The 72,089-nt window shown below is 43.1% G+C and overlaps 2 protein-coding genes across 2 annotated transcripts; one reads left to right on the top strand and one right to left on the bottom strand.

Moving 5' to 3' along the window:
• Positions 1-24,970: 24,970 nt before the first annotated feature.
• On the top strand, positions 24,971-38,591 carry LOC135544407 (stomatin-like). The gene is made up of 7 exons (XM_064971987.1): positions 24,971-25,158; positions 31,812-31,921; positions 32,266-32,338; positions 35,955-36,037; positions 36,118-36,321; positions 37,004-37,138; positions 37,754-38,591. Exons 1-7 carry the CDS (start codon positions 25,098-25,100, stop codon positions 37,943-37,945), a joined length of 858 nt encoding a protein of 285 aa, XP_064828059.1. The 5' UTR covers positions 24,971-25,097; the 3' UTR covers positions 37,946-38,591.
• A 1,975-nt stretch (positions 38,592-40,566) lies between these two features.
• LOC135544406 (gelsolin-like) lies at positions 40,567-61,209 on the bottom strand. Its single transcript, XM_064971986.1, has 16 exons — positions 61,058-61,209; positions 55,105-55,302; positions 54,481-54,635; positions 53,826-53,987; positions 53,299-53,448; positions 53,016-53,105; positions 52,729-52,861; positions 52,057-52,361; positions 51,600-51,733; positions 51,412-51,502; positions 49,428-49,598; positions 49,132-49,306; positions 48,904-49,031; positions 48,746-48,823; positions 43,309-43,369; positions 40,567-43,110 (listed from the first exon to the last, which is right to left on the bottom strand). The coding sequence occupies exons 2-16, from the start codon at positions 55,295-55,297 to the stop codon at positions 42,941-42,943; spliced, it is 2,196 nt and encodes a 731-aa protein (XP_064828058.1). The 5' UTR covers positions 55,298-55,302; positions 61,058-61,209; the 3' UTR covers positions 40,567-42,940.
• Between the last annotated feature and the right edge of the window lie 10,880 nt (positions 61,210-72,089).

Here is a 72,089-nt window from a genome sequence, read left to right as displayed (position 1 = left end):
CCCATAGGTTTGAAGTCTACTTGGCTGTGGACCAATCCAACCCACATAGGGTAACAGTAAATACGCCTGCTGTCCTTATTTTTCTTGGTTCACCTTGCAGATAGAGTATTTCCCTCCGAATACCACCTCCCATCCCATCCCCCTTCCCTCCCTGCGCAGTCTGTCAGCTGAACTGATTGCCTCTCTCTCCCGCCCCCACAGTGGCATTTAGCTATTCTCATTTGCATGTACATGCCCTTGCTGTGCGGCCTGTGAGCCGGCGAGATTGATCAACGCCGCACTGTGTTTTATTACATGTCATGGCTGCAACCAGGCGCAGTGGGAACACACACACACACCAGCACACGCAGCCGGGTACACTAGTGGGTAAACATGTTTTCTTGATCACTCACACACTACACGCATCCATATGCAAACATACACACACATACACATAAAACATCCACACGTAATGCACAGACACTCAACATACTGTAAATACACACTTTGAAGATTGAGGATATGCACACATTGCACAGATGTACTTATGAGTCAGAAAAATGCATTGAAGCATTTGGCCTCCATATCATGTCTAGTGAGAGTGAATCACTCAGAGGAATGGTGCTTTCACTGTAAGTTCTTGGCAGGGATCTATCCTCTACTCTTCTCTTATTACTTACTGAGCTGACAGATATTAATATGCAAAATAGGAGGCTGCTGAACAAAATGCTGATAATTAAGTGAAGATGTTCTGTGTAGTGTCGCGCTTAAGAGTGTGCACATAGGACCCATCACATGGTAAGCCATTATGCCACCGAGCAGTTATTGCTGTGCTTTGGGGGTGAGTCTGTTCTGCGCAGTAAAAATAGAACCTTGGAGAGTTGAACTGTAGGTAACATTTCATTTTAAGAGGGTAACACTTAATGTTGAGACAGGGTAACACTTTATTTTAAGACAGGGTAACACTTTATTTTAAGACAGGTGACACTTCATTTTAAGACAGGGTAACACTTTATTTTAAGACAGGGTAACACTTTATTTTAAGACAGATGACACTTCATTTTAAGACAGGGTAACACTTTATGTTAAGACAGGGTAACACTTTATTTTAAGACAGGGTAACACTTTATTTTAAGACAGGGTAACACTTAATGTTAAGACAGGGTAACACTTAATGTTAAGACAGGGTAACACTTCATTTTAAGACAGGGTAACATTTCATTTTAAGACAGGGTAACAGTTAATTTTAAGACAGGGTAGCATTTCATTTTAAGACAGGGTAACACTTTATTTTAAGACAGGGTAACACTTCATTTTAAGACAGGGTAACACTTTATTTTAAGACAGGGTAACACTTAATGTTAAGACAGGGTAACACTTAATGTTAAGACAGGGTAACACTTCATTTTAAGACAGGGTAACATTTCATTTTAAGACAGGGTAACAGTTAATTTTAAGACAGGGTAGCATTTCATTTTAAGACAGGGTAACACTTTATTTTAAGACAGGGTAACACTTCATTTTAAGACAGGGTAACACTTTATTTTAAGACAGGGTAACACTTAATGTTAAGACAGGGTAACACTTCATTTTAAGACAGGGTAACATTTCATTTTAAGACAGGGTAACAGTTAATTTTAAGACAGGGTAGCATTTCATTTTAAGACAGGGTAACACTTCATTTTAAGTGTCCCAAATAAACCATTAATAAGGCATTTATAAATTGTGTGTTCACCATTTATTAATCATTACTCCCACATTTGTACATTTTAGTAAGCTAGTTATTCACACATATTTCCTTAAACATCCTGCAGGAATGTCTACCAACAGCATGCCCATATATTTGTGAGAAATTACACTGGTCACTCAGACATTCATGAAGTATTTATAAAGTATAAATAGCACTCATTTTAGATTAGGGACTGCAAAAAGACTTGACTAATGATTAGTAAATGGTTTATTCATGTGGGAGTAATGATTAATAAATGGTGAACACAAAATTTATACATGCCTTATAAATGGTTTATTACAGACCTTTAAAATAAAGTGTTACTGAACTGTATCCTTACACCACTTCATAGAGTCATCAGAAGCGAAATACTGCATCTTTAGTGTGTTGGTATAGGCTACACCAGGAAGTAAGGGGACGGATCATGACCCGAATGGTAAACAGCTGCAATCGTATGGTAGGTGATACAGTATGAGGGCATGATACCACATATTCTTTGACACAGGTCAAAGGTTGCAGGTTACAGTGTATTCTTCCTGTTCCAGGGTCCTTCCTTTCTTTAAGGCATATCGCTACTACAGATTTTGATAAGGTTGGTTGCCTTAACCCTCTATGCTGCCACCTCCCCTCTATTTCCTCCCCCACCCCCAGCTGATCTCCCTTCTCTCTCTCTGTCCCCGAGGAGGTGAGGGGAGCGGGAAGAATCCATGCCGCCGGGGGCGACAGGCAGGCTCTCTGTGCCATCCTCTTACACAAACGGCAGGATCAGCGCTCCACACAAGAATAATGAGAAGATAATGGGGAGTAATGTGACCCGATCTGTCCCGATTATCTCATGGCACCCACCGGCACAGCGCCATCTGGTGCCTGATCTGGGGACAGCAGCTCCTGTGCTGTATGAAAAGAAGGCAGGTTTAAAATGAATCCATTCCCCCCAGTTTATTGACTGGTTGTTTTGGTGATTCGTGTGTGCTTGCATGCCTGCGTGCATGTGTGCACAGCTGTGTTTGTGGATGTGTGTGTGTGTTTGTGTGCATGTTTGTGTGTGTGTCACGGTCACACATAAAAAGTGACTTTGCATTTATATGAATGTCTGACAGAGTATGTCGTTGTGCTTATATAAACTAGAGAAGACAGTGGTGTCTAAAGCACAGTGTGAATTCCCGACATGGACAAGTGTCCACCATGCTGCTTTCTCCCAGCTTAACTCACACCCTGTTCTCTTTTTAACCAGATAGTCTCTCCCCCAGGCAGCACTGGACCAATTCAATAAGACGCTCCATTGTATGGGCAGTGTGGCTTGTGGTTTAGATTGTTAAGGCTCTTTGTGTCGTGTGTTTACAGATGCTTTACATGCCCTTCAGAATTCAGGGCTCTCTCTCTCTCCTACCTTCAGACAGACTCAGCAGTCTAATCCCCATAATGCCACAGCCATTACAGATATCAGATCTCACAGAGAGACACTGGTTTACCAGAAGACATCGACAAGATTGGCTTCTGTAAGGTCAGGCATGTAGAAAAGAGTTATTTGCGTCAACGTCATCTGAAGAATGGATGTTTACAGAATGCTTGGTAATACATGTTGTTATGCAGCTGGAGGTGGACAACCAACTGGCTTCATTCAACCTTACATCAAAATATACCTTGTAAAATCCACTGGCAAAGGAGATTTCCAATACAACACACATGTACACAACATCAAACCACATCATCCTGCCTCAGGAGGCTGAAGAAATTTGGCTTGTCACCTAAAACCCTCACAAACTTTTACAGATGCACAATTGAGAGCATCCTGTCGGGCTGTATCACCGTCTGGTACGGCAACTGCACTGCCCACAACCGCAAGGCTCTCCAGAGGGTGGTGCGGTCTGCACAACGCATCACCCGGGGAAAACTACCTGCCCTCCAGGACACCTACAGCACCCGATGTCACAGGAAGGGCAAAAATATAATCAAAGACAACAACCACCCGAGCCATTGCCTGTTCACCCCACTGCCATCCAGAAGGCAAATTCAGTACAGGTGCATCAAAGCTGGGACAGAGAGAATGAAAAACAGCTTCTATCTCAAGGCCATCAGACTGTTAAACAGCCACCACTAACACAGAGAGGCTGCTGCCTACATACAGACTTGAAATCATTGGCCAGTCTAATAAATGGATCACAAGTCACTTTAATAATGCCACTTTAATAATGTTTACATATGTTGCATTACTCATCTCATATGTACAGTATATACTGTATTTTATACCATCTATTTCATCATGTCTATGCCGCTCGGTCATTGCTCATCCATATATTTATATGTATATATTCTTATTCCATTCCTTACTTAGATTTGTGTGTATTAGGTAGTTGTTGTGGAATTGTTAGATTACATGTGAGATATTGCTGCACTGTCGGAACTAGAAGCACAATCCATTGCAATCACCACCCCCTCCCTCGTCCCCCTCACCATCCTTTTCCTACTGTCCCACTAATTTGCTCTCCATGCACAACCTGGCTGTTTATTGAGATGCTAACTCTCTTTATGAACACCTAATCCCGGAGCAGGGGGGATAATTTATGAAGCATTTACATGAAGAAGGCCAGCTAATTGGGAGCATGTGTCGGGGTAAGCCGTGGCGACGCCTCCATACTACAGATGAGCAGGCCAGGATTCCGAGTCTCCGCCTGTAATACCGTACAGTATAGTGATATGTCAAATCCGTCCTCCTTCAATCCATCCGTCCCCTTCAAATCTCTATAATGTTTTGACGTAATGATTGAAACATTATTATTATGTGTTTTCCGAGTGGTAGCGAGTCTGTCTTGGTAGGTCTATAGCAGCAGCATAGAGGGACTACGTATGGTAGCCAATCCGCAAGCAGCTTTCTTCTCCGGCTAACTGCTCCATTCAGCAGCCAACTAACCCGCCCGAGACATACTCAGCCGTGACTCGCAAGGCCTGACCTCCAACTTGTCGTGTCCAGAGTGTCAAAGGCCAGGGCGGACAGGTCCCTCTGAGAGGGCGGTGGCCATTTTTACGTGCGATGACACGTATCACCCACATCTTCCACCGCCACCGTTTCTCCATACCCCGTCGCTCCACTCAGAAGCCCCCCCCCCCTCTCCCCTTCCTCACCCTCCCTCATTTACATCAGGTCGTTTGTTATTACTTTATGGTTATATATGGGGCTTTGTCTGGATGTGCATGTACCTTCACCACTCCCAGCTGGTCCCCATTAATAACTGGGCCCTGGTGGGAAGAGGCAAGGAGATGGAGGAGCTTGTTAGCCTCATAGACGGGATCAGGGGCCCAGCATGGGAGATGGGACGAGAGTGGAGGCGTTTGTTGGACCGGAGAGGGAACAAGAGGGAGATGTACAGTACAGCACACACGTCAGACAGACACACAACTCAGCCATAGACCTAACGTTGATGTATTGATGTGTCGGCGATCAGCCCATTGCAATCACGCAACATGTATCTTTGTTGGCTACATCTCTGTGTAAACGTGCTTTGGTGTTATTATTGTCTGGATATAGATGAGTGTGTCTGTCTGTGGGCCACCAGTCAGACATGTGTTGGGGTGAAAGCGTAATGAGGCTGCTGAGTGGACCAAGCAGGCCATACATGATATAGACAGACTCCATTGTGGGTCACACACGGCAGGCAGCAGAAGCCCTCAGATCTGCCTGCTTGATCAGCTCTGCGGGAGCCCGTGGGGAATAAAGCCGTGAAAAAAGGATTTATTTAGCACGCCTCATCAAAAGGGAATTAGCAGGGTTTGGGCAGGGAAGACGGGGTCTGTTTAGGGCTAGGATGAATGGCAGGATGATCTCTGTAATCCCAGACCCCCTGCCCCCCCTTTTCTCCCTCCCCCAAAAATCACCCCTTTCTTTATCACTTAGCTCTTATGTAGCCTCAGCCAATCAGTCAAATTAAATGACAACCAAAGTGAGATTAGATCTTTACATCTGCTCTGAAGATCCTTCAAGGAGATGTAAGGCTGTTTTATCTGTTGCTGTTGTTCTGTCCTTTACAGTAATTCTTCCTCCTCCCTCACAACATGGCGGCGAGCTGTCATCCTCAATGATGGCAAAGCTGATGACAGAGAGCTGGCTGCCGAACACGCCACAAACAAGGAGTGGCAGCGTGTAAACTAAAGCAAACAAAAGCCCTCTCCACTCCTTCATAGGCAGGATCCCTCCCACCTGCCACCTCGCCAACGCTGATGAAACACACTGAAACAGAGAACATCCATTAAAAGGGCAAGCAGCGAGAAACGCTGTACTGTAAAAGCCTGAACACCACGAGGAATCTTGTTCAGGCTTCCCCGTCACACTCGCTGTGGTTCATTATTCCTGGCAGGCAGCTTCGTGTTTGTGTAGTGACTTCCAATGCTGCGGCTGAGACCGAGACACACACAGCACATACAAGCAGATGAGAGGTGACAGGCACAGAAAAGGTGACTTGCATTCTGACTCTCACAATGTGATGACAGAGACTCCAGTGTGGCCTATCTTGCTGGAGGTTCTTCATCAATATTCACCCTATTACCATAATCAAATTCTTAGGTCATTAATAATGGATAGCCAGTCTGACTGTCTCGAGTTGGCCTAAAGATGCTAAACTAGCACCCATTTTGAGAACATTTCAGAACAAAATAGCTTCTAAATGTAAGCTGTAAACGCTTACTGGGCATCTTCATTAAACGCTTCTCTTAATTCGCCTCTCCTACTATATATCAAGCTATCCAGGGCTAAAATGAGGCAAAAATCCACAGATTTATACAAATGAAGTTTTAATTGTGTTTAATGTATTCAACACTATTTACCTGATCTCCCTCCTCTACCCTCCATTTCTCTCTCACCTTCTGCTCTCTAGAGTAGTGCTGTTATAATGGCTTGGCCAGAATAAGCAATGCTGTGCCTATATTCTAGGTAATTCTTGTCACCTCCTCCAGTGTATGTGTCCTGGAAGCTCCCTGTGTCCACCACAGACCCACAACAGACCAATAGCTTCTTTATGTAACACCTAGGGGACACACACTCTGCCCCCTACACAGGTCTAGCTCTGCCCTGGAGAAACCAACAGCATCAGTAACCTGTCTGGTGGTTATATTGTGCTAGAGCCCACACTCTCCCCTCCTCCTCCCTCTGCTCCTATCCAATCCATCTCTACGCTCGCTCTCTAACTCTCTGCACCCCGCAGCCAAATCCTCGGCGGCTCCCATTTCCCATGATTTATCGCTCCCTCTGCTGGAGAGAGAGGGACCAGGGATGGGGATTGGGATAGGTAGGAGGACTGGGGGGGTGGTAATCAATTACTGTGGTGGTCATCAAATCATTGACATGAGGAAGCACATTGGAGGGGTGTGTGACTGCTTGACCCTGATACAAACCCACAAAAAGCACCCCATAAAGAGCTGTTTAATAAAGACATGTTCTCTCGCTCCCAATCTCTTGTTTTTCTCCTTCTACTTCCACCACCACTTCTTGATAGATTGGAGAAACAAAATAATGGAATAAAGCCTTGCTATTGGGAGGGCAGTTGAACAGTCATACAGGTATGACCAAACACCCGACTCACTGACTAACTGGACACCTGGCCTCTCTTCCCAAAATGGAGCTAGGAGGTAGAGCTGGGAGTCCTTTGGGTGTTTCATTGCAAACATAAAATGGATTACAGACAGACTGAGCGTTTCCAATCACTGCAGTGAGGCTTTGAATGAACAACATTCACCTTGGTCTGGAGAGGGTGACACACACACACACACACACACACACACACACACACACACACACACACACACACACACACACACACACACACACACACACACACACACACACACACACACACACACACACACACACACACACACACACACACACACACACACACACACACACACACACACAAAGTCCTTTGAGGAACTGAAATTGAGTGGAGCGGAACATAGTGAGGGGGGCAAAGGGAAATGAGAGAACGGAGGAGAATGAAATAGAAAAAAATATATTTCAGATGACATCCCCATTGTAACTAGGAGCAGGACGATGGCGCTTAGCAAAACTGCTAACAATGAGCGCAGGAGAAATCCCCTATCCTACAGGGGCCCGACAGCATGCTCTCTATTACCATACTCATTTAAATACAGTAATCTCATTTTCTGCTTCAGCCAAAGGGGCATGCTAAATTTCCTTGTCTAAGCATAGGGGGGTACAGGGGTACAGGTGCGTAGGATTAGTGTATTTTCCTATCTCTGGGGTCGGTCAGGTTCTGGGGGGCTGGTGTACGCATGTATGTGCAAGAGTGTGTGTTGAGAGGGGAGGGGAGAGGGGGTAGCTATGGGGATATCATATCAGAGATCTGACAACCAAAGGGAGCAGAGAAAAAAAAAGCTGTTTCCACCCAAGCTGTTTCCATTCTTCCACTCTTCCGGTCCAGTGGAACAGTTGATGAAGTTTAAATGAAGCAGAATTAGGAGATCAAGCAGACAGCTAGTGTTGATGGTATCTGTGAGGCCTCCTCCCGCTCCGGGCCAGGGCTTGGGGAACTGACCGGGGACGACTGACCTGGATGAAATCGAGAGAAAGAGAACGAGGGAGGATGGGGAGAGAGGGGAGGGGTGAAGTATTCCCTAAATGTGATAATCTCCAATCACCTCTAACATCATTTCTGTCAAGGCTTCGGTTAATGAGCTCATAGCCGATCGAGCGTGATGCTCCCCTCTCTCTCCTCCCTCCCCTCTGATTCTCTCTTTCTCTCCCTCGCTCTCTCTCATCATCACTGTTGTTCTTTTGATTTAATCCCTCACACTTCAGTTGATTTGAGCAAGAGGGAAAGAGAAATGGAGGGATGGAGGGAAGGGGAAAGCCTATTACCCAAGCCTCTCGGCTCTCGTCTATCTAAATGCTAACGATGCAAGGGAGCGAGGGAGAGAGAGAGAGAGAGGAGAGAGAGGAGAGGGGATATGTTGGTGAGGGAGGACATGATGCGGCAGAGGGAGGCTAATCTGCAGTTGCCTTGGGTCCCAGAGAGCGGTTTGGTTATTTTGAAAGCAGGTTAGCTGAGGAGAAACACAGCATCCTGTGTGCTGACCCTTCATCCCCGGGGTCAAAGCACCTGATCTGTCCTCTTACTTCCACTGGAGCTGCTCTGACACACCACAGCTGCTCAGAGCCCTGTGCTCCGCTTAGCCCCGTTCTCCACCAGGGCTCAGTGTGCTCATTTTTTACCTACTTTTACGCCACTATTGATTAAAACATGGGGGAGTTCGTATTGTTTTACGACATGAAATTAAATGCTGCAGATTGATTTGCGTTGGCTGGTGTAGTTGGTCGGAAAAGACTGGGATAAAAGCTGTGGGTCACCTTGAACTGGGAGTAATGTCTGTTTCAATCTGCTCCGAGCACTGCATCTTGGGACCGGAGGCATCTTCTATTGTTTGGTATGAGATTTCCTTCTCCCTCTATCTCTGGAATATTTCTTTCCTAGATAGTTTTTCCTTCTGCAGTGCCCCAAAACCAATAAAACTATAGATGAACACAAGATACAAATTTGAACTTAAATATCTGTAGTAATTGCATCCTGCAGCACCAATTTCAGCTGCTGTGCTTTAGTGGCTATTTCAATTGAGAGTAGACCTGAATATAGATTACACAACAATCGATGCCTAAATAAACATATATTTACAAATACCATTTGTCATTACATTTGAAGTATTTTGAATGGTATTTGATGTAGAGGCCTCTCACAACATAATTACCATAAGTACAAATAGTTATGATGGTGGTTATTATATGTAAAAGCCACTCTCTTCTGTTCCACTTAATGCACTGTTACAGTCATTTTCACCTTGATTTGTTGTCACTGGACCCAGCATTCAATTCATTTTCAATACACAATAAGAACAATGCTGTGAATTTCCCGGAAACACACACAGGCCTCTAAGCCGGTCTTTACCCTTGGCAGAGCGGCAGCCATTTGCTCTGTGCATAACAATTTTACCCGTCTAATTCTCCTTTCAAGAATCCCATTTGTTTTCATATTGGCCAATGAAACATTGGTGGGTGAGAGGCAAGCGAGCAATCAATCCTTGTAATGTGATATGCGGATGGAGTACTGTGAGTAAATGTTTGAGCAGGCAGCCATCCAAGATCTGCAGTCAAACGAATTGAGGAGAAAGAGAATCTATCCAGGGCACGCTTCTCTCTTTATTATTGCCTCTCTCCACACAGCATCAGGGTATCAAGCGCATTATATTCCAGCTCTCTGTGCATTTTTCATATAGGCCCGGCTTTTATGTTTTATGTACGCCAGCTCAGGGGAGAACAGCTGTGTGGGCGCTGCATCCTCTGGAAGTTGAGAGAGAGAACTCATTTCACTGGGAGAAGTGGAGCAGAATGCCAAACACAGCCAGCCAGGCAGGCGCCTCGCTTCGCAAGGCAGCAGCACACTACCTGGATACCCAGTTGCACCCTGGATACAAACAGGAACAATGGAAAGCAGTGGTTGCCTGAGCAGTTATTACATTATCATAATGTTATTACATTATCATAGTGCTCAGGCACTGCACCACACATACTGGTATTGACGGAATTTTAAAACGCTAAATATTCAAAAGGTTCATAGGTCATCGGGCACTGACCGTATGATAAGGCCCACTGAGTGACCTCTGAACGTGGTACGTACAAGTGATTATGTTAACCCAGTGAGCATGGTTTTATCATACAGCCCATTTGTATGTGTAATAAGACAATACAGAATGTATCACTGTAATATGAGGAAAATGCTCTCGTTAATATACAGAATTTGTATTTAATACATGAAGTCCTGTGTGATCTTCAGACTACAAATATGGACTGTGTAAACACCTAGTCTACTATTCTATGTATTTAATACATGGAAACCAGTGTGATCTTCAGACTACAGTGACTATAAATAAGAACAGTTTGAAGACCTATTCTATTGCTTGCTATACTCAGTCTTCTTTACTCATAAGTGTCTGTTTCAAACCCTAAATCAATTCAAAGTTGTTTGTCACGTGCGCCGAATACAACAGGTAGACCTTACAGTGAAATGCTTACTTACAGACTCTGACCAATAGTGCATAAAACGTATTAGGTGAACAATAGGTAAGTAAAGAAATAAAAACAACAGTAAAAAAACAGTAGCGAGGCTATAAAAGTAGCGAGGCTATAAAAGTAGCGAGGCTACATACAGACACCGGTTAGTCAGGCTGATTGAGGTAGTATGTACATGTAGATATGGTTAAAGTGACTATGCATATATGATGAACAGAGAGTAGCAGTAGCATAAAAGAGGGTTTGGTGGGTGGCGGGACTCAATGCAGATAATCCGGTTGGCCAATGTGCGGGAGCACTGGTTGGTCGGGCCAATTGAGGTAGTATGTACATGAATGCTAAATGATGTAGAAACATTGTGCCGCAGTAAATGTTTAAGGTTTCAGTTATGCATACCTTCCTTATAATTGGCTAATTGATCGATAGAGCTGTTAAAGCTAGAATCCTTAGTTGCTTTTAAATGAATGATGTATTCCCACTGATTCTGGAAGAATATAACTTGTAAATTAATCATGAGCTTAGTTCAACAGTCGTACCCCATCAGAACCCAAAATATGAGCTTGCTTAACTCCAATGTCTGTAAACAATTTTAAATGTTAACAAACACTGTATAGCCTCAAAACAGTTATTTCTCTAGGCCCATCCTGCAGCTTTTACCAAAACTGAAGCTGGGTGCTCAATTTGTTATCGTTTTAATGAAGGATTCTATCTTTGAATGTGTTCCAGCTCGTTGTTTGTCTGTTACCTATGCATAGTCACTTCGCCCCCACCTACATGTACATATTACCTCAATTAGCCTGTACCCCTGCACACTGACTCGGTACCCCCTGTATATAGCCTCTTTATTGTTATTCTTATTGTGTTACTTTTTATTATTACTTTTTATTTTAGCCTACTTGATAAATATTTTCTTCTTCTTGAACTGCACTGTTGGTTAAGGGCTTGTAAGTAAGCATTTCACGGTAAAGTCTACACTTGTTGTATTCTGCGCGTGTGGCAAATAAAGTTTGATTTGATTTGATCTTGTTTGGAGAGCAACACTGCCCTCTAGTGTTCAGAACCCCAAATCCAGTGTTTTTAATTACCATTAATGGTCTAGTAGATCTACAAGCCCGTTCATAGGTTGCAATAGTGCCCTGATGATATTTACAGCACCATAAGTGCCTTTTTTTTGTGTAGACATGTGATTGGTTCAAGCATCCTTTTGTTCTCAACTCAATCCTTACTCTCATGAGGGGTTTCTCACCTCCATTAGTACTGCGCAGTGAAAATAAAGAGGGTCAGGAAAGGGGAGAGAAAGGGAGGAGGGGGAATAGAGAGAGAGGGGAAATTGGGAAATAGGAGAGAGAAAATACATAGTGAGAGGGTGACAGGGGAATAGAAAGGGGGAAGGATAATAAGGAGAGGGAAGAAGCACAGATAGACCAAGAGGGAGAAAGGAGGAGAGAGATATTGGAAAATGTGTGAATTACATTCTGTAATCATATTCCACCAGAGACCAAAGAACCTAAAATCCCAGGTAGCCGCTGGGAGAGGGAAGAGCATTTTTTCACGCCTGAGAGGCCGTTGGCGGGCCCTAACTGGCCACTGCCAGCCAGTCCAGTGCACTGGTCCCAGCTTGGTGCTTTGTCAATGTGCTGTGACTAATCCAGCAGGGGTCCCAGATCCTCTCTCCTTACCCTAATTAAAAGAGGATTAGCCGGCATGGCGTCTTCCCGGGCCGCTCCAACACGCACAGGCAGCCTCCATTCCCTCGCTTTCCCAGGATAATCACACCTCCAGGAATTGCAGGCCTTTCTTTGGAGCTGGAGCCTGGAAAAGGCAGTCCAGTAGAGGAATGGTAGGCAGTGCGCCTGGGTCACTTTGAACACACAGCTGTGATCTGCTATAGACTGAGCTGTAGGTTTACCTACCTCTGCCAGCCAGTTGGCTATTCATTTGTCATTCGGCATGTCCTTGATCAGGCTAATTGAAGCTACTGTAGCATACTACTTTGTCTGTAAATTATTGTTCTGATAAACCTTTGTAGGTAGGCCTACTACTTTCTGCCCGTAGGCTTACCTGTGTGAAATAAGAGAGTAATTCACAAAAAGCACTTCTAATACATACCCACAAACCCACATCATTTCTCTGTGTAAAACCAAAATGAGGGCCGAAGCACTTTAAAAAAAAGATTTGATCAACTCTGCCCTACAAAGACAAAACGCTCTTAATAACTTCAGTTTTCTCCCTAATTCATGTACCTTGGTTCGAGAACAGGGTAGCAGCAGTGTTCATATTTGAGACCGTCACGCTGGCTGAACCTTTAGCCTACAATGTAGAAAACGGCTAATCTCTAGCCTAAACCGTTCAAAGGTTAGGGGGCTGATAACTAGGCCTACTCCAGGAAATGTGCTTCATATGAAGGATTTTCCTGGTGCTCCCGTTGGTGCTCCTCACTGTTAAAGTTAGCAGTTATTAATGAACCCCCAGATTTGGCCCCTAGGGGAGCGTGACAGCCATCCTGCAAAATGGCTACTGTAGATAATACAATGTTACAGATCTGAAAGCTTTTTTTAATATAAACGTAACAAATTTAGTACAGAGATAAATGTACGTACCTTGAAAATATTTAGTTATGTAGCCACCACATACAGTGGGGCAAAAAAGTATTTAGTCAGCCACCAATTGTGCAAGTTCTCCCACTTAAAAATATGAGAGAGGCCTGTAATTTTCATCATAGGTACACTTCAACTATGACAGACAAAATGAGGAAAAAATCCAGAAAATCACATTGTAGGATTTTTTATGAATTTATTTGCAAATTATGGTGGAAAATAAGTATCCACCAACCGTTGCAAAAATAATCCACTACAGTATTCTACTGTGTGTAACTGTTAAAGGTCCAATTCAGTCGTTTTTATCACAATATCAAATCAAATTGTATTAGTCACATGTGCCGAATACAACAACAGTGAAATGCTTACTTACGAGCCCCTAACCAACAATGCAGTTAAAAAAAATATGCATAAGAATAAGAAATAAAAGTCATAAGTATTTAAAGAGCAGCAGTAAAATAACAATAGCAAGACTACAGTTGAAGTCGGAAGTTTACATACACCTTCGCCAAATACATTTAAACTCAGTTACACAATTCCTGACATTTAATCCTAGTAAAAAAGCCCTGTCTTAGGTCAGTTAGGATCACCACTTTATTTTTTGAGTGTGAAATGTTAGAATAATAGTAGAGAGAATGATTTATTTCAGCTTTTATTTATTTCATCACATTCCCAGTGGGTCAGAAGTTTACATACACTAAATTAGTATTTGGTAGCATTGCCTTTAAATTCTTTAACTTGGGTCAAACGTTTCGGGTAGCCTTCCACAAGCTTCCCACAATAAGTTGGGTGAATTTTGGCCCATTCCTCCTGACAGAGCTGGTGTAACTGAGTCAGGTTTGTAGGCCTCCTTGCTTGCACACACTTTTTCAGTTCTATAGGATTGAGGTCAGGTTTTGTGATGGCCTCTCCAATACCTTGACTCTCCAATGCCTTGCCCTTAAGCCATTTTGCCAAAACTTTGGTGTGGGATTGTGTTATTCGGCTTGCAAGCATTCCCCTTTTTCTTCCAAACATAATGATGGTCATTATGGTCAAACAGTTCTATTTTTGTTTCACCAGACATTTCTCCAAAAAGTACGATCTTTGTCCCCATGTGCAGTTTCAAACCGTAGTCTGGCATTTTTATGGCGTTTTTGGAGCAGTGGCTTCTTCCTTGCTGAGTGGCCTTTCAGGTTACATTGACATAGGACTCGTTTTACTGTGGATATAGATACTTTTGTACCTGTTTCCTCCAGCATCTTCACAAGGTCCTTTGCTGTTGTTCTGGGATTGATTTGCACTTTTCGCACCAAAGTATGATCATCTCTAGGAGACAGAACGCGTCTCCTTCCTGAGTGGTATGACTGCCATGGTGTTTATACTTGCATACTATTGTTTGTACAGATGAATGTGGTACCTTCAGGCGTTTGGAAATTGCTCCCAAGTCAACTTAGTGTATGTAAACTTCTGACCGACTGGAATTGTGACACAGTGAATTACAAGTGAAATAATCTGTCTGTAGACAATTGTTGCAAAGATTACTTGTGTCATGCACAAAGTAGATGTCCTAACCAACTTGCCAAAACTATAGTTTGTTAACAAGAAATTTGTGGAGTGGTTAAAAAACAAGTTTTAATGACTCCAACCTAAGTGTATGTAAACTTCCAACTTCCACAGTAGGTACAGGGGGGTGCCGGTACAGAGTCAATGTGCGGGGACACCAGTTAATTGAGGTAATATGTACAAGTAGGTAGAGTTATTAAAGTGACTATGCATAGATGATAACAACAGAGAGTAGCAGCGGTGTAAAGAGGGGGAGGGGGCAATGTAAATAGCCTGGATAGCCATTTGATTAGGTGTTCAGGAGTCCTATGGCTTGGGGGTAGAAGCTGTTTAGAAGCCTCTTGGACCTAGACTTGGTGCTCTTGGACCTAGACTTGGTGCTCTCTGCTACCGCTTGCCGTGCGGTAGCAGAGAGAACAGTCTATGACTAGGGTGGCTGGAGTCTTTAACTATTTTTAGGGCCTCCTTCCACAGCCTGGTATAGAGGTCCTGGTTGGCAGGACGCTTGGCCCCAGTGATGTACTGGGCCATTCATACTACCCTCTGTAGTACCTTGTGGTCGGAGGCCGAGCAGTTGCCATACCAGGCAGTGATGCAACCAGTCAGGATGCTCTCGATGGTGCAGCTGTAGAACCATTTGAGGATCTGCCGACACATGCCAAATCTTTTCCGTCTCCTGAGGGGGAATAGGTTTTGTCGTGCCCTCTTCACGAATGTCTTGGTGTGCTTGGACCATGTTAGTTTGTTGGTGATGTGGACACCAAGGAATTTGAAGCTCTCAACCTGCTCCACTGCAGCCCCGTCGATGAGAATGGGGGCGTGCTCAGTCCTATCCTGTAGTCCACAATAATCTCCTTTGTCTTGATCACGTTGAGGGAGAGGTTGTTGTCCTGGCACCCCATGGACAGGTCTCTGACCTCCTCCCTATAGGCTGTCTCGTCGTTGATCAGGCCTACCACTGTTGTGTCATCGGAAAACGTAATGATGGTGCTGGGGTCGTGCCTGTTCGTGCAGTCATGAGTGAACAGGGAGTACCTGAGGCACCCATGAGTGAACAGGGAGTACCTGACTTCCTGACACACCCATGAGGGGCCCCTGTGTTGAGGATCAGCGTGGCGGATGTGTTGTTACCTCACCTTACCACCTGGGGGCGGTCCGTCAGGAAGTCCAGGATCCAGTTGCAGAGGGACGTGTTTAATCCCAGGGTCCTTAACTTATTGATGAGCTTTGAGGGCACTATGGTGTTGAATGCTGATCTGTAGTCAATGAATAGCATTCTCACATAGGTGTTCCTTTTGTCCAGGTGGGAAAGGGCAGTGTGGAGTGCAATAGAGATTGCATCATCTGTGGATCTGGGGCGGTATGCAAATTGGAGTGGGTCTAGGGTTTCTGGGATAATTGTGTTGATGTGAGCCATGACCAGCCTTTCGAAGCACTTCATGGCTACAGAAGTAAACCCCCACTTCCTTCCATTCTGCTAGAAAACATGCAATTTTTGGACAATAAAATAGATGACCTACGTGGAAGATTAAACTACCAACGGGACATTCAAAACTTTAATATCTTATGCTTCACGGAGAAGTGGCTGACCGACAACATTATCAACATGCAGCTGGCTGGTTATACGTTGCACCGGCAGGATAGAACAGCGCCGTCTGTTAAGACAAGGGGTGGCGGACAATATATTTTTGTACATAACAGCTGGTGCACAATATCTAAGGAAGTCTCGAGGTTTTGCTCGCCTGAGGTAGAGTATCTCATGATAAACTGTAGACCACACTACTGTCGTGTCTTTGGCTATGCCGGATTAAGTGATATGACATGCTATTCTATAAAATAATGAAAGAGCGGGAAGATTGAGGAACAAAGGGAGAAGCTATGTCTCTATCGGGCCGTAGGCAGCTACGCTATCGTAAATACAGTATCTTATGCATTCTAAATAACCTCCCATTTGAAAAAGGAAAATGCAATAAATATTTACTCTGAGCTGCGATTCGATCGGTTGGTCGTAGATGTGTGGCCGGGTTGTCCTTTGAAGAATGTCTGATGGTAGAATGGATACTTGGTAGTACCGTTGTCTTGTGGTAGAACAGTTACTCTGTCCGTCTCCTTCTAGCCCACGTCTACAGTTGCTGCGCTAACGCGACGGCTAGCAGGTATCACTTCTTTAGTGAATAAGATTTCAAAGTTCATACCAAGTTGCCATACTTTTAAGCTCATGCTATATTCTGGCTGGTATAGTCGAAATTCATCCTTTCAGCGTGTAGGTCGTCACCACATTGAAATTTGATATCAATTGCGTTAGGTTCTTGCTGATGTTGCCTTCATTCTGTAGGTGGTCTTTGTCCTTTCAATGTGGGGACTGCCAGTCCGCACGTCCTTGGAACAGGAAGTTACATTTTATTATATAGGATTGGGAGAGAGGGCCGTGTTTCATAGTTTACAACCACTGTCTGTTCACATGGGCGGGGCCACTGAGTTGGCAGAGTTTACAACCACTGTCTGTTCACATGGGCGGGGTCACTGAGTTGGCAGAGTTTACAACCACTGTCTGTTCACATGGGCGGGGTCACTGAGTTGGCAAAGTTTACAACCACTGTCTGTTCACATGGGCAGGGTCACTGAGTTGGCAGAGTTTACAACCACTGTCTGTTCACATGGGCGGGGCCACTGAGTTGGCAGAGTTTACTCTATGACAAACCGTTCTCTCATTAAGAAGCTAAATTACATTTAATCTTTTCACAAATAGTTTCATATTTAAACATTTAAATTGCACAACAATTCCATGTGAATCTGATAACTATAATGTGTAGACTTTCCGAGATACAGTTTATGCCATTCTATCATCAGTAATCATGTCTCAGACGCCAACTGAACTGACATCATATTCATTAAGTCCCAACGCATATTTCAAACTGGTTGGATTACCGAAATATGGTTCTGTTTCCCATCTTTTGATGTCACCAGAATCTCTATGTTAACAAAGGGCTTTTTCAAGAGTCAGTAGCCGGGGACTTTAATGCAGGGAAACTTAAATCAGTTTTACAACATTTCTAGCATGTTAAATGTGCAACCAGAGGTGTGTACAAAGCTCTCCCTCACCATCCATTTGACACATCTGACCATAATTCTATGCTCCTGGTTCCTGCTTACAAGCAAATATTAAAACTGGAAGCACCAGTGACTAGATCAATAAAAAAGTGGTCAGATTAAGCAGATGCTAAGCTACAGGACTGTTTTGCTCGCACAGACTGGAATATGTTCCAGGGTTCCTCCGATGGCATTTAGGAGTACACCACATCAGTCATTGGCTTCATCAATAAGTGCATCGATGATGTCATCCCCACAGTGACAGTACGTACATACCCCAACCAGAAGCTATGGACTACAGGCAAAATCTGCACTGAGCTAAAGCCTAGAGCTGACAGCTGTTCTAGAAGACTGTGTGATCACGCTCTCCGCAGACGATGTGAGTAAGACCTTTAAACAGGTCAACATCCACAAGGCCAGACAGATTACCAGGACATGTACTGTGAACATGCGCTGACCAACTGGCAAGTGTCTTCACTGACATTTTCAACCTCTCCCTGTCCGAGTCTGTAATACCAACATGTTTTAAGCAGACCACCATAGTGCACTAAAGTAACCTGCCTAAACTGCCGAAAATATCATACCCATTTCCTGCAGTTAAATGACCAAATTGCCCCCATGGGTGGAATGTTATTAATATTTTTCATAATTTCATAATTAATCAACATTGTTTTTTTTTACTGCCGAAAAAACATGTTTCTATGTCAAATAGTTTAGTTATATTTCAGTCTCCTGTGATGTATGTAAAGTGTAATATTGGGATTGTTAAAGTGGGTGTCCCTCCCTGTTTTGGGTTTTTTATGTAGAACAACTGAGGAACTCAGTTCTATTCCAAAAATAATTCAAATAAAATTATGCTGACACCATCTAAAATATAATTTCCACCTCCAGAAATTAGCCAAATAACACATTGGTCAAATTAGTTAAAATTATATACAGCTGAAGTTGGAAGTTTACATACACTTAGGTTGGAGTCATTAAAACTCATTTTTCAACCACTCCACAAATTTCTTGTTAACAAACTATAGTTTTGGTAAGTTGGTTAGGACATCTACTTTGTGCATGACACAAGTCATTTTTCCAACAATTGTTTACAGACAGATTATTTCACTTATAACTCACTGTATCACAATTCCAGTGGGTCTGAAGTTGACATACACGGAGTTGACTGTGCTTTTAACAGCTTGGAAAATTCCAGAAAACGATGTCATGGCTTTAGAAGCTTCTGATTGGCTAATTGACGTCATTTGAGTCAATTGGAGGTGTACCTGTGGATGTATTTCAAGGCCTACCTTCAAAGTCAGTGCCTCTTTACTTGACATCATGGGAAAATCAAAAGAAATCAGACAAGACTGGTTCATCCTCGGGAGCAATTTCCAAACGCCTGAAGGTACCACATTCATCTGTACAAACAATAGTACACAAGTATAAACACCATGGGACCACGCTGCCGTCATACCACTCAGGAAGGATAAGCGTTCTGTCTCCTAGAGATGAACGTACTTTGGTGTGAAAAGTGCAAATCAATCCCAGAACAACAGCAAAGGACCTTGTGAAGATGCTGGAGGAAACAGGTACAGGAGTATCTATATCCACAGTAAAATGAGTCCTATATCGCTATAACCTGAAAGGCCGCTCAGCAAGGAGGAAACCACTGCTCCAAAACCGCCTTAAAAAAGCCAGACTACGGTTTGCAACTGCACATGGGGACAAGGATTGTACTTTTTGGAGAAATGTCCTCTGGTCTGATGAAACAAAAATAGAACTGTTTGGCCATAATGACCATCGTTATGTTTGGAGGAAAAAGGGGGAGGCTTGCAAGCCGAAGAACACCACCCCAACCGTGAAGCACTGGGGTGGCAGCATCATGCTGTGAGGGTGCTTTGGTGCAGGAGGGTCTGGTGCACTTCACAAAATAGATGGCATCAAGAGGATGGAAAATTACGTGGATATATTGAAGCAACATCTCAAGACATCAGTCAAGAAGTTAAAGCTTGGTCACAAATGGGTCTTCCAAATGGACAACGACCCCAAGCATACTTCCAAAGTTGTGGCAAAATGGCTTAAGGACAACAAAGTAAAGGTATTGGAGTGGCTATGACAAAGTCTTAAAATAAAGTGATGATCCTAACTGACCTAAGACAGGGAATTTTTACTAGGATTAAATGGCAGGAATTTAAAAAAAGAGTTTATATGTATTTAAACACTTTTTAAACACTGAGGAGCATGTGTTGTTGTGTTTTTTTGCAAATTCCATTCTGTGCTCAGCGAGGCAGACACAGCAGCCATGCACGCATTGAGAGTGTGTGGAGCTGGGAACGCTCCCTTCTGTGTGGGGCAAAAAAACGTTCTAATTTGTCCAAGCGCAGAGCGTGACCAAGTTCTCTGCATGTGAGAATACAACACGTTGCCAAGGTTTTCCCTGGAAAGCTGAGCTCACGTGAAAGGCCAACAACAAAGTAAATGCAACATGCAACAATTTCAAATATTATACTGAGTTACAGTTCATGTAAGGAAATCAGTCAACTGAAATAAATAAAAGAGGCCCTAATCTATGGATTTCACATGACTGGGCAAGAGTGCAGCCATGGGAGGGCCTGGGAGGGCATAGGCCCATCCACTTGGCAGCCAGGCCCACGCACTGGGGAGCCAGGCCCAGCCAATCAGAATGAGTTTTTCCCCCACAAAGGTCTTTATTCCAGACAGAAATACTCCTCAGCTACCCCCACCACCCCTCAGACGATCATGCAGTTGAAGATGCCGACGTGGAGGTCTTGGGCTGCCGTGGTTATATGTGATCTGCGGTTATGAGGCCATTTGGACATACTGCCAAATTCTCTAAAATGACGTTGGAGGCAGCTTATGGTAGAGAAATGAACATTAAATTCTCTGGCAACAGCTCTGGAGGACATTCCTGCAAGTCAGCATTCCAATTGTGCGCTCCCTAAAAAACCTGAGACATCTGGGGCATTGTGTTGCTTGACAAAACGGCACATTTTAAAGTGGACTTTTATTGTCCCCAGCACAAGGTGCACCTGTGTAATGATCATGCTGTTAAATCGGCTTCTTCATATGCCACACCTGTCAGGTGGATGGATTATGTAGGCAATGGAGAAATGCTCACTAACATGAATGTCAACAAATTTGTTCACAATATTTTAGAGAAATAAGCTTTTTGTGCTTATGGAAAATGTCTGGGATGTTTTTACTTTAGCTCATGAAACATGGGACCAACACGTTACATGTTGCGTTGACCTTTTTTTTTACCCGTTTAGAAGAACAACAATGCGGTGGATACACAGCCTGCACAAATGCAAGTATGTAGGCCTATTTGTTTTTGATCATTCTGTTCATTATCAGTTAATCATTGCATTAATTCAGGCTTTCGTTCATTAGACCATACGCATTACGTATAAACTGTAAACCAGTGCGGCTGGTAGAAGTTTGAGTAGCTTACTAAACAAATGTGGCCTATATTCGCCGCCTATATTCAATTCAAGTAACTTGAATGCGCCTTGAGCAATATTTCTCTTGTATAAAACACAACGACAAGCCAACTAGGTAAATAGAGAAACTATTCTACTATGTCTAGTTTTTCTGACATTACTCATGTTGAAGCCCATGACCATATGTGTGAGGTGTATAATTTTGTTTCAAAGTAGATTGGTTTAAGATACCAAGAAACACCCTGATTTAGCCCACATCAGTAAAAGGCTAGTACCTTACTGTGATTGTTTTCAATTCAAATGGTCAAAAAGAAACAAACATAGCTTTTTAGCAAAGAGCAATTTCTCAAGCCGAGTGGTCTTAGTGGGGAGGGGAAACTCCATTGTGTCCTCCTCCCAGAGCGCTAAGAACCTTGGCGTGATCCTGGACAACACCCTGTCGTTCTCAACTAACATCATGGCGGTGGCCCGTTCCTGTAGGTTCATGCTCTACAACATCCGCAGAGTACGACCCTGCCTCACACAGGAAGCGGCGCAGGTCCTAATCCAGGCACTTGTCATCTCCCGTCTGGATTACTGCAACTTGCTGTTGGCTGGGCTCCCTGCCTGTGCCATTAAACCCCTACAACTCATCCAGAACGCCGCAGCCCGTCTGGTGTTCAACCTTCCCAAGTTCTCTCACGTCACCCCGCTCCTCCGCTCTCTCCACTGGCTTCCAGTTGAAGCTCGCATCCGCTACAAGACCATGGTGCTTGCCTACGGAGCTGTGAGGGGAACGGCACCGCAGTACCTCCAGGCTCTGATCAGGCCCTACACCCAAACAAGGGCACTGCGTTCATCCACCTCTGGCCTGCTCGCCTCCCTACCACTGAGGAAGTACAGTTCCCGCTCAGCCCAGTCAAAACTGTTCGCTGCTCTGGCCCCCCAATGGTGGAACAAACTCCCTCACGACGCCAGGACAGCGGAGTCAATCACCACCTTCCGGAGACACCTGAAACCCCACCTCTTCAAGGAATACCTAGGATAGGATAAAGTAATCCTTCTCACCCCCCCTTAAATGATTTAGATGCACTATTGTAAAGTGGCTGTTCCACTGGATGTCAGAAGGTGAATTCACCAATTTGTAAGTCGCTCTGGATAAGAGCGTCTGCTAAATGACTTAAATGTAAATGTAAATGTGAAAACTGAAAACTAGCTATTGGCAGAGAGTTTTCAAATTAGTTGTATTATTGCTCTATTAACTCATTTACCACCTGGTGATGTCACCAGGCAGGCAAAAAACAATTCCCACCACAACAGGCTGAAATTTCAGCCGGTCTTATCAAACAGCTCTAACACTAAATTACTTTCGTAATTTCAAAGAATTATTCTCTCCTCATAGTGGAAATATACACTCAGTGTCCAGTCTATTAGGTACACCCATCTAGTTCCGGGTCGGACCACACTGTGCCTCCAGAACCGCCTGAATTCTTCGGAGCAAGGAAACGTTTCTCAATTGGTATCAAGAGACCTACTGTGTGCCAGGAAAACATTCCCAACACCAGAACACCACCGCCACCAGCCTGTACTAATTACACCAGACAGGAGGGGGCCATGGACTCATGCTGCTTACGCCAAATCCTGACTCTGACATCAGGATAATGGAACAGGAACAGGAATTCGTAAGACCAGGCAATGTTTTTCCACTCCTCAATTGTCCAGTGTTTGTGATCACATGCCCACTGGAGCCACATCTTGTTTTTAGCTGATAGGAGTGGAACCCGGTGTGGTCGTCTGCTGCAATAACCCATGTGTGATAAGGACCGACAAGTTGTGCGTTCCGAGATGCCGTTCTGCACACCACTGTTGTACTGTGCCATTATTTGCCTGTTTGTGGCACGCCTGTTAGCTTGCACGATTCTTGCTATACTCCTCGGCTTCTCATCAACGAGCTGTTTTCACACACAGGACTGCCGCTGACTGGATGTTTTTTGTTTGTCGCACCATTCTCGGTACACCCTAAACACTGTCATGTGTGAAAAGCCCAGGAGGCCGACCGTTTCTAAAGTACTGAAACCGGCGCGCCTGGCACAGACGATCATACCATACTCAAAGTCGCTTAGGTCACTCGTTTTGGCTGTTCTAATATTCAATCGAACAGCAACTGAATGCCTCAATGCCTGTCTGCAAGCCACGGCCACGTGACTCACTGTCTGTGAGGTAGTGTACCTAATAAACGGGCCACTGATTGTATCTAAAACACAGAAAAATCATGGTTTTGACTGCACTGGGCCTTTAAACCTTTTATTTTTCAGGAAATCCAGGGCAAGAAGTAGTGGCCACGTTTTGTAGATTAAAGGTTTGTAAAATAGTGGTATAGTCTGCGGTCATTTAGTAAAATGACTGCCCCACGACTCCCAGGGGGGCAAATCTGTGGTGGCTCCATATCTAATTGTTTTCTTGCTACATAAATCTAGCTTTGTAACAAATTTGGTGCGTTTGTCTCAACAACAAAACAAAAAATCTGAACTGTTAATTAGTGCTACCGTTAGCAGCCATTTTAAATGATGGCTGCTACGGCCTCCAGGGGCCAAATCTGTGGGGGCTCCATATCACATTTTTCTTGCTACATAAATCTAGCTTTGTGACAAATTTGGTGTGTTTGTCTCAACAACAAAAATATCCATCTGAACTGTTAAATAGTGCTACCGTTAGCAGCCATTTCAAATGATAGTCGCTACGGCCCCCAGGGGCCAAATCTGTGGTGGCTCCATATTTAAATATGTTTTCAAGGTCCATAAATCAAGCTCTATGACAAATTTGGTCCCTTGACCTCAAAGCAGTCCTTCTGATTTGTAAAATAGAATTACAGTCAGGGGCCATTTTTCCCCAAAATGGCTACCGCACCCCCCATAGGCCAAATCTGGTGTGGCTCCATATCTAAATATTTTCAGGGCACATAAATCTACATCATTGCCAAATGTGGTGCTTTTATCAAAACGTTAATTTATCAGATACACCAGCCCACTATTGGGATAAAGGCACATCCATAGAGATAGTTAGAGGATGCACCATCTTATCTGTCCCACCATGGCGTCTATGAGAGCATGGTTCGTGTAATTGAGGCCATCTCCATTTTGAAGTGGTCAATTTTCTTCTTTTACTACTTCTGAGTTGGCAAGCAAACTGAAAAGGTGCATACTGCCACCTGGACTGTGTTTTTTGAACAGGTAGAAAGCCAGTTTTGGCGATATATGCCACCTGTAATTATGCAATGTTTGCTTACAAGTATAATTAATTGTCTAATCCATCCTTGTGATCTGGGTGGAATTATGTGATATTTCCTTAACCTATAGGAAGTCCACCCAGTTGACTACTACAAAATGGTGAAAGTCCTCAATTTTGCTGCCCATGCTAAAACGTAAAACGAGCTTTCTGGCACTGGAGTCCTCCATATATATCTCTATTTTATTGTTGTGGTTGACCTATTATACCCAGTAGGGGGTGACAAAGTGCATGAAAATTAAGAAAAAATATATTTAATAGCGTCATCGGGAAATGTAGCCTACTATATTGTGACTCAAACACAAGCTGGTTTTCAGCAACAAACGTACTAACCTGAAGCCACAGCTCTGAGATCAGTGACTGAACTGTATTTTACAATGGAAGAATACGGCAAAGAAACCCAGTCGAGAGAGAGTAAAAGACGGGAACGTCAAGCAGGTAATCCGGTTTATTTACTAAATCGGGCGGATATGTTTATATTTATAGACAAAATGGCCACATGTGCGTCTCTTTAGACAACACATGACCAAAGAAAGTAGTGGGACAGGGACACGCCCTACAAAACACGGCTGTGTCATGCAAGTCCAGCAACCCACGCATTTTTGCCACAATGTAGCAGACGTGCTGATATAACAGTTACAGTCTGAGATTACAATTACATTGTTGCATTGAACACATTTTGCCTACAGTGTTGTGCGGAAGCTACGAGCTTCCAGTAGCTGTGCGTGGATAAAAGCACCAGGGAAAAGTCAGAAAAATAGCCATATTACAACCTGTGTTGTGATAATTTAGTTGTTTGCTCTAGAACCTTTTATTTCATATGCATTGCGACCGTGATTATATAGGCCTAAAGGCCGAGACAATAAGAAAACACAGTAGCAGAATAAATTCAACCACCCCTTTGTTGTATCACAAAACCGGAGAGCAACCTCTATCCGGTGAAGTCCACAAAGCATATTGCATGTAAACAAACAGTTAATTGACCTACAGCACGACCAAGCAAGTTAATGTTTCCCGACATTTTCGGACCACTAAACAACTAGCCAATTGATTTAGAATCACGAGAGTTATGCAAGTCACTAAGAAAACAGGAGCTGCCTCCACTATTCCAGCACCATCATATCACATGTGCTTAGTCTAATACAGTGACAACTAAAAGATACCAAAAACAACTTAGTCCAATCAACGTAAGCTACATACAGTGGCGATTTTAGCATGTAAATCTTGGTAGGGCAAATTATTTACTTGCACTATAAATGGTGACAAACGGTGAACACAAACTGTTTGGGCCTACATAAAGTTGTCCCAACAGCAGTCCCAACACCTTACCACTGCCTCACCTGGCTAACAGCAGAGCCTTGTCTGGCAGCGATACTGTTCATTCAGCCTCAATTACTGCCTTTAAAAAAACATAGCTGACTTGCTTAAACAAATGCACTTTCTACTGACAATAAGCAGCATAAGGGGGAAGACAATACATAAGAGGCAATACGTAAAATTGATCAAGACATTAATGAGCGTGCTAGGACGGTTGTAATCATTAACTATTTGTTCAGCACTTTTGAAATGTATAGCGACAGAATTGAGAACGTGGGCCATTCTTAGTGTTCTCCCTGTACATCAAGTCAGAACTGTAGGATAAATAAATGGGGCATATAAGCAGACAATGAAAGCTCTTACAATATTTAAAGATTACATTTCTCTAAAACCGGTTATAGGCCTGTGCACCACCATGTCAGAGCAGTAGGTGAAATTATGAGGGGAAAATATACCAAATCATTAGGGTGAGGCACATGGGCTACTAACAGCTTACTACACAACATACTTAGTATTACTTTCTTAGCTACAGTATACATATCTCCCAGGCATATTACATAATAACAAGACATTTTTGGACTCACCTTGTTGTGCTGTGCTCACTTGAACAGGAAGGTGGCACGGCAGTCCTTCATGGGCAAATTTTGTCATAAAACTTTGTCATCAAAGTCTGGCATTCTCTGGATTTATGGTGCTTTCAAGACAACTGGGAACTCTGAAAAAAATACAGTTGAAAAATGATGACATAAGTGATCTTCATGTCGTAGCTCTAGAAAGAGGCCCGAGTTCACGACTTACAATTGGAGTTGGATGACCGTTCAAAACATATTTTCTCAGTCAGAGATAGTTTTTTCCTGAGTTCCCAGTTGTCTTGAACTCACTGAAGTTAGATTTCCCAGTTTTGAGTTAAGTTGTTTTGAGCGCGGCAGAAATCATGCTGGATTGACAGCATGGCCGATGTTGAATGTTTACCATTTTAAGCTCGGAAAAGAGAACCTTAAACCGAGAATTGGGACCACATTCTCACTCCGCTGAATAACAGGCTAGTGATTGCTTCGCAATCCTTGCAGTTAGCCACGGATTCTTTCTAAACCACTCATTGTTGAATTTGCAATTTCCAACTTGTTGTGTAGTTATATGTCCAATGGCTAATGAGTACCGATGTTTTATCTATAATTTCTCTTCATATGACATGGATTAAAAATTATGTGCCAGTAGATTGTCGACTTGATTCATGAATGGATGATGACTGCTAGCTAAGACTTTGAAAGTATGTTGACATGATCAGTTCAATCAAAGCTACTGTAGATACAGTTGAAGTTTGAAGTTTACATACACTTAGGTTGGAGTCATTAAAACAAGTTTTTGAACCACTCCACAAAACTATAGTTTTGACAAATCGGTTGGGACATCTACTTTGTGCATGACACAAGTCATTTTTCCAACAATTGTTTACAGGCAGATTATTTAACTTATAATTCACTGTATCACAATTCCAGTGGGTCAGAAGTTTACATACACAAAGTTGACTGTGCCTTTTAACAGCATGGGAAATTCCAGAAAATGATGTCATGGCTTTAGAAGCTTCTGATAGGCTAATTGACATAATTTGAGACAATTGGAGGTTTACCTGTGGATGCATTTCAAGGCCTACCTTCAAACGCAGTGCCTTTTTGCTTGACATCATGGGAAAATCAAAAGAAAGCAGCCAAGACCTCAGAAAAAATGGTGGACCTCCACTAGTCTGGTTCATCCTTGGGAGCAATGTCCAATCGCCTGAAGGTACCACATTCATCTGTACAAACAATAGTACCCAAGTATAAACACCATGGCCATCATACCACTCAGGAAGGAGAAGCATTCTGTCTCCTAGAGATGAACGTACTTTGGTGCGAAAAGTGCAAATCAATCCCAGAACAACAGCAAAGGACCTTGTGAAGATGCTGGAGGAAACAGGTACAGGAGTATCTAGGTACAGGAGTATCTATATCCACAGTAAAACAAGTCCTATATAGCTATAACCTGAAAGGCCGCTCAGCAAGGAAGAAGCCACTGCTCCAAAACTGCCATAAAAAAGCCAGACTACGGTTTGCAACTGCACAAAGATTGTATTTTTTGGAGAAATATACTCTGGTCGGATAAAACAAATATAGAACTGTTTGGCCATAATGACCATCGTTATGTTTGGAGAAAAAAGGGGGATGCTTGCAAGCCGAGGAACACCATCCCAACCATGAATCACGGGGGTGGCAGCATCATGTTGTGAGGGTGCTTTGTTGCAGGAGGGTCTGGTGCACTTCACAAAATAGATGGCATCAAGAGGATGGAAAATTTTGTGGATATATTGAAGCAACATCTCAAGACATCAGTCACGAAGTTTAAGCTTGGTCGCAAATGGGTCTTCCAAATGGACAATGACCCCAAGCATACTTACAAAAGTTGTGGCAAAATGGCTTAAGGACAATAAAGTCAAGGTATTGGAGTGGCCATCACAAAGCCCTGACCTCAATCCAATGGATAATTTGTGGGTAGAACTGAAAAAGCGTGTGCGAGCAAGGATGCCTACAAACCTGACTAATTTACACCAGCTCTGTATGGAGGTTGTGGAAGGCTACCCAAAACATTTGACCAAAGTTAAACAATTTAATGGCAATGCTATCAAATACTAATTGAGTGTATGTACACTTCTTACCCACTGTGAATGTGATGAAAGAAATACAAGCTGAAATAAATCATCCTCTCTACTATTATTCTGACATTTTACATTCTTAAAATAAAGTGGTGATCCTAACTGACTTTAGACAGGGTATTAAGGATTAAATGTCAGGTATTGTGAAAAACTGAGTTTAAATGTATTTGGCTAAGGTGTATGTAAACTTCGACTTCATGATTTGAGGTCATTTTATCGGTGATCAATGACCTTGAGCCTTCTTAGATGGGCACTTCTAATGTAGCTCTATGGCTGCATTTCATACTCAAAGTAGACAGCCCTCAGCCCTAAACCCTCAGCCCTTGAATTACATTTTACCTTGTCACATCCAAGTATACCCTAAATTAATCTAGCTACATTTTATAGTCTTCTTACTACGAGACTAAGCCAATTTGCAAACACTAAAATCAATGTCTATATATATTTTTAGCAAGCTAGCTTCATACTTTTTTCTGACAGCCTTGTTGATTAAATGTGTCACTTCGCGGCCACCAGAATTTGACGTGACTACAGTTTGCATTGAATTGTTGGTCATATCAACCCTGCAAGTGACCAAAGTTATTCACTCTCTCCTTCGAGCTAAATCGAGGGCACAGGGGGCTACAGTGAATTGGACCTCCACTTAAGATGGACATCAAACTGCATCCGGTTTGACTGGGATTACCCAGAAGGAAAGTGGCTAGAGCAAGGGCTGAGGGGGTAAAAATAATGTGTTTGGACTGCAGCCTATGGCAGCACCCAAGGGGTTTGAATTTTTGGGCTCTACCCTTAGATTTGGCAGTGATATGGTGTCCCCATGAGTGACAGAGCACTACGCCAATCACGGCGCTTCTAGAGAATATTACCAACTAGAGGTCGACCGATTAATTGGAATGGCCGATTAATTAGGGCCGATTTCAAGTTTTCATCACAATCGGAAATCAGTAATTTTGGACGACGATTTTGCCGATTTAAAAAAAACAAATAACAATTGTTTTTTTATTTAATCTTTTTTTTAACTAGTCAGCAAGTCAGTTAAGAACACATTCTTATTTTAAATGACGGCCTAGGAACGGTGGGTTAACTGCCTTGTTCAGGGGCAGAATGACAGATTTGTACCTTGTCAGCTCAGGGATTCAATCTTGCAACCTTACGGTTAACTAGTCCAACGCTCTAACCACCTGCCTCACGAGGATCCCGCCTGTTACGCGAAGGCAGTAAGAAGCCAAGGTAAGTTGCTAGCTGGCATTAAACTTAATCAATCATAATCACTAGTTATAACTACACATGGTTGATGATATTACTAGTTTATCTAGCGTGTCCTGCGTTTTGCATATAATCGATGCAGTGCGCATTCACGAAAAAGGACTGTCGTTGCTCGAATGTGTACCTAACCATAAACACCAATGCTTTTCTTAAAATCAATACACAGAAGTATATATTTTTAAACCTGTATATTTAGCTAAAAGAAATCCAGGTTAGCAGGCAATATTAACCAGGTGAAATTGTGTCACTTCTCTTGCGTTCATTGCACGCAGAGTCAGGGTATATGTAACAGTTTGGGCCGCCTGGCTCATTGAGAACTTATTTGCCATAATTTTACGTAATTATGGCATAACATTGGAGGTTGTGCAATGTAACAGGAATATTTAGACTGATGGATGCCACCCATTAGATAAAATACGGGACGATTCCGTATTTCACTGAAAGAATAAACGTCTTGTTTTCGAGATGATAGTTTCCGGATTCGACCATATTAATGACCCAAGGCTCGCATTTCTGTGTGTTATTATGTTATAATTAAGTCTACGATTTGATAGAGCAGTCTGACTGAGCAATGGTAGGCACCAGTAGGCTCATAAGCATTCATTCAAACAGCACTTTCGTGCATTTTGCCAGCAGCTCTGCTGTTTATGACTTTAAGCCTATCAACTCCTGAGATTAGGCTGGTGTAACGATGTGATGGCTAGCTAGTTAGCGTGGCGTGTTAATAGCTTTGAGACTTGGAGTAGTTGTTCCCCTTGCTCTGCATGGGCAACGCTGCTTCGTGGGTAGCTGTTGTCGTTGTGTTCCTGGTTCGAGCCCAGGTAGGCGCGAGGATAGGTAAGGAAGCTATACTGTTACACTGGCAATACTAAAGTGCCTATAAGAACATCCAATATTCAAAGATATATGAAATACAAATGGTATAGAGAGAAATAGTCATATAATTCCAATAATAACTACAACCTAAAACTTCTTACCTGGGAATATTGAAGACTAATGTTTAAAGGAACCACCAGCTTTCATATATTCTCATGTTCTGAGCAAGGAGCTTAAACATTAGCTTTCTTACATGGCACATATTGCACTCTTACTTTCTTCTCCAACACTTTGTTTTTGCATTATTTAAACCAAATTGAACATGTTTTATTATTTATTTGAGGCTAAATTGATTTTATTGATGTATTATATTAAGTTAAAATAAGTGTTCATTCAGTATTGTTGTAATTGTCATTATTACAAATACCGATTAAATCGGCCAATTTTTAAAATGTATGAGCTTTTTTTGTCCTCCAATAATTGTTATCGGTATCGACGTTGAAAAATCATAATCGGTCGACCTCTATTACCAACCCCTACGCGCCATATTTTCCACTGGCTGCCCCACCATCACAGAAAGCACTGAGCTAGGCTGAAACACCTGTATTCTGGAGCTGCCTTACTCAGGAAAGCAATAAAAGGATTGGTCTTTTGACCAATCACGTCTTACCATATCAGATCTTTTTCAGAGCTGATCTAGTTGGTCAAAGACCAATTAGTTGGGAAAATATCAGAATTGCCTGTCACAAAAAAAACAAAAAAAGTGTGTTAAATGTGGAAGACACATTTCAGTTGAAGGCATTCAGTTGTACAACTGACTAGGTATCCCCCTTTCCCTTTCACTTGGCAATTCACAGAAGAATGAAACATAAAGAGTAAAGAAGTTACCAGAAATGCATGATGTTGAAGGGGCTGCTCTTGTAATGGCTGGAATGTGAAAAGGTTTATTTTCTGTCTTCGGTTGTATTTGACTTTGTTTGTATGTTTTTGTATTGTCTTTCAGCCTTGGAGAGCTCAGATACTGACAATGGCCTATGTGGTTGGATCATAGTTGGCTTATCCATCTTTCTGATGCTTGCAACTCTGCCTCTCTCCATATGGATGTGTATTAAGGTACAGTTATTACCTATACATCCACACAAGATAGATGATGCGTGAACTGAGAACTGGTTAGTGGTGTCATTTGTGTGAGTCTATTTATTCTATGAGTTGATCACTTACCAGTATGCCTTTATTCCCATGGAAATTGGCTTTCTCTTCTCTTAATGCTACACCAGCTGCCAGAGTTGTATTGTTAGATATATATACTCACTTTAAAGTAAAAAAAAGGGGGGGGGGGGGTTGTTGATACCCAATCAGTGGTATTTCAATATTGACTGATCAGTGAAGGTAGAGTGAAAAATGTCAAACGAGGGCTAGGGGACAACTAATGAAGCCACTGTTTCTTTCTCTCCCAGATTGTGAAGGAGTATGAGAGGGCCATCATCTTTCGCCTGGGGCGGATCATACGAGGAGGAGCCAAAGGGCCAGGTAATAGATACACTTCCCATCACCACCGTCACACGCACTGTCCCTGGAGAAAGTTTCACTGTACATATTTGCTATGATTTTCTCAAGGTCCCATACTTACTTTACCAAAACCCTTGATTAAACATATTATGATCACAGACAGTATGAGATGGATGAAAATTGCAATAGAAAGTATGTGGGCCTGTCTTAAAACCACCTTAACTGTGAAAATATGTTAGGAGAGAGTCAAGTCTCTTTTCAGTGTTAATGTGGTTAGGGGTAGGTACATCTGTTTTGACCTATTTGTTTTACATTGTAGTGGGTTGCTGCACTACTACTTCCATTGGACCATTGTGCAGGGGTGCACTGCAACGGGTCAGTTCTGCACATCCTGTGTCCTAGTTTAACCTCTCCAGTCCTGTAGTAACTTATGGGTTAACGTAATTCCCGAATGTACACAGAATTCCAGGGTTCACACATGCTTTCAGCAAGCACACTTTCTTTCCTTAAAAGCATAGTTTGTGTGGTGAGATTTTTGCCTTGGTTACACTGTAAAAGATGTCAGGTGTCAGGTGTATCTGGTATGATAAACTGAATATGCAAATATGTTCCCTGCAAATCTTCATAGAATACTTTAGCAGAACTTTTAAAGAGGTCATTATTCAACAAATACGGTCACTACAGAATCTGGCAATAATTGCAATCAATTAATTAATGCTCTTAAGAGGCTTAAACTAAAGCTCTTGTCTGAATTAAAGTGATCTGAGAGCTTTACTGCTATCCTGTCTACAGATTGACATCTTGATGAGCAGCAGTGGGCCTAGTCATGGTGCTGGATTGGTAGTGAAGAATAAACACCCACATCCCTCTTCAGCCCTCTGCTCTCTCTCATCTTTCTTTTGTATTTTTTGTTTGGGTGTTGTCCTTCGCCCTGATGATATTACCCTTTGATTGATGCTAACCCTATCACTATTTGACATGCGTTGCCATGATGTTGTAATGGGTATTTGGAATGGGTTCTCTTTCCTAATTTCTGTAACTGATGTGCTGAGCAGAGGGCATGCCTCTCCTCTCTCTTTGTAGTTGGAGTGGAAGAGTGATGCTGAGGGTTTTATTGACAGTTTTCCCTCAGTATATAGTGTCATTCTTAAGATGGCTGATTAATTAGCTGTATTTACACTAGTGTGAGATTTTGTGGTGGTCCGGGGGTATGTTGGAAAATTGCTGCTGGGACTTGCTTCCATTCAGCCACAAGAGCATTAGTGAGATTGGGCACTGATGTTGGGTGATTAGGCCTGGCTTGCAGTCGGCGTTCCAATTCATTCCGAAGGTGTTCGAAGGGGGTTGAGGTCAGGGCTCTGTGCAGGCCAGTCAAGTTCTTCCACACCAATCTCGACAAATAATTTCTGTATGGACCTCGCTTTGTGCATGGGGGCACAAGGGAAATTTCAATGGAACATAGTCATGCTGAAACAGGAAAGGGCCTTCCCCAAACTGTTGACACGGAGTTGGAAGCACACAATCATCTAGAATGTCCTTGTATGCTGTAGCGTTAAGATTTCTCTTCACTGGAACTAAGGGGCCTAGCCCGAACCATGAAAAACAGTCCCAGAACATTATTCCTCCTCCACCAAACTTTACAATTGGCATGCTGTTCTTAGGCTTGTGTACGGCTGCTCGGCCATGGAAACCCATTTCATGAAGCAGTTTGGAACTCGGTAGTGAGTGTTGCAACTGAGGACAGATGCTTTTTACGCGGTTCAGCACTCCGTGGTCCCGTTCTGTGAGCTTGTGTGGCCTACCACTTCGCGGCTGAGACGTTGTTGCTCCAAGACGTTTCCACATCGCAATAACAGCACTTACAGTTGACCAGGGCAGCTACTGCCAATGTTTGTCTATGGAGATTACATGGCAGTGTGCTCAATTTTATACACCTGTCAGCAACGGGTGTGGCTGAAATAGCCAAATCCATTCATTTGAAGGGGTGTCCACATACTTGTGGCTATTTAGGGAATTTCAATATAACCTTTTCTAATTTTGTATGACTTTCTATCAACTCTGTCCAGGACAAAGCATACATGAAAATGCCTACAAATATGCAGGCCTCATATATTTTCTAAGACACAACTGGCATATCAGACTTCAAATAAGCAGTTGCACCGTCAAAACTGGGTCAAGTTTGTCGGCAAGATTGCTGACCGGATTTCAATTATTACCTGAACAAATTATTAGAGGGCCTACACATTTCAGTAAAGACATTGAACACTGAAAACATTTGTGGGGACCAGAATGAGGTTCTCTCTCCTCACTAAATGTATTTATTTATTTGTTTTTACCTTTATTTAACTAAGGCAAGTCAGTTAAGAACAAATTATTATTTTCAATGACGGCCTAGGAACAGTGGGTTAACTGCCTTGTTCAGGGGCAGAACGACAGATTTTTACCTTGTCAGCTCGAGGATTCGATCTTGCAACCTTTAGGTTGTTTTAAATGCTTCCTTCTGTGAGGAATTGCCATCTTCAGAGAATGTTTTTAACTTATTTGCAGATAATTGTTGTCTATAACAAAAAAAAGCAATAGTAACAGTATGCAGAGCCAAATTAACCAAATATTCTTCACTTTTACTGACTGAATAAGTAGAAAAGGGCTTAACTGACAAAATCGCGCACTATCCCTTTAACAATGTGGAAGATATGCTATTACTCTACATGCTATGGACCTCAAACTCTCAAGTCTGTTTTATGTTTGTGGGAAGCCTTCTGTTATGCTCTCCATGGATGAAACATGATCTCACGGGATTCCGGAACAGCCACATGATAGCAGCCTGGGGTAATAATAGACCCTCTCTATCTATCACGGAGGGACCTTCACGTTCCTCATCTGCCCTAAGAGCCCAGGCATAAACACCAACGTTTATTTTAGTATTTGGTTTCCCCAAGTAAGCTCTACTCATCTCCACGCTCTCGCCCTCCGCAACAAGCCTTGTCCAACTGACGGATAAGATCTGTTAACAGGATCAACTGTTATAGGTCAGACTATAGGCTAGTCAGTAGTCATTACTTTTTATGCCAGATCTTTCCCTGATGCTGTATGTATTGGTCTTGCTCTGCATTAGCCTTAACCAAGTTGTTGCCATTTTTAGGGTGGGAATCCATGGAATTTTCCATCATTTCCCATGATGCTTTTCATAGCAAATTTAGAGCATACTCCTACATTGCAGTATTACCAGGGCCAGCTGGCACTGGGCTAAAGTCCCAGCTAGGAAAAATGATTATAGAAGGAGAAGGAAATGTATACACAAGTGAAATTTTAAATGCCTCTGTTAAGACTCTTTCTTACACACCATCATGCCCAGCACTCTGTGTTTCTACTGTGCTATATTGTACCCTGCTGAACCTGAGTGTGTGCAAACAAATAGGTGTTCATGAATTTAGAGTCATGACCAACAGCAGTCGTGTGACTAATGGAACTCAGGCTTGAATGTAGTCTCATGCCAGACATTTCTCAATTCTACTGTACTGTATGTTAAATGATTTATGCTGCCCTTACTGACAATGACATTTTCTCAGCTTTTGTGATATTGAGTAGCTTTAAACTTTGCTGTTAAATTTGTGTGTGCGTGTGTCACACCCCACAGGCCTGTTCTTCATCCTTCCCTGCACAGATAGCTTCATCAATGTGGACATGCGCACCATCACCTTCGACATCCCCCCACAAGAGGTGAGCCCCGTATTACCATGATTAGCCTATCATGTAATACATAGTGTTGTCAGTGTAACTGAATGTTCCCCCCTCATCAGGTTCTGACTAAGGACTCAGTGACGGTCAGTGTCGATGGTGTGGTATACTACCGTGTTCAGAATGCCACCCTGGCTGTGGCCAACATCACCAACGCTGACGCTGCCACCCGCCTCCTGGCACAAACCACCCTGAGAAACGTCCTGGGAACCAAGAACCTGGCTGAGATCCTATCTGACCGTAATGAGATCGCCCACAGCATGCAGGTACTGAACCACATTGACCACTAATGACTCTGTACTGACCATATGCTGACATGCACAACTCCACATCATGCATGTACTAGAGGACTGTGTACATTATAGTTATTCATTTAGTGTTGAACCGCAAGCCATAATTGCCATAATACAGGAGAAGATATTGCGAGAGTTCACTGAATGGCTCTGTTTTTAGAATGTACACTGTAATGTGTAAGGTTAGGATTGGAGAAAACTCATTCATTGATCTTCTGGTTATGGCCTTTCTCATTGTTTTTAACCTGGTCTCTCAAGACATTTCATCCTCCAGACTTACTGCTGCAGTAACATTTGGATCTTCATCAGTTTAATATAAAGATTTATTGTTTTCACAGATACTGGATAGGTGCAGTGAAATGTGTTGTTTTACAGGGACAGCCGTAGAAGTACGGAGCCGCTGGTTCAAATTAGGGTTAAGTGCCTTGCTCAAGGGCACATCAACAGATTTTTCACATTGTTGGCTCGGGTATCCGAACTAGCGACCTTTCGGTTACTGACACAATGCTCTAACCCCTACGGTACCTGCATGTCAGATTGATATGTCATCTAGTCTTCAAAGAGATGCGAAGGAAGGGGTGTTCTGGGCCTATTATGACCTGAGGTTACCTATTGGATGTGGAGCTGAATGTTTTACCCCCTGTGTTGTTCCCAGTCCACCCTGGATGATGCTACAGATGACTGGGGTATCAAGGTGGAGCGGGTGGAGATAAAGGACGTCAAACTGCCCCAGCAGCTCCAGAGGGCCATGGCAGCAGAGGCCGAGGCTAGCCGCGAGGCCAGGGCTAAGGTACAGCACTGACACATACAGACCATGGTAACACACACGCTGGACCATACATGCATTTCCTCTATTTTTCAGGTTAATACTTTTCCTCTGAGTGAAAATTCCAGATGTCTTCTCAGTTTTGTTATTTCTTGGCTTGATTTACTCTCAAAATATATCATTCAGATGAAAACGTTTTTGTGTAGGGTCAAGATGTCATCTGCCTTGTTCCTTAGCAACCAGTGGTCTTGCTGTAAAAACCCTTCCATTAAGCTAGAATAGATAGTGAGAGCAAAGCAGGTCACAACCTGGGGAACCTCTAACCGAGTCTCCTCCCATCGGCCATTACACTGATTGGATACCATCTTCACATGTTGAATCTGCTTGTTAAAGATGAGCTCTCTGGGATTGATTGATTTAATTTATTTAATCATCCACTCTCTCTATGGTTTCTCTCTATACACTCACATTCACTTGTTCTGTGCATACTGTGGAATTCTCTCTCTCTCTCTATCATCTCTCTTCATTAACTAATGGTCCCTCTTCCCCCCCCCCCCGCCCCCCATCTCTCCCTTTCTCTCTGTATCTGTCCCCCTCCTCCCTTCCTGCTGTCCCCTGGGCCCTTGTGTCTGTGTGTAGGTGATCGCAGCGGAGGGGGAGGTGAACGCATCACGGGCTCTGAAGGAGGCCTCCCTGGTAATCGCTGAGTCTCCGTCTGGCCTACAGCTGCGCTACCTGCAGACGCTCAACACCATTGCTGCCGAGAAGAACTCCACCATCATCTTCCCTCTGCCAATGGACATGATGCAGGCCTTCATGAAGAGAGACTGAGGAGAGCCTGATGGGTGCTTTGTAATTGCTGTTACACACACACTCAAGAAACAAACGTTCGTACATATATCATAGTGTGTTGCTTTGCGAATCTGCTGTAGAAATGTAGTGGCTGTGATTGAGTGAACCATTTCCCTTGTGCCAAATGTTCGTAGGTCAATGCCAGCTGGTGCAGAGGAGGATAGTTAGAGAGCTTGCCTAAGCTTATGCGTCAAAGAACTTAATGTAACCATTTTATGTGTGTGTTAACGCAATTGAAGTGAACAGAGAAACAGGGTTTGAACAAAACCAAAGGAAACCAGCTCTACTGAGGTGTGGTGTTTCCTGCACTGAGAACAGGATGTACTAGGGACCCTGTTTGTCTGTCTCTATGGGAAGAAACCTATTTACTATGGCCATGTTAAACCTCTCAAGCCTTAAGTCATTGCTATGGGGTCAGTGTACTCATTTCATGTCGTTTCTATGCATATCTGGATGGAAATTGGAAATGGATTTTAATATTTTCAAATAGCAGTATTTTATAACCACACTCTTGAGTGTGAAAGAAGCTACATGTAATTTGTATGGGATTTGGAAATTGGTCCTGCATTTTCTGATAGCATACTCATGTATTGCTATATTTAATAAATATCATCTTTGGAGAGTCCTGATCAGTGTTTGTATTGGCGCATAGTTTAGTGATCGGTTCCATCCAGATCAAAGATGTCTTTGAATCAGAAAAGCACTGTGATCAGATGCTGTTACAGATCCTATACATTATAAATTACTTTACTGTATAAAACCTGGTATGTGTTTTATGTTTACTCTGCTGTTTGTGTAAAGGACATCGTTCCATTATTATGCATGTTACTAAACTACTATGTTGTAGCCTATTTTCATCATATTGAAATGATTTCTTATGAAGTTAGGGCTGGCCGATATATTTGAGTTTGTGTTTCAGCACGATGTGGAAAATGCCGGTATCGCAATAATCGAGGTTCTGTTATAACGTAACGTTTTACAAATGCAGCGTCTCACTGTCTCTTCTGTCAGCCCAATGACGAATCATCTCACTGTCTCTTCTGTCAGCCCAATGACGAATCATCTCACTGTCTCTTCTGTCAGCCCAATGTCGAATCATGTTCCAATTGCGTGCCAACACGTGCACAGAGGTTATCCACCACAGCCCTAGACAGCCTTTCACAAATTGTAACCACGCCGGAGAGGTGTACCAGCGGTAAGATTCCACCAACATGGAAAGTGAGGAAGCCAGCTCAGCCTCTCGTGAGGATGAAATCATCCCCAAAAAGAGCAGCAATATTTTTTCCTGTAATATGGAAGGGGTTCGGGTTTAAGAGGTCTAATGTTAAGCAAACGAATGTCCTGTGCAAAATGTGTCGAAAGAGAATTGCTACAAAAAGCAGCAGCACAACCAAGGAATGCGTGAGACTACGCAATGATGATTCCAGTCGCCTGAGTCCCAAAACGTCTGTTAATTAAAAGAGAAGCTACCATAGCCGCATCCTTTTCAGACGTAATCCCTTATGACAAGAAATGTTTGAGGTGGAATGAGAATGGATGCATTGACCTATTACATGGCGAAATATATGGTTTCAGTCTTTACAGTAGACAAGTCAGGCTTTAAAAAGCTGATAAGTACAGTTGACCACAAATATCAGCTGCCAAGCCGTAGGTATTTAACGGAAGGAGCCCTGCCGCGAGTATACACTGCTACCGGCGAAAGAGTCGCAGAGAAGCTGGCTAGTGTTTCTTATTTTTCCACCACAGTCGATCTATGGTCGAGCAGAACGTCAGAGCCGTACCGAAGTGTGACAGTCCACTACATCAATGAAGACTGGAAATTGCGAAATGTCTGCCTCCAGACGTCTAACTTCCTGATCATACGGGTGAAGTAATGGCCCAGGGTCTCAACGACTCTGGCATCGTGGAAGATGAGCGAAGACCAACAGGTGTACATGACAACTGACAGCAGGAGCAAAAAAACAACATTGCGCTTGAACAACTGGACCGGACTGCAGTGCTTTGGGCACAGGCTTCACCTCGCCATCGGTAAGTGTGACATTGGATAATTAAAGTGCATTCAAAAAAGTTATGTTCAGGCCAGCTGTAGGCTAATATGTTAGTAGTTGTCATTCTGCCAATCCAATAGCAAATAACCATAGGCTGTTTTTAATTATAACAAATTAACTAAATTAATTATATAAATTAAATATTCCAACAGCTAATGGTCAACCATTCCTAAACAATAGAATAGACGTGTGGGTGTGTTCATTTGTTTTGCACAAATAGGCCTTTTTTTCTTTTAATGAAGAAAATTCAGTTAAGAATTATGTCTTGGCCTTTTTTAATTTGTTTAGAGAAAAACAAGATATCAAGATATATATTGTGAATTGTCCAAACTTCTGAAAAAAATGTAGATTAGGCCATATCGCGCATCCCTATATCAAGTTAATATTTTCAAATCCACATCACTAACCTGTACTACAAAACATGAACTTGTATGTTAGTGTTACCTTTCAAAGCTGTAGCGTGTTCTTTCCACTGTGATTCAACCTTTACATAAAAAGTATATACACACTTGAAATGGTATACGATGGAGACAACCCTCAAAACACATCTAGTGTCAGTGACATTGGGTTTTTTATTGAAACAATTGGGGAAAACAATTGACAGGTGTGATGTGGTTGCTAATGAGAGTTATAGCAGCAAAGCTTTGGATTCCCGATGAAGAACCACATTGTAAGGCTGCAGACAGAGCCAGGCCAACATGCACTGACCAGTGAGGAGAGGAGTGAGACACCTACAATAGAAGCATTACGGCCTGGGAAAACCATTGACAGTTGTGGGTAGGCCATCATTGTAAATAATAATTTGTTCTTAACTGACTTGCCTAGTTAAAGGTTAAATAAATAAAACATTTAAAGAAATGAAGGGTGCTCCTGTTGTGACACACCAATAAAAACACAACTGGCCTGGTTCAGTCCCTCTCCCCTGCATTCCTTTCCATTATGGCAGAGAACCGCTGCATTCCTTTCCATTATGGCCGAGAACCGCTGCATTCCTTTCCATTATGGCCGAGAACCGCTGCATTCCTTTCCATTATGGCAGAGAACCGCTGCATTCCTTTCCATTATGGCCGAGAACCGCTGCATTCCTTTCCATTATGGCAGAGAACCGCTGCATTCCTTTCCATTATGGCAGAGAACCGCTGCATTCCTTTCCATTATGGCAGAGAACCGCTGCATTCCTTTCCATTATGGCCGAGAACCGCTGCATTCCTTTCCATTATGGCAGAGAACCGCTGCATTCCTTTCCATTATGGCAGAGAACCGCTGCATTCCTTTCCATTATGGCAGAGAACCGCTGCATTCCTTTCCATTATGGCCGAGAACCGCTGCATTCCTTTCCATTATGGCCGAGAACCGCTGCATTCCTTTCCATTATGGCAGAGAACCGCTGCATTCCTTTCCATTATGGCAGAGAACCGCTGCATTCCTTTCCATTATGGCCGAGAACCGCTGCATTCCTTTCCATTATGGCCGAGAACCGCTGCATTCCTTTCCATTATGGCCGAGAACCGCTGCATTCCTTTCCATTATGGCAGAGAACCGCTGCATTCCTTTCCATTATGGCAGAGAACCGCTGCATTCCTTTCCATTATGGCAGAGAACCGCTGCATTCCTTTCCATTATGGCAGAGAACCGCTGCATTCCTTTCCATTATGGCAGAGAACCGCTGCATTCCTTTCCATTATGGCCGAGAACCGCTGCATTCCTTTCCATTATGGCAGAGAACCGCTGCATTCCTTTCCATTATGGCAGAGAACCGCTGCATTCCTTTCCATTATGGCCGAGAACCGCTGCATTCCTTTCCATTATGGCCGAGAACCGCTGCATTCCTTTCCATTATGGCCGAGAACCGCTGCATTCCTTTCCATTATGGCAGAGAACCGCTCCATTCCTTTCCATTATGGCAGAGAACCGCTCCATTCCTTTCCATTATGGCAGAGAACCGCTCCATTCCTTTCCATTATGGCAGAGAACCGCTCCATTCCTTTCCATTATGGCAGAGAACCGCTGCATTGACGAGTAACTTCATACTGAACATGAAGTATTATAGATTAAGGCTATAATGGTTGTATTACTTGGGTGGGGTTATGTCTGGCAGTGTGTTTTCCTGCATTACCCCCTGCCTCTGGTTCAGAAGATTGTACACGGAACAAAAATATAAACGCAACATGCAACAATTTCAAAGATTTTACTGAGTTACAGTTCATATAAGGAATGTCAATTGAAATAAATTCATTAGGCCCTAATCTATGGATTTCTGGGCAGGGGTGCAGCCATGGGAGGGCATAGCCCCACCCACTTGGGAGCCAGGCCCAGCCAATCAGAATGAGTTTTTCCCCACCAAAGGGCTTTATTACAGACTGAAATACTCCTCAGCTTTTTGTGCGAATGCAACATTTCTGGTATCTTTTATTTCATTGACATGAAACATGGAATCAACACTTTACATGTTGCGTTTATATTTTTTGTTCAGTGTAATATGCTCAGTTCTTCATGTTGAAATTGTGAGATTCTGAATAGCGAGAAACAGTCTGTTGACATCGTAGAAATAAATTTATAGCATATCTCACACATAAAATATATTTAAATATCCATGCAGATTCCCTTATCTAAGCCTGCGGTTCTATTTAAGCCCTTATTATTGGTCACTTACATGCTTATTTGCATATGTATAAAAGCTAATAAAGTATTATCAGGAGAGAATAATATAGTGTACCAGTGCTCTGTGTCAGCTCAACAAGTGTATGAAAGCCTGTTCTACTCTCTCTATATCTTTTTTTATTTATTCCAAAAAGCATCCTTCTCCCACTGGCAGTCAGAGGTAAGGACGTTGGCAGGGCATAAAGGGTTCAACCATTGAAAGTCTCATGACTGGAGCTGCTCAGTGTGTGTTGTAGAGCCAGGCAGCAGGGTTAAAGGTGAGGGTTCAGAGCTCCAGCTCAGCCATGGCACGTTCCAGGGGGTCGCTGGTCCAGTACTCATGGTCCCAGCCCAGGAACCAGCCGGTGAACGTGGGCGGCTCGAACCCTTGTTTGATCTTCACGATGGGCGTCCTGCGGTCACGGTTGGCAGGGTCTGACTCAATGTAACGCACAGCTAGGGGAGGAGGGGATTAAATGAGGGTTCTGTAGAGGGCAGTTTTCCCAGTGGTAAACTTCTCAATCAAATGATTTTGGTCATGACATGAGTAATGCACTCAAAAGGCAGCATGCCATGTACATTCTCTATGGAAAACAGTCGAGATGATAATGAATGAATAATTAAATTCAGCAACAGTTATCCATATTCACTTACCGGAGGCCATAGCTTCAGTCTTCTCCTCTTCATGGGCTTCATTCCCGATCCAGACAAACACCTAGAAGAGGATATTCAACCTACATTAGACTACGTACAGCAATTCAAATCAATTTCATTGGTTGTGTACATATATTTTGCAGATGTTGTCACGGATGTAGCGAAATGCTTCTGTTCCTAGCTTCAACAGTAACACCTAACAATACTGTGGCGTACCGCGGACAAGCCACCAGGGGGAGACTCATCGAGGCCTGGTGACAGAGAGTCTACATCACACAGCAGTGGCTCCCTCTGCTGGATGTGCCAGATCTCGACGGGTCCTCCGGCCAAGACAAATTGGGGCTGATTGAGGCTGGTGAGTAACCAAGGGGCTGATTGCTCACCAGCCATACGGGGCCCATAAAGCTACACGGGAGGGTTGGAGGTAGTAAGAGGTTGCTACTGGATAGACATGCTCACGGTCTTCTAGAACCAAGGGGCTCGGTGTTCTACATCAGAGCAGACAGCATTCCCCAGAGCCCAGAAGGTGGTAACCTGGAAGAGGTCTCCTGGAGGAGACTGGCTGCTTTTGTTTTCCTTTATTGTTTAAAATACATCAGTTTCAAGGGTGTTTATCACATTTATGTCAGTGTCTGATCTGTGTAAAAGTCTTGATCAAACCCCTTGATCTGCCACAAGTGTTGGAGAATGCGGGCAAGTCTGGCAACGTGGTCAGACCAGCGTTGACGTTTACGCAGTATCAGCATGGACGAGTTGATAGCTCAGTTAGTTCGGGCCCAACAAGCGCAACAGTACAGTCAGGAACGAACGCTGGAAGAACCGTGTCTATAGAAGCCCATTTGAGGAAGTCAGGAAGCTGAGAGGAGAAACGCAGACCGAATTGCATCCCAATCAGTCAGCTTTTAATCAAGCTAATGGAAGATGACGACATCGAGACCTACCTCTGCACGTTTGAATGGACAGCACTTCGGGAAGGATGGCCCAAGGCAAAGTGGGTGAGTCTGCTGGCACCGCTCCTGTCCGGAGACGCCCATAAGACATATTATGACCTCAACATCGAACAGGAAGCTAACTACGGTTAGCGAGGGAGGTACTCAGCCGCTACGGATACAACCTCCCCGTTATCAACAAAGTGGTCATGGATCACTTCTTACGGGCGTTCTCATGACATGAAGAGGGCGCCAAGCCTATGCGCGCCCCAGACCTTGGAGGACCTGTTGGGCGCCGTGGAGACGCACCAGAATACTGAGGCCCTGCTGAACAAGATGCAGGCTGGGACGGATGGATGACCCCACCACCGTACTCCCCAATCTGACAGTCAGCCGGGCTAAAGGACTGCAGACCCGCGGAGAGACAGACGGGGGAGAGTCGACCCGCCGCCAGCGACTCCAGGTGGATGAAGACCAAAGGAGGTGTTTTGAGTGTGGCTCCCGGGGACACCTTGCATGGAATTGCCCGGGTCAAGAAGAGTCAATGTTATCAGCGTGCCCTCGAGATGGAAGTTTACATACACTGTAGCCAAATACATTTAAACTCAGTTTTTCACAATTCCTGACATTTAAACCTGGTAAAAATGATCTTTCTTGGGTCACTTAGGATCACCAGTCAGGTTACTAGGCTTCCTTGATCTCACACGGTTTTTCAGTTCTGCCCACAAATTTTCTATGGGATTGAGGTCAGGGCTTTGTGATGGCCACTCCAATACCTTGACTTTGTTGTCCTTGAACCCTCAGTCCAGCCTCTCTCAGCCTATTGCGGACAGTCTGAGCACTGATGGAGGGATTGTGCGTTCCTGGTGTAACTCAGGCAGTTGTTGCCATCCTGTACCTGTCCTGCAGGTGTGATGTTCAGATGTACCAATCCTGTGCAGGTGTTGTTACACGTGGTCTGCCACTGCAAGGACGATCAGCTGTCCATCCTGTCTCCCTGTAGCACTGTCTTAGGCGTCTCAAAGTATGGACATCGCAATTTATTGCCCTGGCAACATCTGCAGTCCTCATGCCTCCTTGCAGCATGCCTAAGGCACGTTCATAGGGACCCTGGGCATATAAGGCTGTAACGTAACAAAATGTGGAAAAAGAGAAGGGGTCTGAATACTTTCCCAATGCACTTGATCCACTTGATCCAATGCACAAGAAGGCGTAGTAGTGCAGACGTGTTTGTCATTGTCCCGTGTACATTTTTCCCGTCTTTTTAAAATATATTTAAATCTCTTTTTCCATTTTTAAATCAAATATACCTTCCGGCAACCCGCCTCACCCAATGGAATATGGATCTGCTATTTTTAGACCTTATAGCTAGAACCTCCATCAGAAGCTAGCCATCAGATGCTAACCTGTTAATTAGCTACTAGATATTTAGTTATTGTTAGCCACTGCTAGCGGCCTTTACCTTTAGCTCAGACACCAGCCACTTTTAGCCTGGGTAATACCCGCCAGTCTGCACAGCGCGATATCAACCCTGAGCATACCAGACTGCTTTTTTCCACTACATTACTAGATTCCTGCCGTAAGCTTTGGACCATTACTCCAGATCATCGCAGCCTGCTCAGTGGACCCTATGATCACTCGGCTACACAGCTGATGCCTCCTGGACTCTTCACTAACACGACTAGAAGCCACTACATCACCGGATTCCTGCCATAAATTCTGGACCTTTGCATCGGATCATCGCAGCTAGCTAGCTGCTACCGGGTGGCTATAGTGGCTAACGCTCTTGTCATGAAGCTAGCACCAGTTAGCCTCGAGCCAGGCGCATCTCCCGGCTAGCAAACTAAATTACTCCAGCTACAATACCTCGTTTTCCAATTGGCCTTTGTCGACAAGAAGACCTGCCGATCCATCACGACTGGTCTGCCGACGTAATTCCGTCCGTTGTGCCCTCATAACTAGTGCCTCCAGAGATGCAACCTCTCTCATCGTCACCAAGGTTTAGAGAAATTTCCATCCCCAACTACAACATTTTCCGTCAAGATAGAACTGCCAAAGGGGGAGGAGTTAGCCTGCAGAGTTGTGTCATACTTTCCAGGTCTATGCCCAAACAGTTCAAGCTTCTAATTTTAAAAATTAATCTTTCCAGAAATAAGTCTCTCACTGTTGTCGCCTGTCATAGACCCCCCTCAGCTCCCAGCTGTGCCCTGGACACCATATGTGAATTGATTGCCCCCCATCTATCTTCAGAGTTCGTTCAGCTAGGTGACTTAAACTGGGATATGCTTAACACCCCAGCCGTTCTACAATCTAAGCTAGATGCCCTCAATCTCACACAAATTATCAAGGAACCCACCAGGTACAACCCTAAATCTGTAAACATGGGCACCCTCATAGATATTATTCTGACAAACCTGCCCTCCAAATACACATCTGCTGTTTTCAATCAGGATCTCAGCGATCACTGCCTCATTCCCTGCATCCGTTATGTGTTCGCGGTCAAACGACCATCCCTCATCCCTGTCAAACCCTCCCTAAAACACTTCCACGAACAGGCCTTTCTAATCAACCTGGCCCGGGTATCCTGGAAGGATATTGACCTCATCCCGTCAGTAGAGGATGCCTGGTTGTTCTTTAAAATTAATTTCCTCACCATCTTAAATAAACATGCCCCTTTCAAAAGAAATGTAGAACTAAGAACAGATATAGCCCTTGGTTCACTCCAGACCTGACTGCCCTTGACCAGCACAAAAACATCCTGTGGCGTACTGCATTAGCATCGAATAGCTGCCGCGATATGCAACTTTTCAGGGAAGTCAGGAACCAATACACACAGTCAGTTAGGAAAGCAAAGGCTAGCTTTTTCAAACAGAAATATTTAACTCAACTCAACTCTAACTCAAAAAGTTCTGAGACACTGTAAAGTCCATGGAGAATAAGAGCACCTCCTCCCAGCTGCCCACTGCACTAAGGCTAGGAAACACTGTCACCGCCAATAAATCCACGATAATCGAGAATTTCAATAAGCATTTCTCTACGGCTGGCCATGCTTTCCTCCTGGCTACCCCAACCCTGGCCAACAGCACCATAATATGCAAATAAATTCATAAAAAATCCTACAATGTGATTTTCTGGATTATTTTTTTTCTCATTTTGTCTGTCATAGTTGAAGTGTACCTATGATGAAAATTACAGACCTTTCTCATCTTTTTAAGTGGGAGAACGTGCACAATTGGTGGCTGACTAAATACTTTTTTTGCCCCACTGTATGCGGACAACTACAAATACCTAGGTGTCTGGCTAGACTGTAAACTCTCCTTCCAGACTCATATTAAGCATCTCCAATCCACAATTAAATCTACAATTGGCTTCCTATTTCGCAACAAAGCCTCCTTCACTCATGCTGCCAAAATACCCTCGTAAAACTGACTATCCTACCGATCCTCAACTTCGGCGATGTCGTTTACAAAATAGCCTCTAACACTCTACTCAGCAAACTGGATTCAGTCTATCACAGTGCCATCTGTTTTGTCACCAAAGCCCCATATACCACCCACCGCTGCGACCTGTATGCTCTCACCGGCTGGCCCTCGCTACATATTCGTTGCCAGACCCAATGGCTCCAGGTCATCTAAAAAGATTTGCTGGGTAAAGCTCCGCCTTATCTCAGCTCTCCGGTCACCATAACAATGCCCACCCATGTGCTCCAGGTATATCTCACTGGTCATCCCCAAAGCCAACACCTCCTTTGGCTGCTTTTCCTTCCAGTTCTCTGCTGCCAATGACTGGAACGAATTGCAAAAATCGCTTAAGTTGGAGACTTATATCTCCCTCACTAACTTTAAGTATCAGCTATCTGAGCAGCTTACCGATCGCTGCAGCTGTACACAACCCATCTGTAAATAGCCCATCCAACTACCTACCTCATCTCCACATTGTTTTTATTTACTTTTTTTGCTCTTTTGCACACTACTTGCACATCATCATCTGCTCATCTATCACTCCAATGTTAATTTGCTAAATTGTAATTACTTTGCTACTATGGCCTATTTATTGCCTTACCTCCTTACTCCATTTGTACACACTGTAAATAGATTTTTTCTATTGTTATTGACTGTACGTTTGTTTATTCCATGTGTAACTCTGTGTTGTTTTTGTCGCACTGCTCTGCTTTATCTTGGCCAGGTCACAGTTGTAAATGAGAATTTGTTCTCAACTGGCCTACCTGGTTAAATAAAGGTGAAATAAAATATAAACACATGTATGTATATGATGATATGTATAGAAATGATGGACACTATATGAATAGAAAAGGTGTGTAGAGCAGTAGTTATATAGGATGAACCTTGACTAGAATAGAATATATACACACGAAGTGGATAAAACAGTATGAGAACATTATTAAAGTGACATTAAAATTAATCTGTTATCCACTGTGTTACTGTTAATACATCTCCACACTTAATCATATTCACATCTTAGAAAATACCACATGCTAATGTATCTACCTGATCCCATGTGTCCATGATCATGACATCATCGGTAGCCAGATCCTCTTGGGTCATCTCCCCAGGTACCTCCTCAATCTGGGTGGAGGAAACCAGGAGCATTAGAAAGACCAGGTTAATTAACCACGAATGGCTGAAAGTAATAATATGGGACTCACAATGAAGTTTCCGGTCTTGTTGGAGCAGGCAAAGAGCCTGGGTGGATGGGCGTCCATCTTGTCCTTGCTTCTCAGTCTGGAGGAGGTGCGGTATGCTGCCTTCCCTCCCAGAGCCTCCCAGTAGTCATCTGCACAGAGACACACAACAGGCAGTTGGTTAGGGGATGCTACATCCAGCCACAGAGCAAAGAAAAGCCTATGTTCATTGCCACAATGTACAGTACATACCAGTCTCTCCACCCTCAGACAGTTCTGAGGAGGACACCCCCAGAATGTCACAGAGCTGCTGGGTGCCATTTTTCTCAGTGTCACTGGCCCCCTGGCCCACCCACATGAAAGAGGCTGCTGGGGTCACCAGGAGGAAGGTGTCGTTGGAGTTCAGGTTGGAGGACACAGCATCAACCTAGAGGTGGATGGATGAAACATGGTGTGTGGAAAAGGACCACGAGTGTCATGTATTTAAATATAGTGCAGTTGAGAAGCTAATATCAGAAAAACAGGGCACTATCGCCATGTTTACTCACCTCCACAGCTCTTGTGCACCCTGCAGAGTTGGAGCGCACCTGGAAGAGTCGTGTTTCTGCAGGAGCGGACTGACCCCCGTCTCTGGACGTACCTCCCTTGTACACCACCATGGGCTGCCCCCTGAACAGGCTCATGAGGTGAGCTGGCTCCTTGCCCTGGACTACTCTCACCTGGACCACAGAGCAAACTACTTAACAAACATCTATACTGTTGTGATGTACAGCAGTTGGACACATTGTTAATCATGGTGATTCATGCTGGATAATTTCACAAAAATAATTGTCTGTGCAATAAGAAATTCTGAGACCAAATGCAGAGAAAATCAGGAAGCAGTGGATCTTTGGAAGAATATAATTGTAGCCTTGCATACGTCTACAATAATACCCCACAGGGTGGCATCAGTGAGCTCTGAACAACAACAGGGTAGGAAAACTCTGACAGAGTTAAGTGTTCCATGGCGCTCCCTACCCTAATCTCCCAGCATGCTGTGCGCCTGTCTGTATGTCTAGCTGTCTGACAGCAGGGCGTCCTGTTTGCTGGATGCAGCCAGCTTGCCTCGTCATCACCCAGCACAATGGGGGCCTTCTCTCCCCCTCCCAGGCCGATGGACTGTGTGGCTATCTCACTGTTCAGTCACTCAAGAGTGTGTTTATTCTCCTCTCAACACCATTCCTGAAAGTTTGGGACCTGCGTGGGCCTGCACAAAGCCTAGTTTCAGATTTTTTTTCTCCCAAAATTGGAGACTGCTGGACAGAGGGTTAGAGAGCTTAGGTGCATATTGAGTGAAATAAGGAGCCTCTGTACTGAACTTGTGAGGCCAGGTTCCATGTTTATGGTGCTGACTTATTTCCATGCATTAAGTTATTCTAAATGCTGTTTATTTTACGTGACTATGAATTATACTGTTACAAATGTATGGGAGATGACCTGCGTCATCAGCGTTCGACTTCATGGACAGTTGCTTGGAACATTTACAGGTTTGTGATGGAAGTTTTCTACACAAACTTAGGATCACTGTTAGTCATGCATTAAAACACATCAATAACATAACTACGCAGTGCACGGCAAACATTTCCACACTGTATATAGACAGGAGGGTGAGACACTGACAGGCATAGACAGACACACACAGACAAACACACAGCAAGAGATGGTCACAGACATTCCCAGAGCATCAAACCTTATACAGAGCCAAGGCATGATCTAGTTAAGTCATAAAGAACTGCAGCATACAAGACAACCTGGAATCACCGTTGGCCTCTAGATAACCTATGCAATGGTCCTTGCTTGAGTAGAACTAAGTTCTTAAGGACAAGCAAGAGGGCTCTTTCCCCCCACTGCAGGCCAGAAAATAGGCTGGTCTGGGAACAGTAGTATGTGTGAGTGGTCGTGAGTGGCGCAGCGGTCTAAGGCACTGCTTCGCAGTGCTATGGGGCATCACTTCAGTCCTGGGTTTGATCATGATTCCACAATTGGCCCAGCGTCGTCAAGATTACGGGAGGGTTTGGCCGGGGTAGGCCATCATTGTAAATAAGAATTTGTTTCCTAACTGACTTGCCTATTTAAATAGATAATGCAACAGAATCAGGGAGGGCAAAGGGAACTCCCTCATAAACATGGCTTTGGAATGTCCTGTTTGATTTCTCTGTAAACACATTGAGCCATGTCAGTTAAATACACAGATTCTAAGTCCCCCATGCCTGGGCTATGTACTGAGTTATGCAGCCCTGGCAGAGGAGTACCTGGGTGGTTATAGGAGCCCCAGCAACCTGGAAAAAAAAGAGTCAGGAAATGACAGGAAGCAATGAGAGGAGGAGGGAGAGGAGGAAAAGGGAGAATGAGCAGACACACTGGTAAGGAAGGAGGTTACTGGGCCGAATACAGATGAGGCCAAGAGGAAAGTATAGAAAAAAGGAATATGCGATGGGAAAAGAAAGCCACTTCTTTCATACACAAACCCAGTCACAAACACCCACTCATTACCTGCACAGGTCCACCACCAAGCTCATCGTCCAACTGGGCACCCAAGATGGCTGAAGCACCAATTTCGTCCTGGGAAGAATCACTTCCCTGCCTGAGAAAGACTCCAGTTAGCATGCAAAATATCTCTTATGATAGTTTCTACTGTATATTTTCCATCATTTTTAATTCTACTTTAATGTCTATCTTACCACATGTAGATAATGTGTCCTTGGCGTCCTCCATGGTGATAGTTGTAGAGGATGATGTAACTGTCTCCCCCATAGAATTGTCCGTGTGTGGAGGGGTCCACTTCCACCTTGTCTGATCCTTCAATACGCCAGATCTGTACATGAACATACACGTGATGTGACCCCTAGCTGTGGCAGGCTACTGAAACAAAGCTGTATATGTAAATACAGCGTGTATCATACATAATCATGTCCCTCTCATTTGATTCCTATCTGTTTTACTATTTAATATCCTCCCTGTTTTGACTGCATCTGGCCGAAACCCACACATGACTGCCTCACAAAATGCAATTACTGTATAATAGACCTACTACGTAAAGTTGATAGTTACTAATAGCAATACATAGTTACTCTAAGAAAGATTAATGGGAAGGCTTGCTGTCTACACATGCTCCAGCCCTTCCTCTCGTCCGCTCACCTGCTTCTCTCCGTTGCCCCCGTCCACCATGCCGTGCTGGGCAGCCATGGCAGGGGAGTCGTGGAGCGTGGCGGCATCGAAGGACACCTTCGCTATCTTGGCGATGCTGTTGGAGACATAGGCCACGCCCAGGCCCTCTGTCTGGTCCTTGTCACGCCAGTTCTTGAAGAACTGCTTGAAGAGCGGCGTCTCTCCCATCTCCGGCAGGATCTGCACCTGGGTGTGTTTGGGGTAGCCCATCTTCTTGATGAACTCATCTGCTGCTTTCATGGCTGCCTTACGCTCCTCCAGGTTGGCTTCTTTGCCTGGGTGAGAGTGTGAGGGAGGGAAGAGAAATACAAAAAAATAGGTTTCCTTAATTAAACCACTTAGAAACTCTAATGACTGAAATTCAACATCTACGTATAACTGTCAGCATGGTTGATAAGAGAGGACCATTATCTTTTAAAAGAAGAACCCCCTTCTAGTTGTATCATATTATCTCGGTGGGAGTTCATGTGACACTGTTCAATTTCTCATTCTTTAAATGTGTTCTGTAATGCTACACTTTAAGTGTTACCAAATGGACATGAAAGCAACCATACCATGCCAAAACAAGTCTAGCTATTGTGCTTTAATTGACTTGCTGAATCAGCTGATGATAATATTTGATATTGGGTGACCCCAACAGACCTTTCCAGACGAAGATCTTGCCATCAGAGCCATGATCCAGGATGAAGCAGTCGCTGGACTCCAGTGCACTCTGGGAGAATGGGTTCTCTGCTGCCACCATGGACATGGCCATGTCTCCACTGCCATTGGACACCTAGGGGAGAGGAGGAGAGACAGAAGAAGAGTTGTAGAGGAGAGATCAGAGATGTGTTTTTCTCTTGATAGCCACAGGTGAATGTGAAAAGTCCTCAAAATGCAACTAGACCAGTTGGATGTTCGTTTCAGTGGTTTGTTCACTGTTCTCCAACCTTGTACAGCTTGGCCATTTTCCTGTTTGAGGCATCTGCTTTGATGTCATCAGAGGATCCTTCAGGCAGGTCTGATTTATCTCCCAGAACCTGAAGACGCACAGAGAAAATCCCTTTTAGATATACTTCAGAAATGAAAACAATAATTTTACCACAGCTGGAGTTCATTCAAACATCCATTATACACCATTAAACATCATAATGGACGTCAAGAAATCACAGACATAGAGAGAGTTAAAGAGAGTAGGAGACCCTCCTGTTCTTTAGTAGTTTATGATCTCACCTCTATCATCTTGTCTCTCTCCGCACCCTCGTCACACACGTACACACGGGCTCGCCCACTGCGCTCGTTGTCACGGATACCCTTGGCAACCTGGGTGGCCTTCAGCTTCTCAAAGCGGTTGCTCTGGGAGCCACACCACTGGTAGATCTCCTGTGGGAGGGGACCGGGATACACAACACAAAGAGGAATAAGCTAAGGAGCTTTTATTCATTTTATTTGATTATTCTTGTTTTGCTTTATACTCTTTGATGTACGGTGTTCTTGTTTTTTTTTGAAAGGCGCATAAAATCCCATGTATTGTGATTATTATGTGGTCAGCATCGACCAGGAATTAGTTTGCAAGAATTCTAAGGGTACTTGTACAATCTCTCTTAAATGTTTATATTTTACTGTAAGCAAGATATAAAACTTACATTGTACATGCTTCTCTGTTTCATCATTTAAATGTGACACCAATGTTTGATGACGCTGTGTCCTATATGAAACTTAAAAGTCCCCCTGTCTCCCTCAGGCTGATGGTAACTCACGCTTCCCAGGTCCAGGATGAAGCAGTCTCCCTGGTTGAAGCTGTCCCAGCTGACAGGCACCTCCGTTGCCCTGACAACACGGCGACCTTTGACCTGCAGCACCCGCTGCATAACCACCTCGTTGGTGACCACATGTTTGAACCCAGATGCCACACCTCCTTTCTATAACAGTGACAAATGATATGGTACAGTTATTATGCAGGTAGCCTAGTGGTTAGAGTGTTGGGCCAGAAACCAAAAGGTTGCTGGATCGAATCCCTGACAAGGTAAAAATCTTTCGTTCTGCACCTGAACAAGGCAATTAACCCACTGTTCCCCCGGTAGGCCGTCATTGTAAGTAAGAATGTGTTCTTAACTGACTTGCCTAGGTAAATAAAGGTTAAATTAATTTAAAAAAACATTTAATGGAATCATTCACATTTCTAGGACACATTTCGCCATACAATTCCAATTTCTATGAATTGTATGGAGGAATACTTTATACTTTATTCCCATTAAAAGGTTGATTAGGTTGGTTACTCCATAACCATTCAGGTATAGACTACTGCATAGTGCATAACAATAACCCCGCCTGAGGTATGAATGCAATATCATGTATCATGGACAGGATTGTAGCAATAATGGCAAAAGAAAATGATCTCAAATAATATCTCACCAAGTACTTCAGTCCAGCCTTGAAGTAACCCAGGAATACTTTGGACTCATGTCCCTGGACCTCACGGTACTGGATGGGTTTACCCCCCAGATAGTCATCCATCTGGACTGTGAAGATGGCTGCTGCTCCACTCTCATCCTGGGTGCAGAAATCGCCTGGAGCAGAGAAACCACGGATGTTACACACTGAATTACAACGTTTTGCTCTCAGGTCTGTCAATGGAGGCCCAACCCCCAATGGCTGCTTAGTCTGCTAGATTTCACAGATGTCACCGATTACTATTTCCCTAAAGCAAAACCCAATTGATACATACCGGTACAATGAATGAACCTAGTTTGGGCATCACTCACTTAGCAGAATGTTATGGGAAATGTACTAAGGTTCGATCTAACAGGCTACCTAAAAGTAGGCATGATCAATACAATAAAATGGGCCTGACTCAGCACTCTGCCAGTGTACATCAATCATAGAGATAGAATTACACTCAATATGGCCGCCGGGCCACCCATCACAGTACATTGACTTCAAGAAAAAATCCTGTTCTAGTAATTATATTTCTATGACCTCAATCATATCCACCAGGCTTTGTCATGCAACCCATCCTGCTCCTGGTTCTGTCCTCACCCAGCCAGAAGTGCAGGTCATACTGCAGGTTCCCGGAGCGCTGCTTGATGGTGTTGAGGACCAGGTAGGCGTCTCCCGTGTAGAAGCTTCCATACAGGTTCTCTGGCACGGCCACCAGGTCAAACTTCTCAATCCTCCACACCTGCAGGCCCGCCTGTTGGCCAGCCTTCTCAAACTCAGGATGGTACACCATGCTGCCTGCATGGAGAAATCACACACACTGGGTGAGAAGGTAGGGATGATGCATAGAAGATCGTTGTTAACCAATTATAGTTAGGATTTGACAGTTACTGCTAAGAGAAATAGGTTATTCTGTGAGGACTCTTTCAAAATTGATCTAGTGAAAAACAATAAATGTCAATCTTTAGTTTTTTGTGGGTATAGTTTGCAGAGGGGAGCCACTCCCTTTACTCAGAGATGTTGCCATGGATATAAAGTTTCAAGTAGTGAGTTATTAATGTCCAGTTGGTGTAATGACTCATTGGTGCCCTGTGCTCTGGGTGTTTCCTTCTCTCTCTGAACAGGAAGTGCTGTGACTCAGTTTGGAACAGACAGCCCCAGCACTGGTGCCACCACAGGACGACATAGGAGGCTGGTGGCACCTTAATTGGGGAGGACGGGCTTGTGGTAATGGCTGGAGTGGAATAAGTGCATTGGTATCAAATACATCAAACACATGGTTTGATGCCATTCCATTTTGCGTCGTTCCAGACATTATTATGAGCCATCCTCCCCTCAGCAGCCTCCACTGCAGGATGAGTGTGTGTAGAGAAGAGAGCTGAGACTCCCCAGGAGAGACCAAAGATGAACTACAGCACAGTGCACACACACACAGCCCAATGAGACTGGTCCACAAATATCACACTTCATTCATATCAGAAACAAAAAAGCCAAGAGGAGCTCTATTAAAAGCTTCAAGTGGGTGCCTACGCTCAGTGAGATTACCACCTACTGTACTTGAGGTAATTTTGGCATGTGGCCATTTTTTAGATTTTGAAGACATTAGTAGTCTATCCTGTTGATGTCTAACTGGCAGACAACTCCTTCCTCCTATCCTCTTTGCAGGTCACTATAATGACCATAGCAAAGCATTACCAAAATGTGTGCCAGTTGTCTAGCTGCCAGGCAATCATGCCTCAGTTGGTTCCTGTACAATACAACACATTGTTTCCACAGCACCCAGACCCGTAAGTTGCTGCCCACTGAGAGGAAAGTGTCCGACATCTTATATTTGTTCGTCTTTCGTAAGCAGTGACTAATGAAGATAAGTGGTGACTTCATCCATTTTCTAAAACACAACAGTTAAAAAAAAGAATACTTAAAATGACTATTACTGTAGGCCCACATCCACACAGCATAACACACCCTGAATCAATTAGATCCACACTTAACGTTCCAGACAGCTTTACGCAGGCTGTTCTCTGCATCTAAACAAGGCTGTGTTCTAGAGAGAACACAGCTTCTAAACACACAGCTTTTTCTGCACCGCGGGCAATCTACGTGCCTGTCGACTCTAGACTCCAACTCATTTATTTAGAAGAAGACTGCGGTTTGAGCAGGCTCCTTCTCAGTTTGTATGACTAACCGTCAGCATCAGAGCAGGCCTTGCCATTCTTCTTGACAGCCCACTGGCCACAACCATGTAAAGAATCCGCTCGTGACCTTGTTTGGGAGAGAGAAGTCGTTGGTTCAAAATTCATGCAACCCTGACCCGAAGAATCTGGGGTTCCTTTTTCTTCAGTCTCTTCTCCTCTTTGAAACGTTTGACTTATTTCACAAACAGCCACACATTATTTTTATTCTCTCTTTTCTGACATGAAGACCTGGTAATAGAGAGAGCAACAGCTGCAGCTCACTGTGTTTCCATGCCTTCATATATTTGCATTGCGGGAAATTCCTCATGGCAAAATGTGTAGAATAGCAGGAAATTAGCTCAGGGATTCTTGAAAGTTGGGACAATCCTTGTTCAGCAGGGAAACTTTGTTTTTATAGTATATATCTTTTTAAATTTTGTTGCATTATTTGAGCTTATCATTTTACATTAAGGGGAATCTTGTGAGGAAAATGTTTGTTTTGGGAATGTTCTAAATACTGTCAATGTTATTAATTTCCGTGTAGGCACTATGCCTGGAAATGCCTTTCTCCGGACCAAAGGATGCCAATTTCAAACTCTCCAAAACATTCTAAAAACCGGAAATAATGGATATTAACTTAAAAATGATTTGATGTAGTTTCTTGCAATAGCCCTCTGTGTCTTTAAACAATATTTCTCTAAAAACTGGGATTGCTAAAAGAATCCGTCAGATTTGTCAAAAATCCTAAATGAATCAGGGATGAGCAGGGTCATCTATAGCATAAGGACCCATTATTCATGTCCTCATTACATGTAGTGCAACAAGACCACTCATGGTCTATAAAGTTCTCTACTTTTGATAGATTTAAACAAACAATATTGGAATCACCATGGTCACAACCATAAACTGTCAATTCCATCTGCCTGATAGATTACAATAGAATATACATTTTGGTTCAAATAGGTTACATTTTGCTGACTCCATCAGATTTATTTCTAACGTCAACTCTGTTAGACAGCTGAAAGATCTGATAGAATGGTTGTTTTTATTGGAGATTTTTAAATTAATAATTTTCCATACAATTTATATTGAACTTTTATTTTTAGTGGATTTGGCTATTTCAGCATTACCAGGTGAATCAAATCGAGCACAAAAGGGCCTCCCGAGTGGCGCAGTGGTCTAAGGCACTGCATCGTAGTGCTAGAGGCATGACTACAAACCCAGGTTCAATCCCGGGCTATATCACAACCCACCGTGATCCGGAGTCGCATAGGGTGGCGCACAATTGGCCCAGCATCATCTGGTTTAGGGGAGGGTTTGGCCAGGGGAGATTTACTTGGCTCATCGCCCTCTAGCGACTCCCTGTGGAGGGCTGAGTGCCTGCAGGCTGACCTCGGTTCATCAGTTTAACGGTGTGTACTCGGACACATTGGTGGGCTGGCTTTCGGGTTAAGTGGGCGGGTGTTAAGAACTGGAGTTTGGCGGGTCATGTTTCGGAGGACGCAAGACTCAACCTTCGCAGCGATGAGATAAGATCAAGGGTTAAATACAAAAATAATTATAATCGAGCACACAGCCATACAATCTCCATAGACAAACATTGGCAGTAGAATGGCCTTACTGCAGAGCTCAGTGACTTTCAATGTGGCACCATCATAGGATGCCACCATCACGTCAGTTCATCAAATTTCTGCCCTGCCCAGGTTAACTGTATGTGCTGTTATTGCGATGTGGAAACGTCACCAAAGTGGTAGGCCACACAAGCTCACAGAACCGCCAAGTGCTGAAGCACGTAGCGCATAAAAATCATCTGTCCTCGCTTGCAACACTCAATACTGATTTCCAAACTGCCTCTGGAAGCACAAGAACTGTTGTGTACGCTGAGCCTAAGATCACCATGGGCAATACCAAGCGTCGGCTGGAGTGGTGTAAATCTCGCCTCCATTGGATTCTGGAGCTGTGGAAATGTGTTCTCTGGAGTGATGAATCATGCTTCATCATCTGGCAGTCTGATGGACAAATCTGGGTTTGGCGTATGCCAGGAGAACGCTATCTGCTTGCAAGATGCGTAGTGCCAACTGTAAAGTTTGGTGGAGGAATAATGGTCTGGGGCTGTTTTGAGTATGTTCTCAACTCAGTCACTGATGGCCAACCCCTTAAGATTGTCAATATTCTGAAAAAAATACTATTACTATCATTACTATACAGTATGATGAAAGAATTTAATTATCTATGCCACTGCTAGCTAGGCTATACTAGCAGAGGTTACTATGTGCATGTTATGTTTTAACACAAGCTACACTCACTCACTTCTCTAATGATAATCTGCTCTGTGTTCTGGCCAGAGACCCAGAGGGGGTAGTTTAGTAGACTCCACACCCCACAGGAGGGAGTATAAATAGAACAGGTCATGTGACTGCTGGTCCCAGCCTCATTGGCACATGGGGAAAAAGAGACTATGTTACTCCGTGCAAAATCTCAGGACCTCAGCAAGTCATAACCCCTCCCTCTTCTCCACAACCACGTAAAAGTGAGTCAGTCATTCCAGGATTCTCACCCCCAGAGACTTGCTGCTGGCCTGCATATGGTGCACCCCTCCCCCGTAAACCAGCCCTTTCCTCAGTATCAGATGAACTGAAGAAAAGCTTCTGGGTTGGCTGGTGCAAAGCCTTCAAACTGGGAAGGGAGATGCTGGATTTGATCCACTGCATTGAACTGATAGCTGTTTCTATAAACCAATCGTGTGACTGATTACATTGAACAAATAAGGAGAGAGGATGTTTTAGAATTTTTCTGTTTGGATGTTCCCTAATTTTTGCTTATCGATCAGATCTTAGAGTTCAAGGGTTACGTTTTAAAATCAAATCAATGCATAATGCATTGATAATCTAAAAATCTGTTTGCAAGATACATTTCTCAGCACTTAGTGGAGGATTCAGGGGTGACTCATTTTCTCCACTCAGGCTCCTCCCTCAGGCCTCTCCTTCAGATATCCACTCATCCACACACACACACATTCATGCTACACATATGACATACTTGTCTCTCTCTCTCTCTCTCGGATAAAATAATCAACACACACAGATAAACACACACACTAATGATTGGTTATTGTTCCAGCTAACAGTGGAATAAAGTTTGATAAAGTGAGTCACATGGGGATTAGGTGTGCTGAAATCTGTGGTGCCAGACAGCTGGCCTTGGTCTGGGCCCTCTCACAGCTGTGTGTGTAAGATTTAGACACAACAATTCCCCTGCTGACTGAGTGCCAGAGTGCTCTGTCTCACACACGCAAAAACAGTTTTTTTGTGAGTTGTGAGTGTTACTATGGTGTCTACGAAGTCCATTTAAAGATAGGAGAATGCCCAGCTGTTGATGGGATATGCCCAGTAGGCCGAAACAAATGGGCAATGTGTGGCATTTGATTGACACGCCCTTTCTCAGCCTTTTCAACAATATACATTAACAAGAGGAATATTTTGATATTCCAAAATGAAAAGTGACCAGAAATAATGTAAGAAGAAAATCTTTCTAGAATTTGTACATATAAAATGTCTATACAAATGTAAATAATGTTGTAAAAAAATATTTACTTTTTCTTAAAATATAGTTTACTTTACACTACAGGGGCAGCATGAAAGTATAGCATACTTAATATAATAATGGTGTTATCAAATATATTGTGCGTGGAAATATAATCCGACCTGAGTTTGACGTGCTTTTCTTTTTGTTCTCTTTTTTTTTGGCAAATGTCATTGCTTTTCCTATGTTTTAATCAACGTTTTCTCGTCTCTGTCCATATATGCCATCCATAGATATCATGATATGGCAATGCTCAATTTAAATAATTGTGTCTATGTTAATATTTGGTTATTCATAACGATGGCTGTTTTACTCCAATTACGCACATTTACGAACAACAAAGCAACATTGACGAAATAGAGGACCCATAAACAGAAGGGGGGGGGGGGGGGGAAATACTCGACCCCCCCACGTAAAGTTGCTGCAAATAGTGTCCAACCAACGAAACATCCCAGGTAGTATAGAACTACCTGCAAATTTCGTTTACAGAATATATCTCGTAGCCTATAATGATAATCGAAAGAATCTAAAGGTCCGGTTCTGGTTAAAACAAAGCTTTAAAAGGCTTCTACATTTCTGCATTGATTTGAAGCGTCATTGTAACAAAGGCACCGGAGGGGCGGTCCACAATGTCTACGTAGCCAATAATGATAATAGAAAGAATATAACGGTCCGGTTCTGGTTAAATCAGAGCTTTAAATGGCTTATACATTGTTGCAATGACTTGATGTGTCATTGTACAAAGGCACCGGAGTGGCGCTCCACAATGTCTAACATTTTAAAATGGCATTTCTTACCTTATGCTGTCTGATTTAGACGTTTTCTAGGCCGCGGCGGGTATTTTGGTGATGCGGACAGGAGAGAGTTTAATTCGACAGGACTATGTTGCTTGACAGGGTGTATTGGTGCGTCTGGTCTGGCCCGGGCAACTCCCCTCTATGTCATTAACAGGGCCTCCCCCACCAACAAATGGAGTAACCTGGCATTTAACCCCGCCTTGTCTGGATGACAACGACAGATGACAACGCAGCATGATGGTTGACTGTTACAGCTGCGTCTTGCAGATTCTCTGTTTTTAACGGATTGTGTGAAAGCACATAATTAAAATGCCCCCTCTTTTTCTCAGTGTTATGCATCCAAACGTGGCCATAAAACACTGAAAAACGATTAGCTTATGTTGCAGTTTATTTTGACAACACTTTGATAAAAAATATCAAATATCCCCTTTTGATTTACCTAGACCGTCATTGTAAATAACAATTAAGAATTTGTTCTTAACTGACTTGCCTAGTTAAATAAAGGCACAATAAAAATAAAATACCTCTTCACTGTTGGAGAGTCATTATGAAGGCCAGTGAAGTCTGCCTGTTGGAGAGACCATGGCACCATCTGCTGGTAAGGCTAAAGTAGACTCAGAAAACTAAAGTACAGTCGTGGCCAGAAGTTTTGAGAATAACACAATTATTGATTTTCTCAAAGTCTGTTGCCTCAGTTTGTATGATGGTAATTTGCATATACTCCAGAATGTTATGAAGAGTGATCAGATGAATTGCAAAGTCCATCTTTGCCATGCAAATGAACTGAATACCCCAAAAACATTTCCACTGCATTTCAGCCCTGCCACAACAAGACCAGCTGACATCTTGTCAGTGATTCTCTCGTTAACACAGGTGTGTGTTGACGAGGACAAGGCTGGAGATCACTCTGTCATGCTGATTGAGTTTGAATAACAGACTGGAAGCTTCAAAAGGAGGGTGGTGCTTGGAATCATTGTTCTTCCTCTGTCAACCATGGTTGCCGTCATCATTGCTTTGCACAAAAAGGGCTTCACAGGTAAGGATATTGCTGCCAGTAAGACTGCACCTAAATCAACCATTTATCGGATCATCAAGAACTTCAAGGAAAGCGGTTCTATTGTTGTGAAGAAGGCTTCAGGGCGCCCAAGAAGGTCCAGCAAGCGCCAGGACCATCTCCTAAAGTCACCACCAGTACAGAGCTTGCTCATGAATGGCAGCCGGCAGGTGTGAGTGCATCTGCACACACAGTGAGGCGAAGACTTTTGGAGGATGGCCTGGTGTCAAGAAGGGCAGCAAAGACGCCACTTCTCTCCAGGAAACACGAGGGACAGACTGATATTCTGCAAAAGGTACAGAGATTGGGCTTGCTGAGGACTGGGGTAAAGTAATTTTCTCTGATGAAACCCCTTTCCGATTGTTTGGTTAATCCAGAAAATAGCTTGTCCGGAGAAGACAAGGTGAGCGCTACGATCAGTCCTGTGTCATGCCAACAGTAAAGCATCCTGAGACCATTCATGTGTGGGGTTGCTTCTCAGCCAAGGGAGTGGGCTCACTCACAATTTTGCCTAAGAACACAGCCATGAATAAAGAATGATTCCAACACATCCACCGAGAGCAACTTCTCCCAACCATCCAGGAACAGTTTCTGACGAACAATGTCTTTTCCAGCATGATGGAGCACTTTGCCATAAGGAAAAAGTGATAACTAAGTGGCTCGGGGAACAAAACATTGTTACAGGAACAGGAAACTCCCCAGACCGTAATCCCATTGAGAACTTGTGGTCAATCCTCAAGAGGCAGGTGGACAAACAAAGCCCCACAAATTCTGACAAACTCTGAGCATTAATTATGCAAGAATGGGCTGCCATCAGTCAGGATTTGGCCCAGAAGTGAATTGACAGCATGCCAGGGCGGATTGCAGAGTTCTTGAAAAAGAAGGGTCAACACCGCAAATATTGACTCTTTGCATCTACTTCATGTAATTGTCAATAAAAGCCTTTGACACTTATGAAATGCATGTAATTATACTTCAGTATTCCATAGTAACATCTGACAAAAATATCAAAAAGACACTGAAGAAGCAAACTTTGTGAAAATTCATATTTGTGTCATTCTCAAAACTTTTGGTCACGACTGTACAAATAGCTTCATTTAGGATAAACAAGAAGGAAAGTGTTAACTTTGGAAGACTACCATTCCAGACGGCAGCTAGAACGCCAAGTCAGGTAAAAGGGTCTTTGAGATATTCCTATAGGTGTAGGCTCAGTTTTGGTGGTATTTGTTTGCGGTTTGAATTCTTATATCAATATACCATATATAATCAGTAGCCTCAAAAGTCTTTGACGGAGTTTTATGGTCTATATGCACTTGTAAACCGGCAGCGCGCCATGATGAACAGTGCAAAATGTTTCATTAAAAGTAACCAAAACCCTAAAGTATGACCCCTTGTAGTTAAATAGGTGTCTGTTGGCATGACCTTGATTTCGACTCGCATTAGACTACCTGTATTTTTTCGTTCTAAATGACATTGTCGAGCTCCAATAGCCTACCCAACGTGGTGCAGTTATGCAAACACTGCCGGTTTCCAGAACGGGCAATCAGGGCATGTGCCCCTGGCCCCTCCGAACTTCATGCCCATGATGCCTGGTATGCTTAACATACATCTCTCCAGTCATTTGAAGTTGGGTACAATCAATACGATATTGTCATCTTTTTATGTTTGTCGAGCAAATCAGAAGTGACTCAAACTGGGTGTATGCTGTCGCTGTGTCCCCATCTGTATGCATTGATCATTTCCTTTCCACCATGGCATTAATGGGTAACACTTTACATTACAGTGCCCTCTTATCAAATCAAATCACATTCTATTTGTCACATGCACCGAATACAGCTGGTGTAGACTTCACTGTGAAGCTCTTGCTTACAAGCCCTTCCCAACGATGCAGTTTAAAAAGAATAAGGCAAAAAAAAATATTGTAACACGAGGAATAAAATAAAATACTCAAAAATGGAGCTAAATACAGGAAGTACCAGTACCAGACCAATGTGGAGCTATATACAGGGAGTACCAGTACCAGACCAATGTGGAGCTATATACAGGAAGTACCAGTACCAGACCAATGTGGAGCTATATACAGGAAGTACCAGTACCAGACCAATGTGGAGCTATATACAGGAAGTACCAGTACCAGACCAATGTGGAGCTATATACAGGGAGTACGAGTACCAGACCAATGTGGAGCTATATACAGGAAGTACCAGTACCAGACCAATGTGGAGCTATATACAGGAAGTACCAGTACCAGACCAATGTGGAGCTATATACAGGAAGTACCAGTACCAGACCAATGTGGAGCTATATACAGGGAGTACGAGTACCAGACCAATGTGGAGCTATATACAATGAGTACCAGATCAATGTGGAGCTATATACAATGAGTACCAGATCAATGTGGAGCTATATACAGGGAGTACCAGTACCAGACAAATGTAGAGCTATATACAATGAGTACCAGATCAATGTGGAGCTATATACAGGGAGTACCAGTACCAGATCAACGTGGAGCTATATACAGGGAGTACCAGTATCAGATCAATGTGGAGCTATATACAGGGAGAACCAGTATCAGATCAATGTGGAGCTATATACAGGAAGTACCAGTACCAGACCAATGTGGAGCTATATACAGGGAGTACGAGTACCAGACAAATGTAGAGCTATATAAAATGAGTACCAGATCAATGTGGAGCTATATACAGGGAGTACCAGTACCAGATCAATGTGGCGCTATATAGAGGGAGTACCAGTATCAGATCAATGTGGAGCTATATACAGGGAGTACCAGTACCAGATCAATGTGGAGATATATACAGGAAGTACCAGTACCAGATCAATGTGGAGCTATATAGAGGGAGTACCAGTATCAGATCAATGTGGAGCTATATAGAGGGAGTACCACTATCAGATCAATGTGGAGCTATATAGAGGGAGTACCAGTATCAGATCAATGTGGAGCTATATACAGGGAGTACCAGTATCAGATCAATGTGGAGCTATATACAGGAAGTACCAGTATCAGACCAATGTGAAGCTAAATACAATGAGTACCAGACCAATGTGGAGCTATATACAGGGAGTACCAGTACCAGACCAATATGGAGCTATAGACAGGGAGTACCGGTACCAGATCAATGTGGAGCTATTATATACAGGGAATACCAGTACCAGACCAATGTGGAGCTAATATATACAGGGAGTACCAGTACCAGACCAATGTGGACCTATATACAGGGAGTACCAGTACCAGATCAATGTGGAGCTATATACAGGGAGTACCAGTACCAGACCAATATGGAGCTATAGACAGGGAGTACCGGTACCAGATCAATGTGGAGCTATTATATACAGGGAATACCAGTACCAGACCAATGTGGAGCTAATATATACAGGGAGTACCAGTACCAGACCAATGTGGACCTATATACAGGGAGTACCAGTACCAGATCAATGTGGAGCTATATACAGGAAGTACCAGTACCAGATCAATGTGGAGCTATATACAGGGAGTACCAGTACCAGACCAATGTGGATGTATATACAGGGAGTACCAGTACCAGATCAATGTGGAGCTATATACAGGGAGTACCAGTACAAGATCAATGTGGAGCTATATACAGGAAGTACCAGTACCAGACCAATGTGCAGAGGTACAAGGTAGATACATGAAGGCAGGGTAAAGTGACTTAGCATCAGGATAGATAATAATAAGTGTAAAATTCAGAACAGAGAAGCAGCAGAAATCATGAGGGTAAAACTGTGTGAGTGTGCCTGTGTGTAATGTTGCTGTATGTGTGTTTGTGTTGGGACGGTATATGTATATGTATGTGTGTGTGTGTGTGTGTGTGTGTGTGTGTGTGTGTGTGTGTGTGTGTGTGTGTGTGTGTGTGCATATACAATGTATGTGAACGTGTGTGGGAGTGTCAATGTAGTGTGTGTGAGGGAATGTGTACATGGTACAGTGCCATCAGAAAGTATTCATACCCCTTGACTTATTCCACATTTTATTGTGTGGAATTCTGAAAGTCTGAAATTCTGAAATTCTCACCCATCTACACACAATTCCCCATAATGACAAAGTGAAAACATGTTTTTTGAAATATATTGAAAATGAAATGCATGTTAAAATCACCATTGGCAGTGATTACAGCTTTTCTGGGTAAGTCTCTAAGAGCTTTGCACACCAGGATCATACAATATTTTGCACATTATTCTTTCAAAAATTCTTCAAGCTCTGTCAAGTCATTTGTTAATCATTGCTAGACAACCATTTTAAAGTCTTGCCATAGATATTCAAGCCGATTAAAGTCATAACTGTAACTATTCCACTCAGGAACATTTAATGTCATCTTGGTAAGCAACTCCAGTGTACACTACATGACCAAAAGTATGTGGACACCGGCTCGTCGAAAATCTCATTCCAAAATCATGGGCCTTAATATGGAGTTGGTCCCCGCTTTGCTGCTATAACAGCCTCCACTCTTCTGGGAAGGCGTTCTACTAGATGTTGGAACATTGCTGCGGGGGCTTCCATTTAGCCACAAGAGCATTATTGAGGTCGGGCACTGATGTTGGGCGGTTAGGCCTGGCACGCATTCGGCGTACCAATTCATCCCAAAGGGGTGTTCGATAGGTTTGAGGTCAGGGTTCTGTGCAGGCCAGTCAAGTTCTTCAACACCGATCTCGACCAAGCATTTCTGTATGGACCTCGCTTTGTGCACGGGGGCATTGTAATGCTGAACAGGAAAGGGCGTTCCCCAAACTGTTGCCACGAAGTTGGGAGCACAGAATCATCTAGAATGTCATTGCATACTGTAGCGTTACGACTTCCCTTCACTGGAACTAAGGGGCCTAGCCCAAACCATGAAAAACAGCCTCAGACCATTATTCCTCCTCCACCACCAAACTTTACAGTTAGCACTATGCATTGGGGCAGATAGCGTTCTCCTGGCATCCTCCAAACCCAGATTCGTCCGTCGGACTGCCAGATGGTGAAGCATGATTCCTCAATCCAGAGAACACGTTTCCACTGCTTCATAGTCCAATGGCGGCGAGCTTTACACCACTCCAGCCAAGCTCCTGACAAACAGTTATTGTGCTGATGTTGCTTCCAGAGGCAGTTTGGAACTTGGTCGTGAGTGTCAGTTGTGAGTACAGGAGGGGACTAAGCACACACCCCTGAGGGGCCCCAGGGGTTGAAACTCAACGTGGCGGAGGTGTTTTATCCAGGGTCCCTAATTTGGTGATGAGCTTGGAGGGGACTATGGTGTTGAGCTGTAGTCTATGAATAGCATTCTCACACAGTTATTTCCCTTGTTGTTTAGGTGGGAGAGGGCAGAATGAAGTGCAATTTAGATTGTGTCGTCTGTGGATCTGTTGGCCCATATGCAAATTGTTGTGGGTGTAGGGTGTCTGGGATGATGGTGTTGATGTGGGTCATGACCAGCCTTTCATACCGCTTCATAATTACAGATGTGAGTGCTACAGGACGGTAGTCATTAAGCAGGTTACCTTGGAGCTCTTGGGAACACGGACAACGGTGGCAGCTTGAACCATGTAGAAATTACAGACTGGGATAAGGAGAGATTGAGCACATCACTTGTACCTCCTGTTTGAGCTTTTGTTGTAAACAGGATGCAGGAGAATGGAGTCATGGTTAGATTTGCCCAAGGGAGACGAGGGAGGGCCTTGTATGCATTTTTGTGGGTAGAATAAACGTGGTCTAGTTCTAGCGCCCCTATTGGCCCAGGAGACATATTGGTAGATGTGAGGTAGGACGGTTTTAAGTCTCCCCGAATTAAAGTCTCTGCCCACCAGAAACGCTACCTCTGGGTGTAATTACAGTGTAGTATAGTATTGTAATTACTCATTGTAAACTTCTGACCCACTGGGAATGTGATGAAAGAAATAAAAGATTAAATCAATCATTCTCTCTACTATTATTCTGACATTTCACATTCTTGAAAATAAACTTTGTTGGGCCTGCTTAACTGACTAAGTGGGCATTTGGACCATGATAAATTCCTTAGTGATGAAAAACAGAGTTTTTAAATGTATTTGGCTAAGTTGATGTGGATTCAACTGTAGTTAAGGCTGCCTTTTTTCTCTAAAAAAACATTTCAGCTCCTTTGTCTTGCTGACATTATGGTGATTTTTGTCATGCAACCACACCAACTCACAGGTACATCTCCCTATTGGCTGCCTCATTGTCAGACCTGATCAGGCCAACCATTGTTGTGATGTGCAAACTTAATGATGGTCAAAGGCATGGGTGAAAAAAGTACAGGAAGGGACTTCTAAGGGAAGTGGTGGATGTGTTGTCACCTTCACCACCTACAGGTAAACAAACACAATATTTAGCTAAAGGTGACACTCCCAGGGTCCTAAAATTGGTGATGTACTGTTAAGGGAATTTTTTTATCAGATGAATGAGGAAAATTAAATATCTGTGGATTCAGAGACTTACACAGAGAAATGACAGAATTTAAAGGGTCCTGTAATCATGAAGATAATAATGTTATGAAGTTAATTGTATCTAAGGGCCTTATCATGCCATTTAAGTAAACATAAATTACATGTTCATTTAAGTAAACTTATGATTAATCATTTGAGGTCAAGGAAAAGGGGAATTATCATTAGGTTTAGTTTATAGTTCACTTTTGAGTTTCTGAATCGAAGTAGCATAGTGAATGCTAATTGGCGTTTTGTGTTCTTCTGGGAAAATTGATGTTTAGGTGTCTCACTTTTAGATGTTTCCTGGGATTATAATCTTGGGGAGAAGATCCCAATAAAGGATGCCAATTTGAAAAATAGGGTTTTTGTTGTTTATTCATTAAGGTTTGCAAATATATGTTACATAAAACATTTGTTAGGTATTTGTTTTCCAGGCTATGTAATTTTAAAGAGGTGTGTTTCAGTCTATGGAACTTCATGAGTTTTTATTTTATGAGTTTTAATTTCTCAAGTGTCTTTTTTATTTTAAGATAAAGGGTTCTTTAATATGTCTATTGATGTATGGAACATGACTATGGGTCATGTCCTTTTGACCTTGCTATCATGGCTTATTTTGGGGTCTGATCAGCCTCACTACCATTTGTATAATGAATTTGTGGTCATTTGGGTTACAAATTTTAAGGTAAATTAATTATAATGGAGTTTTAGTTTGGGGTTTAGAATTGATTGATTTGATATTAAATAGAAAACAATAATATCATTGAGGATAAATAGGGGTGATAACATTACTGCTATATAAGTATTCCACAGTATGCAACATTTATTAAATTCATGTTATCTTTTCATGATTGACAACACTGAAGGAAATGACACTTTGCTAAATGTAGGAAGTGATTTTGAATATGGTAAAGCATTTGTAAATTTGGCTTTGTCCCCTAAAATTTTTAAAACACAGCCATTAAATTTAACAGGAAACAAAATGATGATTTACATTGATTAAGTGAAAATGTCCAAAGGACCCATAGACATTTTTTCCTAAAATCAATGATTTTAGTGTTAAAGGTCAAACAGGTGAGAATAGGGTATTTGAGAAGATAGGGGAGAAAGGTGACTACTGTTTAAATCGGTAAATATATGGTCACTTTAAGAACATATATAAATAGCACAGAATACGTATTAAACTAGATAAGACACTTGACAGAGATTTGATACAGGATTGATATGAATGGATGCCCAAGGGAGAATTGGACATACAGATAATGTCAGAATATAAGGATAATTTACTAATTCTACCTAAGTCATTATTTAGGGTATACCAAAGGTTGTTACCTGGGCAGAGCCAGGTATCAAAAGGGGGATGGGGTTGTGGCCTATTGGATAATAAACTAATAATAATTAAAGCATAGCTGCAAATAGGCATAGAAGTTAAAGGTATAATCAGATAAAACATATGAGAAACTGTTTGTTAACCAAGCCTGTATGTCAGGATTTGATGCAAAACAGGTGCAAACAGGTGAAGTCACTCAATCCAGTCCCGAAGCTTGTTACTGGGACCTGTACCTGTGGTCTGATGACAGCTAGCTGAAAGAGCTTACCTGGATTCATATCAACGGTGGGAGGGGTAAGACACAGTGACACTGTCAAACAATAAACAGTGGTCAAAAGAGAACTGGAATTAACAGAATTCCGTGGGGCCATCTCTCCAATTAAGAAAATCCTTCCTGTCTTTTCAGACTTTTCACCCCCTTGTTCATAGACGTGGGTGTGTCTGGCTCTTGCAACATGTGACGTGTTCTCAAGGGGACCACTGCCTTGCTAAAGAAGCTGAGGGTAAAGGTGATGGACTGGGTGCCATATTCACTGTACAGACCTAAACCCTACTTGAGCATCAGAGAGGGCATCCTCAAATGGAAGGTGGATGAGGATTTTGTTCTAAACCCACAAGCATAAGTGATCGTCCTGGAGAAGTGGAAGAGGACAGTGGTTACCTGTAAGCTTTGTGAACTCCATCTCTCAATGGAGTTTTATGCAGTGCTGGAAAAGACGGTGGCCTAACAACATGGCAGTCTAGGATTCTGAGCCATTATGGACATATACTTTTGGTGCAGGTCCCCACATTGATCATGGACACAGGTCATAGCTCATATGGAGGGGAGGGCATGAATTTACCCAGTATGGAAGGAGGTGGAGTATAGTGAAGGTGAGAGTTTTTGACTGTAATCCGGAGAAAGGGATGTATTGCATAAAGATACGCCTTACCCTTTAAACTGTAATGAAGGAGGATCTAGGGTTGTCACATGAAAAGATATACACAAATATTTACAAAATATGACGGTGTACTCACTTTAGTGATATACTCTATATGGGGCACCTGTACTGAGTCGATATGTAGCAGGAATGCCAGATAATGACAGATTGCATTGTACTGTTGGATATTTATATCAACAGGTACATATTAAAAGTGACTGGAGGAATGTGATGAGTCAAAAGAGTTCAATGCAGACAGTCCGGGTAGCTTTTGGTTAACTATTTCAACTAACTATTTAGCAGTCTTATGGCATTTGGGAATGAAGCTTTCAGGGTCCTTCAACACCAAGACATGAAGTTTAGCGGAAGCAGGGAGAAAAATCTATGACTTCTTTTGATAACAAAGTATACATAGGGGTTCCACGGGGGTGCCAGATGAGTTCAATGGTTCAGCAAGAAATCAGATCCTAGCAGGATTAGAGTTAAGCATTTCCGGGTGGTCTACTCTCAATAAGAACGTGGACTGGATGAATTATTATGATCACTGTATTATGGAGTACATTCACCTGTGTGACTTTTAGTTTTATGGGGCTGTTGTCTAATTCCCTGTGTACGAGGCCTTGTTTCCAGGACAGATGGTGAGGTGCCAGCCGATTCCAGGTTCTGACCCGTAGGAGTGCTGAATGCATGTCTACAGAACAAGTGGACGAATCTGGATCCTTCATTTGCGGGGAATTTATATTTGATGAGACCATTTTTGATGTTTAGGGAGGTTAGGTTGTATCTTGTTTCAATATTAGACTGTTGTTTTATGAAGATTGTAACGAAAATCCTGATAAGAAGAGTTCTGATTCTGATGTTGGCCTGAGAAACAGTCAGTGCGAATGCAAGTAGTGTGTTATGTTTAGGTGATGTTTTGATAACAAGAAATATTTCTAATAAAAATAGAAATAGGCTTTTTAATATTACAATATAACTATGTGTGATTGGATGCATAATATTTAATCAAAGGGTGGATATGTTAAGGGAATTTTTTTATCAATGATGACTAATTATGTATACATTTAAATCAGGACTGACTAATCAGAATACTATTATGTTACTGTATATGTATGAATTTTCTTTTGAATCTTAGTACTGAATATTATATCTGCAAATATAATCAAGAATTAGAACAATGACTGTCTGTACCATGGTAGAAATGAATGAACTCATAGCCAGTCTGCTAGAAGGCTTATTTACACAAGCATGGCCTTGGCTCGGTCATATATTATC

This window comes from Oncorhynchus masou, chromosome 8 (assembly GCF_036934945.1).
Source record: "Oncorhynchus masou masou isolate Uvic2021 chromosome 8, UVic_Omas_1.1, whole genome shotgun sequence".
Classification (NCBI taxonomy): domain Eukaryota; kingdom Metazoa; phylum Chordata; class Actinopteri; order Salmoniformes; family Salmonidae; genus Oncorhynchus; species Oncorhynchus masou.
This window is presented reverse-complemented; position numbering and strand designations above follow the sequence as displayed.

What these genes read in the sequence shown, in the direction of transcription:
- LOC135544406 (XM_064971986.1), bottom strand. Translation starts at nt 55,297, where the DNA reads ATGGTGTACCATCCTGAGTTTGAGAAGGCTGGCCAACAGGCGGGCCTG. An exon ending in GTCTGAGGGTGGAGAGACTG is followed by an intron (nt 49,032 to 49,131) that starts GTATGTACTGTA and finishes GTCTCTGTGCAG; the next exon opens with ATGACTACTGGGAGGCTCTG. An exon ending in GACTGAAGCTATGGCCTCCG is followed by an intron (nt 43,111 to 43,308) that starts GTAAGTGAATAT and finishes CTCCTCCCCTAG; the next exon opens with CTGTGCGTTACATTGAGTCA.
- LOC135544407 (XM_064971987.1), top strand. Translation starts at nt 25,098, where the DNA reads ATGGAAGAATACGGCAAAGAAACCCAGTCGAGAGAGAGTAAAAGACGG. An exon ending in AGGAGGAGCCAAAGGGCCAG is followed by an intron (nt 32,339 to 35,954) that starts GTAATAGATACA and finishes CACACCCCACAG; the next exon opens with GCCTGTTCTTCATCCTTCCC. An exon ending in TCGACATCCCCCCACAAGAG is followed by an intron (nt 36,038 to 36,117) that starts GTGAGCCCCGTA and finishes CCCCCTCATCAG; the next exon opens with GTTCTGACTAAGGACTCAGT.